Source organism: Cajanus cajan, chromosome 9 (genome assembly GCF_000230855.2).
Source record: "Cajanus cajan strain Asha chromosome 9, NIPB_CcT2T_4, whole genome shotgun sequence".
In the NCBI taxonomy this organism is placed as follows: domain Eukaryota; kingdom Viridiplantae; phylum Streptophyta; class Magnoliopsida; order Fabales; family Fabaceae; genus Cajanus; species Cajanus cajan.
In genome coordinates this window covers 18,594,846-18,666,934 of record NC_138525.1, presented here as the reverse complement: position 1 = coordinate 18,666,934, position 72,089 = coordinate 18,594,846, and the positions used below count along the sequence as shown (strand labels likewise).

At 32.5% G+C, this 72,089-nt stretch overlaps 4 protein-coding genes and 2 long non-coding RNA genes across 8 annotated transcripts; 2 read left to right on the top strand and 4 right to left on the bottom strand.

Moving 5' to 3' along the window:
- Positions 1 to 13,239: 13,239 nt before the first annotated feature.
- On the bottom strand, positions 13,240 to 14,575 carry LOC145951837 (uncharacterized). Its single transcript, XR_014429774.1, has 2 exons — positions 13,984 to 14,575; positions 13,240 to 13,560 (listed from the first exon to the last, which is right to left on the bottom strand). It is a non-coding gene; the product is annotated as an uncharacterized LOC145951837 (long non-coding RNA).
- Positions 14,576 to 17,254: 2,679 nt separating this feature from the next.
- Positions 17,255 to 18,241, top strand: LOC145951990 (uncharacterized). The gene is made up of 2 exons (XM_083064203.1): positions 17,255 to 17,574; positions 17,695 to 18,241. The coding sequence occupies exons 1-2, from the start codon at positions 17,255 to 17,257 to the stop codon at positions 18,239 to 18,241; spliced, it is 867 nt and encodes a 288-aa protein (XP_082920329.1).
- Positions 18,242 to 25,597: 7,356 nt separating this feature from the next.
- Positions 25,598 to 26,942, bottom strand: LOC114916844 (uncharacterized). The gene is made up of 2 exons (XR_003805454.2): positions 26,306 to 26,942; positions 25,598 to 25,876 (listed from the first exon to the last, which is right to left on the bottom strand). It is a non-coding gene; the product is annotated as an uncharacterized LOC114916844 (long non-coding RNA).
- Positions 26,943 to 29,932: 2,990 nt separating this feature from the next.
- Positions 29,933 to 41,148, bottom strand: LOC109813347 (putative pentatricopeptide repeat-containing protein At5g65820). Of its 3 annotated transcripts, none has more exons than XM_083064519.1 (5): positions 40,935 to 41,148; positions 35,188 to 35,253; positions 32,310 to 34,578; positions 31,988 to 32,205; positions 29,933 to 30,931 (listed from the first exon to the last, which is right to left on the bottom strand). In XM_083064519.1, the coding sequence occupies exon 3, from the start codon at positions 34,450 to 34,452 to the stop codon at positions 32,470 to 32,472; it is 1,983 nt and encodes a 660-aa protein (XP_082920645.1). In that variant the 5' UTR covers positions 34,453 to 34,578; positions 35,188 to 35,253; positions 40,935 to 41,148; the 3' UTR covers positions 29,933 to 30,931; positions 31,988 to 32,205; positions 32,310 to 32,469. The 3 variants fall into 3 exon arrangements, with proteins under 3 accessions (XP_082920645.1, XP_082920646.1, XP_082920644.1); XM_083064520.1 differs by having other exon boundaries at positions 29,933 to 30,919; XM_083064518.1 differs by having other exon boundaries at positions 29,933 to 32,205.
- LOC109813348 (uncharacterized) lies at positions 36,451 to 41,029 on the top strand. Its single transcript, XM_020377514.2, has 2 exons — positions 36,451 to 36,921; positions 40,847 to 41,029. The coding sequence occupies exons 1-2, from the start codon at positions 36,451 to 36,453 to the stop codon at positions 41,027 to 41,029; spliced, it is 654 nt and encodes a 217-aa protein (XP_020233103.2).
- Positions 41,149 to 51,803: 10,655 nt separating the features above from the next.
- On the bottom strand, positions 51,804 to 53,855 carry LOC145951989 (uncharacterized). Its single transcript, XM_083064202.1, has 4 exons — positions 53,058 to 53,855; positions 52,785 to 52,943; positions 52,007 to 52,127; positions 51,804 to 51,847 (listed from the first exon to the last, which is right to left on the bottom strand). Exons 1-4 carry the CDS (start codon positions 53,853 to 53,855, stop codon positions 51,804 to 51,806), a joined length of 1,122 nt encoding a protein of 373 aa, XP_082920328.1.
- Between the last annotated feature and the right edge of the window lie 18,234 nt (positions 53,856 to 72,089).

Sequence of the window (72,089 nt, the reverse complement as noted above, 5' to 3'; positions counted from 1 at the left end):
CATTAGTGCATGGAAACGAAAGCTCCTCTGTCGCAATCTTCATTTATATTCCTTCCTGTTTCTTCGGTGAATTTCTTTTCCTCTCAATTTGTTCTGACATTTTTAATTTCCTTTTTTTCTTGTTTTTAATGTGTCGTTAGCTTTAGTTCTCGTATTGTCATTTTTGACGTATCTAGGAGCTGAAATAAATTACTTCTACCAATAGTTTTATTTATACAGGACATTGAACGGCTCGACACTTAATATACTTTGATAATGAAACTAACTTGTCTTTTTCTGTGCTTTTTTGTCTTAATTTTTTGGTTGGTACTTAATGGTGTGGTGTAACGTTGTAATCTACCTTGTACTTTTAGTTAATTAACAACTTACAACTCATTCACACGTATTAAATTAAACCAATCTATGGCTATAGCGTGTGGAAAGTTCGATATGAAGTTTCGCATTGAGGGAATATGTCCTAAGTCCTAACCCCGAAAAGAAACGCTATGTTCCTATGAGAATCTTTGGACCCAACATTTGGAATTTTGGTTATGTTAACACGATCGAATGCGTTATACATAAAGAGTAAAGAAGCTTTTGACGCAATCAACAATATGAAACAAGAGCCAGAGTGTAATTCAGTTAAAATATTCTTTTTCTATATGGATAAGGTAAAAAGTTAGGGATATATATAAAAATATTATCGTTTTGATTAACAAAATAGTGTTTGCCTTTTTGCTCATAGGTGCATGCCAGGCCTAACCTAATCAAAGCCTATGTTGCAAATTATGCTCTTTAAAGTTTAAATTAACTAAATTAACTGTTTCACTATGACTCCAAATTAAACAAAAGCTTCCAAGGTCTCTTGCACTATCAGAGGCATAATTTGGAAGGTGATCATATTATAACCAATTAAGAATATTTTGTTGTTATACAATCACTACGATAGATTACATCACAACTACAAAGACCCAAGATGTATACTTTACTATTTTACAATTGGTTATGTTATGGGCATCTAGGGAGCATCTAGGGAAGCTTACTAACCAATCTCATTGGTTGGCAATGAAACTAGTACGCATTATATAATAGTAATTCTTCATGATACTTGATTATTATTGTTATTATATATATTATTCTCACCTTTTTTAATTAATGTAGCTACAACCTTTTTGGGGTGACTGAAGCATGCACTCACCAAACAATTCAAAACAAAATTTCCGTACCCAAAAGGAGTGCCTTTTAGTGATCACTTCATGAAAAATACTTGTTACCTAATTCCCTCTTAATGTTCAAAATCCTAATTTAAATGAAATGCCAGCCAAGTTTTGTCCTCCACTCTCTCATCATCACACTCTGTTAGTCACTATCTTTATTTAGCTGCAGCCTTACCAATATGGCTCGCATGCTCAAAGTTTATCACTCAAACACGCCAACACTTTCTGTCATGAACATTAACTAGACCACTGATTAATTTGAGAAAAGGAAGAAAAGAAGAAGAAGGAGGAGAAGAAGAAGAAATAAAATAGTCTCGTAACGTGAGGAACTATTTTATTTAGTGTCTAACCATATTTTGAATAGAAGATACATGTGAGAAAAAAAAATGTCAAAAATGTCATAAGTAATGCAATAGAAACAATATAAGATAAAAATGAAATAAAAGAGAAAATAAATGAATATTTATATTTTTCCCTAAAAAAACAACAATTTATGCATGTACTTGTTGGCTATGGGAGTTTGATATACACCTTTCAGTTCACAATTCCAATTCTCAATAACTTTGATGAAGAATATATTTCTTCTACTTAGGCCCCATTGTACTACTCTTAATGTTGAAAGCATAGCAGAATAACAGGTCATATCACACTGTATATTTGACCTACATTATTCTAGTTGGAAACTATTTTTCTGTGGTTGTTTTTCAATTGATATTCTACTGAGAAAATATTGTGTTTATATAACAAATTTGTATAAGTTTGTGTACATCAAACAGGAAAAAAAAAAACATAAATGATATATTGCAAATTAAAATATAATTATATTCATCAAATGCGTGAATAACTCCCATGAAATTGTTTTAACTTAATTGTAATCTCAGAGATAGATTTATAAATTTATTAGATGGATCAAAAATAAATTTCTTTCTTAGTAATTATTTAAATATTTGACTCCTAATAAATAATTGTTTAACAAATAATGACTTCTACAAAAATATTTATTGGATTTTCACATAACATATAAACTATTTTTATTTCAAACGACAAAAAGGAAATGCAATAAAAAAATCATATTTCAAACAATAAAAAGTCTAATTTATAAGATATCAATTATTTAAAATTAATAAAGAAATGTAATAATTGTTTTTTAAACATTTTTTTTTGGGTAGTGTAATAATCGCCCAAAATAAATTAGAAGATTGTTGATTAATATGTATGAATACTCTATATGCTTTTCAATTCTATTCATTATTTTCTAATTCCTTGAGATGATAAATAAAATGAAAAGTGTGTACAGTATTTTGAAAACTCCATAAAACAAAAATAAACCAAGCATTCATGAGTTATATATATATAGCATATCTTATTTATTCTCCTTTTAGTACTGAAAGTGAAATAACTTATCTCCCAATTTTTTTTATTCTTTTTTGGTTAAAAACTCCACAGATTATAATTTCTAAGCTTTGAAAAACTTTTTAATCTCGCAGACACAACAACAATCAATAAAACTCGCAATATAACTGTATCATGATATTAATAAGGTAGTAAGAGAAGTGGGCCAAGGCCCATCTTGTGCTTAGATCCATTACTAGGCATGGTCTCAAATTCAAATACATAGAGATACTTGAATTAAAAACTAAATAGAAGTACTTTATTACTTATAATAATCTTACTTGACCATATTATATATATCCTTTGATATACATTTGAACTTAAAAAGAAAATCATATAAATAATGTAACTGTATTCTATTTATGTCACCGCGCTAGCTGTCCAATCACATCCACTTTTTTTAAAATGCTTTTTGATTTATACTATACTGTACTATATATGTAGACCCCATTGTTGAAATGGAAGTATAAAATGAAAATTAAAGAATATTAATCGTTCTCTTTTGACGTGAATAAGTTATGGTTGACGAAGTAAATTAACAAACATCATGATGCCAAGAGGAGACTTCACTATGCATTATGATAGAAAGATCGATATGCCGGACAATTTTTGGTGGGTGGGGACATGAACCCTAATTACTCAATTCAATTCCTAATCATATCAATTAACTGTCTTAATTTTTTTTAGTTCATCAAATGATTGAAAATGATTGACATGCACTAACTACTACATAAATTAGCAATTCAATTAGAAATTGCCCATGTTACGTACACACACAGATTACCTCTCCTTCCTTCTATTTTCTTGTTTTTTTTAACACTAACCTTCATAATAAATTCATGCATATAAGCTAGCTAGTATTACACAAATGATTAAATTTTAAGCAAAGAGACTCTTCCTATGTAGATAGGTTATGGTCCCAAATGTTCGCAAAGGGTATTGGGGAAAATCAAATAAACATTTTAAAGTACAATGAAAAGGTTAACTTAGAATTTTTAATTTGATTAAAGAAAACTTACGCACGAAACCGCATATTAGAGATAAGAATCATTTTTAGATACATTCTAAGTTTTGGAATGTCTAAAACAAGTAATGATACAATCGTGTTTAAGTCATTTTCACAAATCACTCTTTCATAACCCCCTTTTTTATGAACATTTTCATCAATCAGTAATCACTTTGTCACTGGGAAGAATCAATAAGCAGTGTGAAATTTTTCTAACCAGGAATGACCCATCCAATCTCTCATTATCACCTCCACGGCTCCACCCCAATTATTATTATTTTTCTTCATACGTACGTAATAGAATCTTCATGGTCTACATGATTTTCATTTGTAAAAAGTGTAAACAGTCATTTTAATTCATGTAAGCAGTAAACACCGTCATATTAATTCATGAAACTAATAAAATATCAAATAAGTCCTTAAAATATTAAATAAATCTCTAAATTTTACTACTTGTTATTTTAGTTTTAAAAAATATATATCAATATTATATTTTAATCATACATTTCTTTCTTTCTTTCTTTTTAGTTTTGAATCAATATGATTGACATTATATACTTGTAAGAACTTATTTAATTTGATATCACCTTCCAAAACCCGAGAATAAAATGACATTTACTTTTTTTATTTTATTTTTTTTATCAAAATGCAAGTAATCATTTTTAAACTCAACAGGGTCTGTGGCACCAAACATTTGTCCAAAAGGGTCAAAAACATTAACAGAGAGAGTAGCAAAAGTGCATATATAATGGAGAATGGAGGAAGATCAATGGTTGACACTCATCATGCTCTTTGTATTTCAAACATAAGTAGAATGAGTACAAGTCATGTTCCAATGCCGGATTCTACGGAAGGCTTTTGTCTGTTTTGTGGTTATATGTATTAAACAAGAAGCCCTCACATGGGGGTTGGATGCAACTCAGAATAATTCACCAACTCCAAACACCCCCTTCTTTTTTCTAACTCTCGCCAATAACTTAACAAATCAATATAATAACTTAGATAATATAGTTTAATTAAAAATATATTCAAAATTGGAGTAGAAGCTATTTTGTTTTTATACACTTTTTTTTTGTCTATAAACTCAAAATTGGCACTTTTTATTTATTTACAAAATTTACAATAATAACGATAAGATTTAAATTTAAAGAGTTTATCAATACTATTTTAACTTTTCATTGCTAGAGGAAGATTAATCATTTAAATTGAGATTTTATTTAAAGAAATCGAATAGAGTTGAAACTCAAGATTTCTTTGATAGCAAAAGATGACGATAAAAGCGATACACATGAGTTGCACAAGAAAAGATAACCGTAAGGGCAATCATAGGCCTTGATGCTGATGAAATTTGCATGATCCCAAATCTTTTCATAAAATGATTGGCAAACCAATTGGATTTTATTCAAATCTGAACCTTTTTCCCACCGTTACAAAAATATTGCAAATCTAACTTACAAGCTGCTTGAGTCAGATAGCAAATGAATTATTTATCAATTTTTATTTATGAATTAAAATTTTAATATTTTTTAAATGAATTATTAAATATTAAAAATAATCTTATACTATAATATAAATTATTTATTTTAAATCAAAATATAATTTATGTGAGACCCCCTTCCCTTTTCTTTTCCCATTTCACCCTCTCTCATTTTCCTCACGTCACTCTCTTTTCTCACTCACTTCTCATTACTCTCTCTTTTCCCTATTTCCTTTTCTCTGGAATCCTTGGTGGCTGTAGGTGCTAGTGGTGAGTGAGCTGATCCTCAAGCTTTCTCTTCTTCTCCATTCGTCATCCGTTTTCTCTCGTTCAAGCTTTTTCTTTTTCCCGGAGCTCGGATTCTTCACATCGAGGTAAGGGAAGTTAGTTGTTTGTGTTGGCTGTTTGAAAGTGAGCTAGAAACTCACTTGATGACTGATTATTGCGGATTGATGGTTGTGTGTGATGAAATTTCATTTTCGGGTTTTCCGGGGTTTGATGAAAAATTTGGGTTTTTCTTGTTTAATGGTTGCATGTGTAAAAAGAGAGATTTTTGAGCTGTTGGTTGAAAATGTGACAATTTGGCTGGTTTGCATGTGCTGGAAATGTTGATTTTTGCAGGTTTTGGGCAAGATTTTTGAACTTGGTAAGTTACTGCTGGATATCACACCGGGCGCAGTTCTTGGCGTCGGGCGCGTGACCACCAGAAGACTCCATTTGGGCAAGCCCACCGGGTGCAAAGGTGTGTGCGTCGGGCGAGCTTGAGAACGTGAGCCTCTGGATGGCCCACGCCAGGCGTGGTTGGACTGCGTTGGGCGCGATATCAGTATGTAACATGTTTTTGGGTTACTGGTGCTGCGCCGGGCGTGACTACGTCTCGCCGGGCGTGGAGACTCCTTGGGAGTCTCTACCAGAGGTGGCGCCGAGCGCAATTGGTATTGCACCGGGCGTGAGACCTTGGGGAAGGTCTCTGCTTACCCTGCGCCGAGCGCGAGTTTTGCATGCCGGGCGTATGAGGCTCTTTGGGGCCTCTGCCTCCTAACACGCCGGGCGCAATTGGTATTGCGCCGGGCGCGTTGGAGCCCTGGTACTCTCTGGTTGGGCCACGCCGGGCGCAACCATGAGTGCGCCGAGCGTGGATGTGTGTTTCCTTAACATGCTGATATATGCTGATTTTAGCTGAATTTGTTGATATATGTTGAGCTGAGCTGTTATTGATGAGTGTTGTTGAGCTGATTGATGATATTATTATGCTGTGAGATGTGTATGCTGATTTATATTTAAGTTGTGCTGTAAAAATTGTTGAGTTGTGTTGTATGCTGTTATTACTGATATGTTGTGCTATGCTGCATGCTGATATGAGTTGTTGTAGGCCGAAAGACTGAGCTATTGTAGGCCGAAAGGCTGAGCTGTTGTAGGCCGTAAGGCTGAGCTGTTGTAGGCCGTAAGGTTGAGCTGTTGTAGGAGATCTCCGAGCTGATATGCGTGACGACGCATTGTGTGTTTACCGCTGTTTATGTTGTATGATGTGAGCTGTATATGTGATGAGCTGTATGCTGATGATGTGCTGATAGCTGTAGTTGTTTACCATTCATGTATGTATATATATATGTATGTTGATTCTTTTCACTAGCTTACCCTTTGTTGTTTCCATGTGGTTTGGACTGCAATGATCATACTATGTATGGGAGCAGAGCAGGGTTAGGTTAGTGTTCAGAGACAGGTCTGCAACTAGCAGATGGAGTTTTTATTTTTGTTATTTTGGCCACTAGTTTGGCTAATTTGGATGTTTTTTGTACATTGAAGCCCCAGGCTAGACGTATTGTATATATTTTATTTTATATATGTATGCTCTTGTCTGTGTGATGCTGTGTGTTGAGCTATGTGTGATGACCAGGCGGGTCGTTACAATTTATTTATTTAAAAATATATTTATATGAATTTTAAATATAATTTATATTATTAAAACATCTAACATGTGGGATTTACATGCTAAAATATTAGTTATTAATAAATAAAAAATAATATCATAATATAATATAAACTATTTATCATAAATTTAAAATTAATTTTTATATTACTGTAAAAAAAGATATAAAATTTACTATTTAAAAATATTTATTTATAAATTTTTTAAATATTATTTATATTATAAATGATATTTAAAAATGACTTATATATCTATTTAAAAATATTGCAAGAGAAAATAGATATAAACCTTGGAGTTAATTAAAAAGAATAGTGTTTGTTGTGTATATATTTTATTTGATGTAGTTTTGTGTTTTGAAAAAAGGACGTCCAAGTTCATATCCATTGGCATGGCAACGGGCGGGATGGAGATGGATTTTATGTTCCCTGCTTCCGCTCTTGCAGATTTAAACCACCCTCACCCCTGCCCCTGATACTCTCTAGGTATAAAATCTGAAGTTAGCGGAATAACACATAGAAGGGGGTTGAATATGTGTGTGTGAAGGAAGGAATTTTTAACCATTTTCGCAAGAATAATGTCCTTCGTCCAATTTAATTTTGAATACCAGACGGTTATGCAAATTTTGCAATACAAGGTTATTGCGTCTGAAAGATTTATCGTCTGTTGAAGGAAAGTGATTTACAATGATAATTAAAGTTCTTGCATTTTCTTTTCATGATGAGATAAACAGTAGATAAATATGTTTGTCAAACTGAGTTTGCGTCTCCGTCTGGAAGTGATTTAAATAGTATGTAAATACTGGACAAAGTCTTTTGCAAGGATTTAATTAGTAAGAAGAATTTATGCCCAGTTAAACAAGAAAAACAATGCACTCATTTTATACTAGTTCGCTCAACTGAGCTACGTCCAGTCTCCTTCAACTGAAGGGTTCCACTAAATATGCAATGAAGTACATAAGTGTTGTTGACCACTTCTGGCCCGAGTATTCTCGACCACTCCTAGCCCGCCAACTTCACTCACCAGCGCTAGTATTCTTAAACCACTTCTGGTTCTCCAAGTATTCTCAACCACTCCTGGCTCGTTGGCTTCACTCACCAATGCTAGTATTCTTAAACCACTTCTGGTTCTCCAAGTATTCTCGACCACTCCTGGCCCCTTGGCTTCACTCACCAACGCTAGTATTCTCTTATCAGCCACTTTTGGCTAGCAGTGAGTATTCTTTGACAAGCCCCTCCGGGCTTTACAAATATTCTTTTCCTAGCCTCTTCAGGCTTTACAACTGATAGATGTGTAGTCAGGTTCGAGTGTTTTAGATTACTCTCACAGAGAGGATACATATATGATCTACACTTACTAAGGTTTTGCTTTCTAAGATGTACACATTTAGAATTCCTTAGTTTACAGAGAGAATTACACTAAGGTACATTTGACTCTATTTGCTCTGTCTCTGATTTTTTTTATTACTTCATGGGATAAATATAGCTTTTCTTCATGCTTGTACCGTTTCGGGCCAAACAGCCAGCCTTTTAAGGTTTGATATTGAGACCTATATATAGTCTTGTGAAATCTACCAGTTGCAAGTGTCCGTTGAAGCTGATGTAGTTGTTCTTGACTAGTTTGATCTTCTCATTTAATGCTCAAATTCTTGCATTAAATGTTGCTTCCTGTTCATAGACAATGCGTGAAGTTTCCTCGCCTTGTCAGCAGCTGTGTTTGAGTTTAGCAGAGACCTAGGAACCTTTTTATCCTTTTCTGGTCTCATAGTTGTGAAGTTTTGTCCTTGTCTGAAAAAGTAACGTACTTTTCCTGACACATGCATGCTTCTAATTCTGCGCTTTAATTTTCTCATTTCCTCTTTTCTTCTTGCAATTTAGATGAATCCATGTGTTTTCCTGTGAGTGTGGACGATATTCAAATTGTCTTTTGAAGCTTGATTTCTCAGATGACTGCGTGACATTCTTCGTCTACGTCTGGTAGTCGACATTTAGTTTAATACTTCAACCTTTGTCTGATCTTTAACGTATTGACTTTTCCTTTTGTCTTTATCAACCTTGTATATGGTCAGACTTTCAATCTCTCTTGGAATTTCTTCTTAGTCGTTGACCATCTTCCATCTGAGTCTTTATGTGCTGCCTTAGATTGTGCTTGGCATGGTCTTGTTCTTGATTTGACTTGTTGAGTGCTTATGTTGGCCTTTCGTTTTGTATCGTCAGATGCTTATGCCTCTTCGTCATTATACATGTTCTTATGTCTTTCTGAAACACTAACTCACTTGTTAGAGATAACAACATATATTATATTTGTCTTACTCAAAACCTAGGTACTCATCTCCATCCCTGATGGGGTTTGGATTTTCCAGTCTCTCCCCTGCCTCGCCCTGCTCCTGGACTTTTTTTTTGTTTCCAATAAATATGAAAATTTAAAAAAAAAAGCAAGATAATAAAAAATTTTACATATAAAGGTTTCTAATTTTGACTTATAATATATATATATATATATATATATATATATATATATATCAGGATAATTTTTAATTATATTATTAAGCGGGACGGGAACGGGGTGGGTATTAACATCCCCATCCTCGCTCTTGTCCCCGATTTTACTAATCGGGAAAAACCCAAACTCAAACCTAAATCCATCAACATGGATTTTCCCGTTCAAATTGGGACGAGTTCAGACGGGTACTCACAGCCCGAGTTAAAATGTCATGCCTAGTATCCACGCCTCCATTGCTACTTTTTAGTATCACCACTTCCAATGCAAGTATTCTACTCAACTTGGACTATTTAAAGTTCAAACACCCCTTCAAATAAGTAATAATGTTTTAAATTTACATGCTAATGGCTTATTTTATATGACTAAAATTTATAATATATCTATAAAAATATAAATTATAATCATAATTATAATTTATAATAGATATTTAAATTATATATATTTATGGTAAGTGACTTATATTGTGTTATAAATTTTTTAATTATTTATTTTTAAATGTTAAATTTTAATTTTAAAATAAAAATATAATATTTTTCTTTAAATAAATACTCTCTCAATTAAAAATCTTTAAAATAGAAAAATCACACAAATATGTGATGATGAAATAGATTTAGCGTTTCACGTTCGAGACATCCAAAATAGATTTTGGTGGGTATGTGACCATTGGAATCATATCACTGTATTGTTTGGTTGTTTCACAAAATCAATTTGAATATGCTAAAATTCACCTCCTTCAGAATGTAATTTATACTAACTTCTGCAGCAAACAAAATTAGTTTGGGGTTTTGTTTACTCAGATTTATTTTTTTTATCCATCATTGTTGGTTGTCTCTATTGTTCTTCAAGGTGAGAAATATTTGAGTTTTTCGCTGTTTGAACTCAAAAGATATTTTACATGAATATATATTTTTAAGTATACAAATTATATTTTACATTTTAAATGAATAATGTATATTGCAGCACAAAGTTTTTATTAATTATTATAGTTTATTTTAAAAATAGGTTTAAATATGTTTTTAGTTTTTATAAAATGAGGAAGTTTTGATTTTGATTTTGATTTTTTTTAATTTTGATTTTTTTTATCTCTCTAAAATTTAAAATTATTTTTTTATTTCTCATTATTATGTAATTATTTTTTACTACTTAATTATTCATTAAAAGGTTAAGTAATCATCTTAAGTGTTATCCATAATCATTAGTGACATTATATTAGTGTGGGAAACTTCTAAAAGGTTTTATAGGTTCTTAAAATAAATATTATTTATTGTTAAGTCGAAAGACGATTTCAGATTCCTCAAGTTTTAATGATAACAAATGAAAGACTTTATTTTTAAGAAAAGTTAAATATCTATAAACGTATTTTATATCAAATGAAATATGAAAAATATATATCATTTGTAAGATGAAGAAAATCAGATGAAGAATACAGTATGTCTCTATGCATTAAACATATACATCAAATAAGATTAACATTAAGTTTCATTAAATGTTTTATTCCTTAACAAATCAGACAATAAAGAAGCCTTAGATACTCTTGAAATCTGTTAAAGAGGGAAAAGACAAAATATCCGTCAAATCAAAAAACAAAATCTTAGATATCACAGAAAAGGCTCTATAAGAACTACTCTATGTTGATAGTACATACTTTGTGCTGACATTGCTTCTACTTTGTCCATTTTAGAAAGAAATGATGATAAGTAGCTTCCCAGATCAGATAAAAGATACACATTTTACTGAAAAACATTTAATGTTCACATTAAATGAAGTAACGGTAATCTCTTTCCTCCAAGATCAATAGTGAAGACAAACGAAGCAACTTATGAGTTCAACTCAAAATTGTCACAACGATCATCTTCTTTGAAGTTACTATATAAAGATCAAGCATTCAAACAAATACAAAAGAATAGAGATATACACACATACATAGAAACACTCTCTATGGATTTTGCATAGATTATTTTGTACTTTCACTTTAGGTTGTAGCACGTCTAGAATAGACGAAACAACCTCATAATCTCGTGTAATCATTGTTGTAAGGGTTGAGCTTGGAGAGACTTATTCAAAGAATACTTGTTGTTGAGCCTGAAAAGGTTTGTTTGAAAGAATACTTATTGTTGAGTCTGACGAGGCTTGTTTGAAAGAATACTTGTTATTAAGTCTGGAGAGGCTTGTTGTTCAAAGAATACTTTGGTAGTTGCTTGAAGAGACAAGTCAAAGACTACTTAGGATTGAGCTAGAAGTGGCCTATTGAAAGAATATTTGTATCTTGTTTAAAAGATAGAGGAACTCAATCTGGTTCGATTGATAATTAAATGTAATCTCGGTGGTTGAGACGAACCAATATAAAAATAATTTCAGTGTTTTATCCGACTCTTCTCCAACACTCCGTCTATTAAATTCTTATTCTCTTCGCTGTTCAAAAGTGTGAGTTTTTGATACACACTATTTAACCCCTTCCCTTTCTAGTGTATGTCTTTTCTCCACATTTATATACCTTAAAATCATCTTTAGGAGCCAAAATTAATATTTTAAGTTTTAGAAAGATCAAAATCAAATAAAAATATTATTAAAGGGACTAAAACTAAAATTTATTTACAAGGATCAAAAATATTTTATAAGGACAAAAAATAATGTTTCAAATTTTTAGAAGGATGAAAAATAAAGAAAAATTTTACACGAAGCAAAATCAAAACTTACTCATTTTACGAGGACTAAAGACATATGTAAGTCTTAAAAATATTAAAATTTATTTTATAAATAAATATGATAAATAAATATTTAATTACATAAAAAGATAAACATAATTTCTAAAAATGTTCTCCATGGAAGAATAGTTCTTATAAGCACTCTCATTCAAGATATAATGGGTTAAGTATTGTAGCAATAATTATTATAGTGGCTTTAATTATAATTATAATTATAAGATTTTTAATGTAATATCCAACTAGACGGCTAATTAAAAAAAAAAGAAACAAAAGGGAAGGGATTAGGTTATTGTGTGTCTTTTGAAAAATTTAGAGCACTCGCACGAGGAAACCTAGAAAAAACCATTAGAGAAGGTACATATTAGTGAGCAAAGTTACAGGAAGTGCATTAACTCATGAGATCGTCACTTCAGGTAGAAGGAGATTAAGATTGTCAAATCCACGTGCATATATGAGGGATAAGAGTAGAAAGATGACCCCTAAGCCTCTTAGGTTATTTGTTTAAATTGTATTGATGTATATGAATATAATTATGGATATGTTGTTATGTTATTTATAAATCATATAAGTTGTTATGATCAACCTAATAGGTGATGAAATTGAGCTTTTGAGGATAAAGGTTATTATGTATGAATATGGTGGTTTTGGACTAAAATTGGACGGATTGATAATGTTGTAATGATTTGTGAATATCGATTGATTATTTGATTTGGGACATTTGACGTGTATGCATGAACCTGCGAAGGATGAATTATGTAGATTGTAGATTGGTGAAGTGTAGGTTCTACAATCGCATCGGGAGTGAGAATATGGTCATGTCGGGAACGGGGTTGCCAGAGAGTCCCTAGACATCTCAATGATGGGTGTGAGGTTATTTTCCCAACACCATTTGACATTGATTTTACATGAATTCATCCAAAACTTCATCAAAAAATTTATCCATTGTAAGAGTTCATCTAGAGTAAGAGGTTTAAGGTCTTAAGCTTTTGATATAACAGTGACCTTTGATTCATATATCTTTGGAAGACTATCTGTAAATACCAATTTTATTCCACTAATCCTTTTACTAATTTCTTTCTCAAAATTTTCAAATTAATGATTTAATAATAAGTAATTTACAAATCAGATTTTAACTTAAATAAAAATATATACAATAATAATAATAAAAGAAAATCAGAAAAAGAGAAGGAAACAATATCTTCCTCTGTATCAAAATCTCTACCATCCTACACTTTTCTGTTAGCTCTTAATTCTCCTCCAACAAGCTTGCTGAGCTTTTCTGCCATAGCCACCAACATGTCCCTAAGAGCACGCTTTTGGCATATATGCTTCCAAAAGCATGAACTTGGAACCAACTACCAAAGAACAAAACAATTAAAACAATAGTGAGTCTATAAATATTATAACATAACATGAACAAAAGGGAGCATAGAAGAAATTTTTCAAACAGAGAGAACCAAGAATAATAACTAGTGATCAAGAGTAAAGGAGATCAAGCAGGAAACAAGCAAAACAAGAAAACAGAATAAGAAGTCAAGGCAACGTGCAATCAAATTTGGGTATCAAAATTCTATCTAATCTTGTTTTGTATGTGGTCATTTTCCATTTTTTGAAATAATATGTATGCAAATCAATATTCAATCACATTGAAAATCAATCCTTTCCCCCTTTAAATCAAATAAAATTCTCAGCCAAGGGTTTTCTACCTAGAAAATAAAAAACCAGTCACAATAGGAAAAGAGACAAAAATAAAATAAAAAATCGCTAATGAACAGTACCAGGGAATGCAACGGTGCTTCCCGTGAACACTATTGTGCACTGCCATGCATCGCTGTCGGAGGCAATTTTCGGGCACCGCGAGTATCGTTGTGCACCGCCACGCGTCGCCGTCAGAGGCGATTTCCGATGGCGGCATCGTTGGCCTTTAGCCTCTTTCGTGGACCCTTTCCATGCGCGACCGTGACGAACCATCATAAACACCACTATGCACCACCGTCGAAAACGATTTCCGGTGGCGACAATAACCCTCTACTTTTCTCCGTTTCTCTCTTTAGCCATCGTCTCCTTCCCTCTGCATGACCGACTCGCCACCTTAGCCACGACGACGCCATGGCAGCGATCTGTCGCGCTGTCGAAATTAGTGGAGGGAGGCTGGGCGCAAAACCCTAGCAAAGCCTCCCCCACTCTTCTCAGATCCCCTTCTTTTCTATTTTTGGGGTTCTAGTGAAATGGCCAAGTGTCATATGATTTTCCCCTTTTCATTCCATTTTGGGCCAAGCATATCGGCTAAGCCCATTCAACAAACATTTAATTTTTTTAAAAAAAAGTAATTAGATAATATATTTTACTAAAATAATATATTTTATAGTTACAATTATGATAATATTATATATGTATATATAAGAAGTAGTATACGTAAAATAAATAAATATATATATATATATATATATATTAGATTCTTACGTAATTTTATATATTAGGTTGTTACGTAACTTTAATATGTTTAGTGTTTTGCTTCAAAAAAAAATATGTTTAGTGTTTAGATAATAATAATTATAATAATAATAATTATTATTATTATAGGATTTCTCATCAATATTTATATTAATGATATCTATCATTTTTAAAAAAAGAATTATTTGAATGTGACATTCTCTTTATTCTAGAGTTTAAAGGTGCAAGTTGTGACAATTTGTTATCTTAAATTCTTTTTATTTAAAATATAATTAAATATCAAAAAATATTATCACAATATTCAACATAAATATTCAAAGTTATTATATCAAATATTTTATTTGAGAAATGGTTAATTAAATGTGACATCTTTTTAACCTTTGAATTTAAGATACAAGTTGTGAAATCTTGATATTTTTAGATTTTTCCTCAAAATAAAAATATCCAACCAAAAAATCTTTTAAGTATATATCGTACTAAAAATAATATCGATAACAATAATTATAATTATAATTAAATATTTTATTGAATTGACTTTGGTGTACACCTCAATCAATTTTATATTTTAAAGTGAATGAGTTGAGACAGTTCAAGAATCTTAAGTTTAAAAAAACTAAAATTTAATTAAAACTATATCAACACTAAAATATTTTTTTTACAAAGAACTACGTGACTCTGATTCTCCATTGCATATGGAGATACGTAACAGCAGAAAATAAAGCTTTTCGAGCCAAAAAATAATAATATTATATTTTTTTATATAATAATTTTGATTTTTATAAATTAAATGCATTAGTTAAATAAAATACATTTGATTGTTATAGTTAATTTTAATTAATCTAGGGTGAGATAAATATTTTATAAATTATAAATAATTTGTTTAATTAATTAAAAGTAATTTTCTTAGGATGAAGGTTGTGAGGTGCTAATACCTTCCTTGCACGCAATCAACTCCCGAACTCAAAAATCTGATTTTTCTAGACCATTTTTTACTTTGTGGTTTTTCTAATGTTTTTCCATAAAAATAAACATTAGTAGCGACTTCATTGTTTTAAATTTTATTTTTGTCGTTCCGTTGCGATTTCGGTTGCCACAGATGACGACTTCACTTGAGAATATTTTTGAGAGTCAAACCTATAATAATTAATTAAACTAATTAATAATAAATTTTAAAATGTTTATCTCACTTTTTATTTTTTATTTATTTTTATTTTATTTTATTTTTTATTTTCCTTATTTGTTGTTTGTCTTATTTGCATGAATTCTATAAATATGTGTTGTGTAATTTGAACTTTAAGATAGAAAAATTTTATTTTTTATAAAATGTTTATCTCACTTTTATTTATTATTTATTATTTATTATTTATTATTTATTATTTATTATTTATTATTTATTATTTATTATTTATTATTTATTATTTATTATTTATTATTTATTATTTATTATTTATTATTTATTATTTATTATTTATTATTTATTTTCCTTATTTGTTGCTTGTCTTATTTGCATGAATTCTATAAATATGTGTTGTGTAATTTGAACTTTAAGATAGAAGAATTTTATTTTTTATAAAATGTTTATCTCACTTTTATTTATTATTTATTATTTATTTTCTTTATTTGTTGTTTGTCTTATTTGCATGAATTCTATAAATATGTGTTGTGTAATTTGAACTTTAGGATAAAAGAATTTTATTTTTTTATATCATATGTGTTGTGTTTTGTAGATTGGGTGGTTTAGGGTTGCTCCCTTCACACACTTCACTTGTACAATCTCACACATGTTTATGAGTGGGGTCTTATGTCAGGACTTGAGTGAAACTTGTGATGAGTAAGAGGTTAAGTAGTGGTAACCTTCTTGATGTACATCTTGTTTGGTTATCATGAAGGCCTCACCTAGAGTTTGATCCCTTCAAGGGTATTATCACCTCTAATAGTTTACTTATTGTTGTGACCAATATCCTAAGAAGGGTTATTAGCTCTAAGAACTTGTTTTTAGAACTGTAGTCCCACCCTTTTAAAAGAAACACATTAATGGTCCATAGAGTTTTCAACTTAAGATTTCCCTTATTAAATGTCACGGGAGCAGTATTCTACCTCTATATACGAATGATGCAAAAAAAAGAGAATTTTTTTATTCCATTCTGTAACAAGTATCATGCATTTCATTTCACGAAAAAATTTGGAAAAGGAAACATTTACGTCCTATCATGCATTTCAAAAGGAATCATATAAAATGAAATAGATAAATTCATCAATAGCGTGCTGCATTCATTTCCAGGTTGTTGGAGAGTCATAAAGATTTGAGTCGCTACGAACACCTTTTGAGAAGTCATGGAATCAAGTTTAAGGAAGACTTTGAAGTTAAAGGTCAGACAAATGGATTTGAGTAGTTTGAAGACTCTCAGTAACATGTTAAAGAGCAGTCAGCGATAAACCTTTGTTGTTCGGTATGGTAGAATCCTTAACCTATTGGAGGTAAACGTACAAGAGGGAGCTCTCACTGCCCTAGCCCAATTCTATGATCCTCCTTTGAGGTCCTTCCTTTTTCAAGATTTTCAACTAGCACCATTGCTTGAGGAATTTGAACAGATAATGGGTATTTGCTTAGGGAATAAAAAGCCTTATATGTACATGGGACATTATCCTTCATTAACCATAGTTGTCACATCCTTGGGGATTGATGCCAGAGAACTAGCAAGCAAGAAAGAGACAAAGGGAGGGATTGAAGGTTTCTCGAGAATTAACCTTGCGCGATGTGCGTTGAACTTAGCAGAGAGTGAGAGATGGGATGCTTTCATGGATGTGCTCGCCCTCATTATTTATGGGATTGTCTTATTCCCGAATGTGGAAAAATTTATTGACTTTTCTGTGATCGACGTCTTCTTGGCCTTCAAACATGAAAAAAAAGTCTTGTACCAGCCATCCTTGCGGATACATAACATTCCCTTACCTTGCACCATGAAAGAAAGGGTAGGATGATTTTGTGTTGTATGTCAATACTATACTTGTGGTTCACATCCTACATGTTCAAGAGAGGAAGTTGAATTGAGGTTAAAAAATAAGAGTGAATCGGCTTATAGCATAGCAAATCTTAGTGAAAAGACCATCTCTTGGTACTCACGAGAGCAAAACATTGATGAGGTGATTTGTCAATGTGGAGATTTCCCAAACGTACCATTCATGGGTTCTAAGGGATGCATAAACTACAATCTCGTTCTTGTAATAAGGCAACTCGGTTATCCGATTAGAAGTCCACCGGTTGAGGATTCGATCACTCCTTTCATGGTTTATGATATGACTACGGAGTTGGATTTGCTGAACAAGATTAGACGTTCTTGGGATAGGGTGATCAAGAAAGGGAGAGAATTGGGAAAAAGAAATTGTAATGTGGAGGAGAGTTATCAACAGTGGCTCAGTGAGAGGGTCCAACATGTCAAGTTGCCATTTCGGGGTCCCATTCCAGTTATTGAAGAACTACCAATTCAAGAACCCATGAGTCTAGAGGAGATCGAAAAACTTAAAGAAGAGTTAGCCAAATTTGAGAAAGAAAAAGAAGATGTGAAGAGGGAATTAATATAGGCATGCCAAGAGTATCAAGCAGCGCAAAGAGAAATTTCCCAAGCAAGACAACATGTTGAACTAGCCAATAAGCGAGAAAAAATTGAAGAAGAGGGAAAGTTGAACACCTGCAGTTGTTTAGAGGCCGCTTCCATAGAGTTAAAGATGCGGAGAGGTGAACATGACCAAGCTAGGGTTGATGGTGAACGATGGAAAGAGGCATGGGAAACATCCAAAAAAGCTGAGAGATTGGCACAAAAACAACTTGAGAATTTGAAACAACAACTCAAAAGGGTAGTGGCTGAGTACGAAAGCAAAGTTTAAGGCAAAAAAAAGACTAAATTTCAATTTGAATATGGACAATAAAGCCACATTAGAGGAGAAAAATCATCAGGTTATGGTCTTGTAGGAAGAAGTAAGGCAATTGAGGGATATCATCGAAATACATGAAGAAAATTAAAGAATTTGGGCATATAATCTTGTGAATCGAGTTCAGCAAGTTAAAAGCATGCTTAGTGACACCTCTCACCTATTACAATGAGCTGAAGGAATGGCAATCCCACATTCCACTCCCAAAGAAATTTATGACTTCCTTGAACACTATAAAGATATGATAGCTAAGATGAGAGAGATGACTATTAGTGGTGAATGATTTGTATTTTTATCTTTGAGTTATCATGATGTATTGCTTCACCTAATGTATTGCACTATTATTATTAATGAAGAAGTTTGTCAATTTTTACTTTGATTTCTCTTTCCTCATTCACTATATATGTCGTAATGTTACGCTCTAAAAATGAAAGCTAAGAGAGGACGCTTATGCAAAAACTACTCGTTTCATATTACGCTTAGTACTTAGAACGTGACGTTCTAAAGTAAAGTTTAATTGACAATGCTCAGAAAGATCCATTGATTCCATGACCTAATACCTAGTATGTGACGATCTAAGAGACGATTAAAGAAAGATGGTCCCACGCGAGTCATGCAATTTATGGCTCTCCAACAATTTAGCATTTGCACATACATGATAATAGTTGCATTTTCATATCACTGCATACTCATCAAATTTTCTTACACAGTTGTAAAATTGAAAAAAGAAAACAACTATTAAGGCGAAGAAAGCATCCCTATGACACCTTTACAAGACATGAGCAAAGACCAAAATCATGGAAGGAATGGTAGATGACTTGGAGCAACAACATGAGGAGATAAGAGAAGATGTAAATCAGTTGAAGGAACAAATGGGAAAGATTTTGGACATGTTTCAGTCAATGGAATCTAAAAAAAGGGACAAATGGAGAGTCGTCTAAACAGCCTTATGAGTCACTTGATTACCCTCGTGGGTTTACTCCACGCACGCAACCCAACTCGAGTGTTCAAGGGTACACACCACCTGCCATCCTAACAACCTCAAAAAATAGCCATCATGTTTCCACTTCAAACCTTCAAGGCCAAATCCCACTACCTCCATATGGCTTACCTCAAGGATACACGCCACTTGTGGCTAATATTCCTAAGAGTAATCCATCTACCTCCACCTTAAACCCACCAAATCAAACACAAGCCCAAAACCTAACCCTTGAAGTCAATGACCCACAAATTCCAACCCACTCATTTGCTCACGCACCATCTACCTATATGTATGCTCCACCTAATATAACTCTTGGCGAAGGGCCTCCTAATCACCAAGGGGTAGTTCTGGGGCCAACTGTTATTGTACACCATCGTCATTCGGAAGATATTCCCCATGATGATAAGCTTCAGTTTTTGGAAGACAAATTAAGGGCCATAAAGGGATTTAACAATTATGGTTTCAATGTTGCGGATCTGTGTCTGGTTCTTGTTGTAATTCCTCCCATGTTTAAAGTTCCAGAATTTGATAAATACAAGGGGGATACATGCCCAAGAAATCATCTCACTATGTATTGTCGAAAGATGGCTTCATGCATTCATGATGACTAACTTTTGATTCACTTCTTCCAATAAAGCCTTATTGGAGCAACGCTAAGTTGGTACATGAACCTAGAGAGAGGAAGAGTGCACACATGGAAAGACTTGGCAGAGGCCTTCTTGAAACAGTACAAGTACAATATGGACATGGCCTCAAATCGTACACAGTTACAGAATATGATGAAGAAAGAGAACGAGACCTTCAAAGAATATGTCCAACGATGGATACGGGTAGCTACTTAGGTACAACCTCCATTATTGGAAAAAGAGATGGTCACGATGTTCATTGATATACTCCAATCACCCTTTTATGACAGGATGATTGGAAATGTATCATCAAATTTTTCAGATTTGTTTGTCATTGGAGACAGGGTTAAGATAGGAGTTAGGAGTGGGAAGATTGCCCACATGACAAAAGGATCCACAACCATCAAGAAACCCTTAGAAACCACAAATAGGAGGAAAGGAGGTGAAACGAACGCAGTGATGACAACACCAGTCAGACCCAATTACAATCTTATTTCCTTCGTACCCAATTATAGACCCCAATATATGTATAACCCACAAGTAGCGACAATTTCTTTGCCACCATACCCACAACCTTATCCATCTAGAATGCCTTATTGATCACTTTCACTACCACCACAATTTTTAGTACACCAAGCAAATCAATCAGCAATTTCACCTTCTATGGTGAATAATGCTCAAAGAATGGGTAACAATCAACAAAGGACTCTAGCTCCAATCCCTATGACCTACACTAAACTTCTACCACATCTGGTTCAAAATGCTCTAATGTGCCTTTTCCTATAAAGCATGTCCAACCTCCATATCCAAGAGGTTATGATTCAAGTGCCAAATGTGAATATCATGCTGGGGCAATAGGCCATTCAACTGAGAAATGTTGGGGTTTGAAACACAAGGTACAAGACTTGATAGATGCGAGATTATTAAGCTTTAAGGAAAGTGAGCCGAATGTAGGAAGTAATCCACTTCTAGGTCATGGGACCTCATCGGTTAATGCTATTGAAGAAGAATGTACTCCACAAGTGATAGAAGTAGAGAAGATCAAAACCCCCATGAATTTCATTTTTTCAGAATTGTGCAAATTTGGGATGATTAAGGGAGAGTCTCACGAAGCAAGAGTGTGCGGTATCCACCCTACAGTTGCACATTCTATTGAGGAATGTGACAAGTTCAAGCAAATATTACAAGCCATGATTAATTTAAACTTGGTTCAAGTGAGCCAAGTGCGAACGAAAGAGGATGTATTGATGATTCAATCAGACGGGAAGTCCAATATGACTACTCCTAGACCGCTGGTAATCACCTTCACCAACAACACTTTCGCATCAACACCTAGTACCCTTAAGTCACTCGTTGTGCAAATCCCAACTCCTTTTCCTTATAAGGACACTAAGGTAGTTCCATGGCGTTACAATGCGAAGGTGGAGCGTGACTATGGGAATGCCCAACGAAAGGAAGGCGCTGACATTGTAGGAACCAACGTAACAAATATCGCGGGGGGTATGAGGAATGACCCGTAGTGGTAGAGTCTATACTCCATAAGAGTTAAAAGTAGGAAACTTGACAAGAAATCATGAGAAAAGGGAAAATACAATCGTCGGTGAAGGAGTTTTGAGTGTTAAAAGGAGAGATGATAAGAAAGTCATAGAGGAAAAGAAAAAGGAGGTGTCAGACGAAGAAGTCTCAGAATTTCTTAAGTTTATTCGACAAAGTGAGTACAAGCTCATTGATCATTTAAATCATACTCCTGCAAGGGTATCTTTGTTATCAATGTTGATGAATTCTGAAAGTCATAGAAAGTTGTTGATGAAGATCTTGAATGAAGCTCATGTGTCCAATGACATCACACTAGACACATTTGGCAGCATCGTTGGTAACATTACAGCCAATAATCACCTCACTTTCTGTGAAATGCACAAATCACATTTTGGCTAGAGGGCTTATCGATAATGGGTCTTCATTAAATGTGATGCCCAAGTCAACATTCGATCGATTGCCTTGTGATGGGACATACATGAAACCAAGTTCCATGATTGTGAGGGCTTTTGATGGATCATGAAGGGAAGTTATGGGAGAGATTGAGATCCTTGTCCAGATTGGCCCATTCACTTTCAACATAACTTTTCAAGTCATGGATATTAAACCTGCATACAATTATTTATTGGGAAGGCCATGGATCCATTCAGCTAGGGTTGTTCCTTATTCTTTACATTAAAAGTTGAAATTTATTGTGGAGGACAAGCTAGTAATTGTCTCAGGTGAGGAAGACATGTTGGTGAGTTGTCCTACTCCCACTCGCTATATTGAAGCAGCCGAGAAGGCTCTAAAAACCTCATTTCAGTCATTGGAAATAATTAGTGTTGCTTATATTGAATCTCCCATGGGAAATCCACAATCATCAAACGCATCCATGATGGTTGCAAAGGTCATGATGAACGAAGGGTACCAGTCAGGACTTAGGTTTGGAAAATGCTTGGAAAGAGTTACAAAGTTGATAGAATTGCCAGAAAATAAGAATCGATGGGGGCTAGGGTACAAACCTACTCAAGCCTATAAAAGAAGAATGGAAGAGGAGAATAAAGAGAAGAGGTTGGCTCGTCTAGAGAATTGAGAGCCTAAAGTTCAGAGGATTCCCATTTGTCACCTTTATCAAAGCTTTCGAAGTGGAAGGGTGGTGCACACAAATCAAGTGGCTATGATTAAGGAAGATGATGATGATAATCATGCCAACTTCGTGTATCCGTGTGACCATGTGAAGAGCTCCACAATTGGAAGATCATTGAATTTCGTATGTCTCTTAATTCAATTTCAAAGTAATTGTAACACAAACTCTATGATTATGTCCGTGATTTTAGTATGATTTTTTGTTAATGGGCGTTCATGTTGTCTTTTAGTATATCATATGAATGAAATGCATTTCGATATTCTATCACGTGTGTTTTCTATCCTTTAGTCTTTCTTTTCTTTCATTTATTGCTCCAACCTTCATTTTCTTTCGTCAACCCTAAATTGCATATCCAATAATAACCATGCTAAAAATAATAATGCTAATATCCCATGTCACAATTTTGATCACCTCATTTATGAAGTTGAGGAGGATAACGATGACTTGAGCACTCCACCGGAAATGGAAAGGTTGGTGGAATAAGAGGATCGGGTAATCCAAACCCATGAGGAAGAACTTGAAGTGATTAATATGAGAAATGAAAATGATAAAAAAGAAATAAAGTAGGAGTTTCTATAAAAGGAGAAGAAAGAAATAAGTTGCTCAAGTTGTTGTTTGATTATGTTGATGTCTTCGCGTGGTCATATCAAGACATGCCTGGGTTGGATTCTAGCATAGTTGAGCATCACTTGCCATTGAACCCCGAGTGCATACCGGTTAAGCAAAAATTGAGGCACATGAAGCCGGAGGTCTCTTTAAAGATAAAAGAATAGGTGAAGAAACAATTTGATGTTGGATTCCTTGTAGTGTCGAAGTACCCTCAATGGGTTGCCAATATAGTTCTTGTTCCAAAGAAAGATGGAAAAGTATGAATGTGTGTTGACTACAGAGACCTTAACAGGGCTAGTCTCAAAGATGATTTTCCATTGCCACATATAGATGTTCTAGTGGATAACATTGCCTGACATGCTTTCTTCTCGTTCATGGATGGATTTTCAGGATATAATCAAATAATGATGGCTCTCGAAGACATGGAAAAAACCACATTCATTACATCGTGGGGAACATTCTGTTACAAAGTGATGCCCTTTGGATTGAAGAATGTTATGGTTACTTTTTTTCGTGATATGATGCACAAAAAGATTAAAGTTTATGTCGACGATATGATTGCTAAGTCAATAATAGAGGTAGAGCATATCACAAATCTACAAAAGCTATTTAAGCGGTTGAGGAAGAATAAGCTCCGACTTAATCCTTCCAAAAGTACTTTTGGTGTGAAGTCAGGCAAGTTTTTGGGATTTGTAGTCAATGAAAACGGTATAGAAATGGATCTTGACAAAGTGCGAGCAATTTTAGAAATGTCAGCTCCTAGTACGGAAAAAGAAGTTCGTGGTTTCTTGGGTAGGTTGAACTACATTGCCAGGTTCATATCCCAATTAACTGCCACCTGCAATCCAATTTTCAAGTTACTGTGCAAGAGTCAACCAGTGGTATGGAATGAAGACTATCAAAAAGCTTTTGAGAAGATCAAGCAGTATTTGCAAGACCCTCCAGTTTTGGTACCACCCATTTTAGGGAGACCTCTCATTTTTTATATCTCGGTACTTGATGAATCTATGGGTTGTACATTGGGGCAACATGATGCATCTGGAAGAAAAGAACAAGCAATCTATTACTTGAGTAAGAAGTTTATAGATTGTGAAAGAAGGTACTCTTTACTAGAGTGAACCTGTTGTGCTTTGGCTTGGGCTACTCGACGTTTGAGACAATACATGTTAAGTCACACTACTTGGTTAGTGTCCAAGATGGATCCGATCAAGTATATATTTGAAAAGCCTGCTCTAACTGGTCAAATTTCTCGCTGACAAATGTTGTTGTCAGAGTATGATATTGTATATGTAACCCAAAAGGTTGTTAAAGGCAGTGCATTGGCTAAGTATTTGGCTATGCTTTGAGCCCTCGTGCTCACTCTTTTAATGTATCGAGCCCTCGTGCTCACTCTTTTAATGTATCGAGCCCTCGTGCTCACTCTTTTAATGTTAATGTTTCAAGCTCTCGTGCTCACTTTGTTAATGTATTGAGCCCTTGTGCTCATTCCTTTTTATGTGCCCAACCTTGTGTGCTTAATTCTTAATATTTTGGATCTCTGAGTCCACTATTTTCATATTTTGAGTCCCCGTGCTCTTAGCTTTCAATATTTTGGATCCCCAAGTCCATTGTTTTCATATTTTGAGTCATTGTGTTTTTAGCTTTCAATATTTTGTATCCTCGAGTCCATCGTTTTCATATTTTGAGTCCCCGTGCTTTTAACTTTCAATATTTTGGGCCCCCGAGTCCACTATTTCCATATTTTGAGTCCCTGTGTTTATAATTCTCAATATTTTGGATCTCTGACTCAAGTGTTTTCATATTTTGAGTTCCCATGCTCTTAGCTTTTAATATTTTGGGTCCCGAGGTCCACTATTTTCATATTTGAGTCCTCGTGCTCTTTGCTTCCAATATTCTTTTGATATTTTAGGATCCCTATGGTTATTGCTTTTAGATCCTTATACTTTCCATTTTTTTGCTAAACCCCTGTGATATCTTTTCTCTAAGTGGTGAATACACGTAACCTTTGTCCTAGACAAAATTGGAGTTAATGACTTTACTTATCTTTTACTACAATTATATAAAAACTACTGTTATTCATATTCTTTAGTAAAATTTAAGTTAAGAGGGGCAACTGTAAACACCAATTTTATTCCACTAATCCTTTTACTAATTTCTTTCTCAAAATTTCCAAATTAATAATTTAATAACAAGTAATTTACAAATCAGATTTTAACTTAAATAAAAATATATACAATAATAATAATAACTATCTTCCTCCAACAAAATCTATACCATCCTACACTTTTCTGTTACTCTTAATTCTCCTCCAACAAGCTTGTTGAACTTCTCTGCCATAGCCACCAACACGTTCCTAAGAGCATGCTTCTGTCATATATCTTCCAAAAGCATGAACTTGGCACCAACTGCCAAAGAACAATTAAAACAATAGTGAGTCTATAAATATTATAACATAACATGAACAAAAGGGGAACAGAGAAGAAATTTTTCAAATAGAGAGAACCAAGAATAATAACTAGTGATCAAGAGTAAAGGAGCTCAAGCAGGAAGCAAGCAAAACAAGAAAACCAAATAAGAATATTGATAATAATAAGGCAACGTTCAATCAAATTTGGGTATCAATACTCTATCTAATCTTGTTTTGTATGTGGTCATTTTCCCTTTCTTGAAATAATATGTATGCAAATCAATATTCAATCACATTGAAAATCAATCTTTTCCCCTTTTAAATCAAATAAAACTCTTAGCCAAGGGTTTTCTACCCAGAAAATAAAAAACCAGTCACAATAGGAAAAGAGACGAAAATAAAATAAAAAATGGCTAATGAACAATACCAGGGAATGCAACGGTGCTTCCCGTGAACACCATCGTGCACCGCTGTGCACCGCTGTCGGAGGCAATTTCTGGCCAATGCGAGTATCGTCGTGCACCGCCACACGTCGTCGTCAGAGGCAATTTTCGATGGCGGCATCATCGTCCTTTAGCCTCTTCCGTGGACCCTTACCATGCGCGACCGTGACGAACCATCATAAACACCACCATGCACCACCGTCGAAAACGATTTTTGGTGGTGGCAATAACCCTCTACTTTTCTCCGTTTCTCTCTTTAGCCATCGTCTCCTTCCCTTTATATGACCAACTAGCCACCTTAGCCTCGACGACACCATGGTAGCGATCCGCCGCACTGTCAACGTTCATGGAGGGAGGCTGCGCGCAAAACCCTAGCAGAGCCTCCCCCACTCCTCTCAGATCCCCTTCTTTTCTATTTTTAGGATTCCAGTGAAATGGCCAAGTGCCATATGATTTCTCCTTTTTCTTTCTATTTTAGCCCAAGCATATGGGCTAAGCCCATTCAACAAACAATTAATTTTTTTTTTTAAAAGTAATCAGATAATATATTTTATAGTTATAATTATAATAATATTATATATGTATATATAAGAAGTAGTATACGTAATATATATATATATATATTAGATTCTTACGTAATTTTATATATTAGGTTATTACGTAACTTTAATATGTTTAGTATGTTTAGATAATAATAATTATAATAATAATAACTATTATTATAATAATAATAATAATGATAATAATTATTATTATTATAGGATTCCTCATCTACATTTATATTAATGATACCTATCATTTAAAAAAAAAAAGATTATTCGAATGTGACATTCTCTTGATTCTAGAGCTTAAAGGTGCAAGTTGTGACAATTTGTTATCTTAAAGTCCTTTTATTTAAAATATAATTAAATTTCAAAAAATATTATCACAATATTCAACATAAATATCCGAAGTTATTATATCAAAGATTTTATTTGAGGAATGGTTAATTAGGTGTGACATCTTTTTAACCTTTGAATTTAAGATATGTGACAACTTGATATTTTTAGATTTTTTCCCAAAATAAAAATATCCAACCAAAAAATCTTTTAAGTATATATCGTAGTAACAATAATATCGATAACAATAATTATAATTAAAATTAAATATTTTATTGAATTGACTTTGGTTTACACCTCAGTCAATTTTATATTTTAAGGTGAATGAGCTGAGACAATTCAAGAATCTTAAGTTTTAAAAAATTAAAATTTAATTAAAAATATATTAACACTAAAATATTTATTTTACAAAGAACTACGTGACTCTGATTATTCATTGCATATGGAGATACGTAGGAGCAAGAAATAAATCTTGTCGAGCCAAAAAATAATAATATTATATTTTTTATATAATAATTTTGATTTTTATAAAATAAATGCATTAGTTAAATAAAATACATTTGATTGTTATAGTTAATTTTAATTAATCTAGGGTGAGATAAATATTTTATAAATTATAAATTATTTGTTTAATTAATTAAAGATAATCGTTTTAGGATGAACGTTGTGAGGTGCTAATACCTTCCTTACATGTAATCGACTCCCGAACTCAAAAATCTGATTTTTGTAGACCATTTTCTACTTTGCAGTTTTTCTAATGTTTTTTCATAAAAATAAACATTAGTTGCGACTTTATTGTTTTAAATTTTATTTTCGTCGTCCTGTTGCGATTTCAGTTGCGATACTATCCAAGATCTTAAGATTGTTTTGAGCTTTAGAGAACTCAAATTTCAAGGATTTTAGCCCATTGATAATGGTTTGGAATCTTCCAAACATCTCATCAATGGTTTCATTCTCCTTCATAGAGAACAATTCATAATGTCTCTAAAGAGCGGTAGCTTGTCTGAGCCTTATATCTTTAGTATTCTCATGATTTATCCTGATGGCTTCTAACATTTCTTTAGCATTCTTACAACTATAGAACTTGTTGTACTTCATTCTTGACAAAGAGCAAGCTAAGATGTATCTTGTCTTTGAGTTGAGCTGCAAGATGTTGTAGTCTTCCTACATGTACTCATTTTCTGACATGGGTACTAAAACATCACCACTTATGATGACCTTCCAGAGATGGTATTGGATGAACTTGATGAACATCTTAATTTTGTCCTTCTAATATGGGCATTATTTTCCATTAAAGGTTGGAGGCCTTGTAAGAGAGACTCCTTCAGACTTAAACAATCAAGTATTTTTTATAACAAAGTCTTTTCATGCTTCAAACAATAACATAAAGTTAAAGTTAGAAAATAACTTGTTTCATCTTACTATCAAGATATGATAAAACCAAATTAAGTACAAAGCTTTTTACATAAAGAATGAATATAATTTTTATAATGATTTTTCTTTATTTCTTTATGAATCTTTAAGCTTCTTTATATAGGTGTTTCATAAAGATGATCATTGCAAATCTTTGAGCATCTATCGCATGTTTTGTTTATCTTGTTTTCCTTCCTTACAGAGAAAAGTGTTCATTGATACATTAAATATGTTTCACCAAATTAACACGAATAATTAATAATTATTAGGTAGTAAATTTCTACATTAAATTATTTTATGATTTCATTTTAATTTTAATATAAATATAAATTTGTAATAATTTTTTAATTAAATTTAAATTTTATAAATTTAATTAATAAATTAATGTATAAATCAAAAACAATAATTTAAAAAGAAATTAATGCCCAAAATTGAGCAACGACACTTCAAGATTTTTTACTAAAAAAAAAAAAAATTGGCTCCCGAAGTTGGACAAAAAAACTTCAACTAAAAAAAATTAGATCCCTATAGTAGGCAATATTAATATAGTACTAATTCTCATTGAAAGTAGTGACACTATTATTCAAAGAAATAACTTTCCATTTTTTATTATGCACCATTAGCCATCCGACTCTCTTCTCAGCCATTTTTCAAAAGTGGTCATTTCAATGGTTAATTTAACAAAAAAAAAATTAATAAATTAATTTACAATAATGAAACAAATACTAAAATGATAAATATCAATTAGATTTCTTAGAATAATTTTTAAATAATATTGTTATAATTTTTAATTAACTAATATTAAATATTTGATATTGATTTATCCCTATGCGTAACCCATTGGACGAAAGGTGGAATATGGTTCACCCAAAGTCAGGTGATATCAGTTTCAAAATTCATATATGTTAAATACAAATAACTATTTTGTGATTTTAGGTAATTTTTTTGTCAAAAGTATTAATCTTTGACAAGAACAGTTTTTTATTTCTTCTATAAAAAATAAGCTACTTTATAAAGTTGAAAAAATGAAATTTATGATTATTTCTCTAATAGTTTTTTTTATTTAATGTTGATTTACTATATAAAAACTGATTATTTGTTATATCTAAACAAAATTAAATATCTCAATCATTTTTCATCAAATTTATCCAAACAAAAACTCATTCCGATAATAATTGATAATACATATAATCGATTATTAAATTAATTTAATTTTCATTATTTTTTCACTATATATATATATATATATATATATATATATATAACATCACTATATATGAAAGGAGATCCTAACTAGGTTAGGATACATCAATCATCTGCTACACATAAGAAAAAAACTAATATTAAAAGTAAATAAAAAATAAAAATTACGGGGAGACTAAGCCAAACCCACCAGCAGAAAAAGGTACGAAAAAGATTAATCAGCCACGAGCCATATCAGATCAGTCAACAGTCACCAATATGGCTCATGGATCAGCACCAACAGCTAAATCAGGATTTGAGCAGATTCAAGACAATGCATCTGCCAAACCAATGCTGGACCAGCAACTCTCTAACAGCCAAAAAACCAGCACCAGACCAAACAGCTGCTCCTATTTTGAACAATTTTTAGAACCAATATGCAATGATCTATTACATCACCAAAATTAGCAACAAGAACTGCAGCAAATGCTGAACTATACTTCTCCAACCAGCAACCAGAGATCAAGCCAAAGACTAAACCAAATCATGCAACAATGATATATCAAATCATGAAAATTTGGCAGCTCTAGATCTGGTTCTAGGAGCTGATAGCTTTTACTTTTTATTCTGACCCTTATGAACCGGAGCCACCTCAAGAGCCTTACTATCATCCCAATTAAAGCCACTGTCTGCAAGAATCTGTAAATCTTGCAGAACACAAGGATCAAACTCCTCCAAGGAAAGGGAGACTGGACGAACACCAGAGAGACACCAATCTGCCTAGGAGCTACAAGTTCAGAATCTGATAAGTCCTCCAAGCTAGGCATATCAGAATTGGAACTTAAGGATTTAGGTGCTTCAGATGGGACAGTAACCAATCTCTCTAGTTGAGCCATTGATTTTCCCTGCAAATGTTTAGGCACCGGAGGAACAGTATAATCAGGATCAGGTTCAGAAGCTGAACCAGCCTCATCAATTGCTGCAAAATTCCAAACTTTTTGCTTAGCATCAGAATCAGTAGCAGTGACTGCACCAACATTGAATAAACAGAAGCAGCTACACCAGGATCAACAACAACACATGCTGGATCAGCTACACCAGGAAAGGCAACCTGCTCACCATGTTCTGCATTGCGTTCTGATACAAAAATGAAATACTATCTACATATATATAAACTAATGCAATCTATTTAGAGTGTAACAACATAACACCCTATCGGTATAGAGTAAACTAGTGCAAGAGAATGGATACAAATTATACTATCTAGGTATAGCTTAAACAACAAACAATCATCAACAAAAAGAAGGATGGCAAGAGCTGAATCAATGACAAAAAGCAATCTGTTTTTTAAAAAACCTACATACAAGACCCGGATGAGTAAAAATAATTATTCTCTTTAATTTGGCAGTGCACAAAATCCATGTTCTTCAAAACAATCAAAATCGGCCAGCAGTTGCATATGTAAAAACTAATAATTAAAAATCAGACAATCTAGAAGCTACTTGCATCTACTTAGAGAGCATATTTGTTACTTATCATTTAAATGAGAATCCACGTGTTCAGAGCTCCTTGGGCATGGGGATAATATTTTAACATTTTACACTTGACCACCGGATCTAAGCATTTATTACTGCCATAAAATGTTTGCATTCTGCATAATATGTGCTGCAAAATTAATCACACATTTCAAGCTTAGAATGTTTCCGCTGAGAGTAACAATGGTCTTCGACTTGGTCTAAACAGTTTTCTAAAACTAAGGTTGTACAGTTAAATTGGATGATAAAGTACTGAGATTTGAGATTTCTGTTTCCTCTAAATTAATTCTGGAAGTCACTTAAAAATTTTGCAAGTGCTATCAACAACCACCCAGGAAGTTACTCAACTGATTTGACTCAACAGTTACATCCATGAAATTATTCAACTGATTTGACTCTACATTCTACATCCATGAAGTTATTCAAGTTAGAACAAATAGATAACAAAAAATGGGTCAGAAAAAATAAAGAAAGAAAGCTGCATACACATGGGAAAATAATTTTTTGATAAATATAGTTGCTGTAAATCCAATTCTGCAAAACTTCTGTAATTCAAACTTTTCTTTGTCTTCTACGCTCTCCTCTTGCTCTCTCTCTCTCTCTCTTCCATTGACATGAATTAAGGAAAATTAATTCTGATGAAAAGAAGCAGTTATACCACAACAGAAAACAAGCTGGACTCCTTTCACTGTTTTCTCCAATAGGTAGTCAGGCTTCGGATAAATGCTTAGGAGGAGTATTTGTGCTCAAAATTTTTCCATACTTCAGTTGATATGTGCAAAACTGCAAATACATATCAGACAAAAATGCTAAAAATCCGATAAACTAATTACATAACCCAATTCCCTTGGCGTAGTGCCACACTGGGCCTCCAATCTGAATAAAAAATAAAAGAACTTCTTAGAATTCAAACCTAAAATAAATAGAAAATAGTCAAGCTACCAAATTAAGAATTATTTTGACCAGTTAAGTATCGATACCTCAAGGAAAAGCACCTCCTCTAATGTCATCAAATTTTCTCCGAGTACAAATAATGAAGTAAAATCATTTAATTTCCATTCAATTGAATTGCTAGACCAAATTCTTGCCAGAAACCACCAGGATTCCTACAGATTTTACATCAAGCTTCACTGATGCAAATTATAATTTCTGATGGACACCACCCCATTGGCGTTGTCTAGCCCTCCTCTTCCTCCCATCCTTTTTCTCCTTTGCCTTTTCTTTCAAGTCCCTCTCTCCTCTCCGTTTATACATCTTGAATGTAATCTGCCTATCAGCTGCCATTTTCCTCACCTTCTCCGTGATCTCTTCTGCAAAGTGTTTATTATATAATTTCTTCAGACCACGCATAAGCTTTGCAAAAGTATCTGGCTGTGGCATTAAATCCTTATCCATCATGTCTATACAGAATGAACAAGCCTCTTTCACATGCCCTTTTGAAAAGAGAGCATGAATCCAGATTGTCCATGCACTCACATTCAGCTGACACCCTATAGAACCTGTGATGCAATTCCAAACATCTTTGGCCATTTCAAGCTTCTCAGCTCTTAGAAGAGAATTCATCAACTCCTTCAAGGTACCATATTGCGGAGCAGTAAAAAGCCCTCTCCCTACCATCTCTTTGAAATACTCGCAAGCTTCGACTAGACAGCCTTGCTCAAGAAACCCATTAATCATGATGACAAAGGTGTCAGTTCCTGGACTGAGCCCACTTGATTCCATTTCATTCCAAAGCCGAACACCTTCCTTTACCTCTCCCAACTTGCAAGCCAACCTAATGACTGTATTATAGATGTTAAGATCAGGAGCACAATCAATCTTCTGCATCTCTTTCACCAGTTCCATACATTCTTCCAGTTCTTCCTTCTTCTCATGAGCCACCATGATATGCAGATAAATAACCTGATTTGGGGAATGCCCTTGTTGTATCATCTCATCCAAAAGCTCATAACCCCTTTTGATTTTTCCCCATTTGCAAAATCCACTTATCAAAGTGGAATACGTCACAACATCCACCTGACAACCATTTCTCTGCATCTCAAGAAACACCCGTGTTGCCTCCTCCAACCTCTCATGTCTACATAGCGACTGGATCAAAACCGTGTAGGATGTTGCATTCGGTTCACAACCCTTCCTCTTCATCTCTTTCAAAAGATCATAAGCATCCCCCATTTTCCCAGCCTGTGCATACCCACCAAGCAAATTGTTAAAAACCACAATATCCGGTTCAATGCCCGCGTCCTTCATCTGCACAAGGACATGTTTAGCCTCCATAAGCTTCCCTTCCCTACACCAACCATACAACAACGAAGTAAAATGCTTCAGATCCGGTTTCCACCGATACCTCATGTCCTCAAAGAGTGAAGCAGCTTCCTTAACACTTCCATTCTTGCACAATGCATCCAACAAACATCCAAAAACATATTCATCTGGCTCACACCCGTACTTGGGCATCTCATCCAACACCTCAATTGCCTTGTGAACCATCCTAGCCGAGGCAAACCTCCTCATCAAAATAACAAAAACTTGCGGCGAAATCAAGTGAGGGTTCTCCTCCCTCATTTCCTCAATCAGTGCCCACACAGCACCAAACTGCCGCATCCTACCCAAAACCTTAATCATTGCTTTATACACGTCTTGATCATGTTGATGACCGGATTGCTTAGAGGCCCAGGCATAAAACCTGTACGCCAAATTCCCGGCATCACCACACCTATTCAACACACGCTCGGTTAATCCAGGCCTCACAAAAACCCCAGATTCTCTCAAAGCTAGTTCCAATTTGGGAACCCTAGAATGGTACTTTCTCAATATTCTATAAACCTTTTCCACATCAGAAGCAAACTCGTCATGGCATTGATCGTTTGGCTGGTTTATTGAAATCTCTTCTAGGTGAATCAGGCCAAATTGGCTTGCTATGCTATTGTTGATGTTGCTATTGGCAAATGTTGAGCATTTAGAATTGGAATTTGGTGGGCACTGGGAAGAGGTTTGAGAACTTGCATCGGAGGTAGTGGAGAAAAAATGGCATATGGTGTTTTTGTGTCTGATTACTAGTGATTTTCTCGATAAAAGGGGAGAAACACCACGTTTTCTGAAGAAAAGCGCTGAAAATCTCTGCATGTTCTTTTGGGGTTTCTGCGCATGCTCAATTTCAAAATCTACTATCACTACTACCCATTTTTGTGCTGCAACCGTAGGAGCAGTAAGTTTGACGCTGATATTCCAAATCACCCAAAATGCTTGCCACTGCATTTATTAGGGACGAACATGTTAAATTTGACTGTCTTCTGAATTTTCTTTTAACCATTTTACTATTATTTTATCCATGACTATTAATCTCTAATTAGAACATGATAAATATTTTTTGTGAATTTTTCTGTCTTGGACACATTTTTTTATCTATAAAATTTAACTTAAAACTGGATAGGATAGATACCGAATACTTAAGAAATGACTTATCTTACTGCAATTGAAGACGATGAAAGATGAAATATATACATTTATATTAAAATTATTATTATTATTATAGAAAATTTTAAAACTTACCACAATAATTTAGATTTTAATTTAATTACAAGTAAATTGCAACTACCCATAGTTGTGACAATTATACATATTTTGATGTTTTCTTCGTGTCTATCTTTCAAAAATCCTTAGAATCCCGTGTTAGTAGTGTCAAACTCTTCACTAAAGATACGAATGTGCTGTTGAAAAACATACTCAACATGATCACCTTCTCAAATGAGGAAGACCCATTGATACTGTAATGTATAAGTTGTTTGTGACATTTTGTTCAATTCATTCTGTAATGCACAACAAACAAAAATTACAGGAGAAGGAGAAGTGGAGTCAAACCTGAGAAAAGAAGTTCTCATGGGCACTATCATGCAGTGATTTATTTCCTGTTGCGACTTCAAGCACCTGTGTCTCCCCATTCAGAAGGAGAAAAAGAAAGTATGATGAAAATCGTTATCAGAAACATCATATGAAAATAAAGGAATCATGTAACACCCCAATTTAACCGTGCAACAAAAAACCCCAACTTGTAAGCAACCACGGAATAACCCTCACAGCTCGCACAATGTAACCCTACCAGAAAAATAACCAAGCTCGAAGCCCTAGCAACTCTTCTTAGTAACGCCCATATATATACACAGAGAGAGAATATTCAAATTTCAAAATAGCACACTTTGGCTAGGGGTGGGTATACGGACCGGTCCGGCCCGTTTAAGGCCCGGTCCATAAAACACGCGTTTCATACGAGCCGGATAAGTCTGGTCCGTAAAATAAATGGACTTATTTTTAAGTCCGTATCCGGCCCGCCAAAATCCACGAATAATGGACCGGTCCGCGGGCCTAAATAATGGTTCAAAAGAATAAATTTTTTAAAAATAAAAATACATAAAATTGGAAGAAAAAAATATTTTTTTGATTTATAAGCTAAATTTTATCATACTAAAATTTATCAATAGTTAAAATGATTTAAAATACTAAATATTAAAATATTTAAATAAAAATATTTAAATAATAGTACCAAATTTTCAATAATAAAAGCATCAAAATGTCATAAAAATAATTTAAATGACAAATACATATCAACTAAACATAATTTTAATGTCATAATAATTTAAAAAATTAAATACACAACTTAATTTTAAAATTGTAATATTTAAAAATAATAATTAGTTAAGTCCGCGGATTAAATCCGCCAAGTTCGCCAACTTCATGGACCGGGCTCAAAAATTAAACATAGTCATACGAATTTGAAAAAAAACGAGCCCGTTATCCGCGGGCTTACGAACCGGTCCACGGATCCAGGTCCATCTACCACCCCTAACTCTGGCACTCCCAAAAGGACAATTTTTCACTTCTGACTATTTTTTCTTCCACGCTCTCAGAAGACCAAGGGGAACCCAAAGGAGAAGACCAACCAGACCTGATTTAGTTTCAGCTACTGTTTATCGAGAGTGATGGCAAGAGGTAGTAATGATCGTGCAAGCACTGATGCTTTGCAAGCAATGGCTCAAGCTCTTGGTACTTTGAACCAACGACCAGAGGTAGATTGGATGGAGAGATTCCAGCAAAAGAATCCGCCAAGCTTCCGTGGGGGTTATAATCATGAGAGCTGCTGATTGGATTTTTGAGGTTGAAAAGATATTCCAAGCTTTGGAATGTCCTTTGGTGCAGAAGGTGACTTTGGCTGCCTTCATGCTTTCTGGAGAGGCTGGAGTCAGGTGGCAAGGTCCTTTGCAGAGGATGATAGCTGCAGGTATCCATGTGAACTGGGAGAATTTCAAGTGGCTATTCATGAAAAAATACTTTCCACGAGATGTGAGGCATACGAAGCAAGTGGAATTCCTTGAGTTGAAACAAGGAGAGAATTATGTAGCTGAGTATGTGACTAAGTTTGAAGATCTAGTTAGATTTTGTCCCATGTATGATGGTGTGGGTAATGAAGAGGACAAATGTGTGAAGTTTGTGAGTGGTCTTCGCCCTAAGATCAAGCAAGTTTTCAATTACCAAGGGATCACTCAATATCATGAACTGGTAAACAAGTGTCGAGTCTATGATGAGGACAACCGTGCTAGAGTAACTCATTATAAGAGTGGAGGACCCATGAAGAATCATAATAAGTTTGGTTTATCTAGTAAGGGTAAACCTTACACTAAGTGTTGGGGATCCGAGTTGTAAAGCGAGTAACCAAAGTTCTGCGCAACAAAGGAGCCAAGCTCCAATTGCTAGCCAAACTTCTAGAGGAAGGAGTATGGGTTCTGTTTCACGCAACAATTGTGGGAAGCTAGGTCAGGGCATAAGAGTGTCGGGTGCCAAACTGTCAAGAGATGGGACACAAAGCTCATGAATGCCCCAAGAACAGGAAAGGAACAACAGAAGTTAGAGGGAGCGCTAGCAAACCTAGGGCGACAGGAAAGGTGTTTGACTTGAGTGGTGTTGAAGCTACTCAGTCCGAAGACTTAATCCAGGGTATGTGTTTCATCAATGGAACTCCTCTAATTGTTTTGTATGACCATGGTGCGACTCACTCTTTCATATCACATGCGTGTGTGTCTAAGTTAAAATTACTTGTTTCTTGTCTTTTGAATTAATAGTAGAGACACCAACTAGTGGTTCAGTTTCTACTTCTGATGTTTGTTTAAAGGGCAAAAATATACTTTTCGTCCCTTATATTATTTATTAGTGTCAATTTAGTTTCATTTTAATTAATTGAATCAATTTAGTCCCACATCTTTAAAATGTATCTCAATGTTTGACTTTCCGTTTCCTCAGTTTAAATACTTAATAGAAGTAACACATGTCATGCCACGTGTCATGTTATCATGTCACGTGTCATGACACATGGCATGATGACATAACACATGGCATGATGACATGACACGTGGCATGGTAGCATGACATGACACGTGACATGGTAGCATGACACGTGACATGTCATCATGACACGTGTCAGCTATGTTAAAGTATTTAAGCGGAGAAAATTGAAGGTCAAACATTGAGATACATGTTAAAGATGTGGGACTAAATTGATTCAATTAATTAAAGTGGGACTAAATTGACACTAATAAATAATATAAGGGAAGAAAAATGTATTTTTGCCCTGTTTAAAGTGTCCTTTGAGTATTGATGGTAGAAATTTCATAGTTCACTTAATTTGTTTGTTCCTGTCGCCCTAGGTTTGCTAAAAGGACATGATTGGAAGATAACTCAGTCCATACCCAGAATAACATCTAGCTGACTTAGAGGCTGTTCCTGTCGTCCTAGGTTTGCTAAAAGGACATGATTGGAAGATAACCAGTCCATACCCAAAATAACATCTAGCTGACTTAGAGGCAAACAAATTAAGTCAACCATGAAATTTCTACCATCAATACTCAAAGGACACTTTAAACAGACATCAGAAGTAAAAATTGAACCACTAGTTGGTGTCTTTACTATTAATTCAAAAGACAAGGAAGAAACAGGTAATTTTAACTTAGACTTAACTTAGACACACACGTATATGATATGAAAGAGTGAGTCGCACCAGAGTCATACAAAAACAATTAGAGGAGTTCCATTGATGAAACACATACGCTGGATTAAGTCTTCGGACTAAGTAGCTTCAGCACCACTCAAGGCAAACACCCTTCCTTCGCCCTAGGTTTGCTAGCGCTCCCTCTAACTTCTGTTGTTCCTTTCCTATTCTTGGGGCATTCATGAGTTTTGTGTCCCTTCTCTTGACAGTTGAAACATGTTATTACTCTTGGCACCCGACACTCATATGCCCTATGACCTGGCTTCCCACAGTTGAAGCAGTTGTTGCGTGAAACAGAACCCATACTCCCTCCTCTAGAAGTTTGGCTAGCAATTGGAGCTTGGCTCCTTTGTTGCGCAGAACTTTGGTTACTCGCTTTAGAACTTAGATCCCCAACAAACTTAGTGTAAGATTTACCCTTACTAGATGAACTAAACTTATTATGATTCTTCATGGGTCCTCCACTCTTATAATGAGTTACTTTAGCACGGTTGTTCTCATCATAGACTCGGCACTTGTTTACCAGTTCATGATATTAAGTGATCTCTTGGTAATTGAAAACTTACTTGATCTCATGGCGAAGACCACTCACAAACTTCACACACTTGTCCTCTTCATTACCCACACCATCATACATGGGATAGAATCTAACAAGGTCTTCAAACTTAGTCACACACTCAGCCACAAAATCCTCTCCTTGCTTCAACTCAAGGAATTCCACTTGCTTCGTATGCCTCACATCTCGTGAAAAGTATTTTTCTATGAATAGCCGCTTGAAATACTCCCAGTTCACATGGGTACCTGCAACTATCATCCTCTGCAAAGCACCTTGCCACCAGACCACAGCCTCTCCAGAAAGCATGAAGGCAGCCAAAGTCACCTTCTGCACCAAAGGACATCCCAAAGCTTGGAATATCTTTTCAACCTCAAAAATCCAATCAGCAGCTCCATCAGGATTATAACCCCCACGGAAGCTTGGCAAATTCTTTTGCTAGAATCTCTCCAGCCAATCTATCTCTGGTCATTGGTTCAAAGTACTAAGAGCTTGAGCCATCGCTTGCAAAGCATTAGCGATTGCACAATCATTCCTACCTCCTGCCATCACTCTCGATAAGCAGTAGCTGAAACTAAAACAGGATCTAGTTGGTCTACTCTTCTAGGTTCCCCTTGGTCTTTAGAGAGTGTAGAAGAAAAAAGTCAAAAGTGAAAAAATGTCCTTTTGGGAGTGTCAGAGTGTGTTATTTATAGACATAGGAGTGGCCAGAACGACCCGTTTCGGATCTAGAACAGCCCGTTCTAGACTCATTCGTCATGTGTAAAATTCGTATCTGGAACAACTCGTTCTTAAACCAGAATGACCCGTTCTGGGGTTGAGTTTGACTCATAACGCTCATGTTTGGATCGTCCCGTTCTTAAACTAGAACGACCCTTTCCCAACTAGGGTTATAGGCCATTTTAGTAGTTTGGAACGGTCCGTTCCAGTTCGGGAACAGCCCGTTCTGGAGTACTAAAATTCAAAATATTTAATAAAACTCATTTACTTAATTAAAATAATTATAAGAAAATAATCTCCATAAATATAAAAGTAATAATAATAACTATTATATTAGTAGAAAATTCGGGATGTTACAGCTTTCATCGGGATACTTTTACATAATAATAAAAATGTAAATTCGCCCAATTCAATCTATAATGGCTTAAAAGTTGGGTTCAGTCAGGTTTTTAATTCTGACTGTAAATTGCTAAAATTTCATTTTAGTTTGTATTATACCCTTTCAAGTGTTTTTTTTTTCAGCAATTAAATTTAGCTATAACTCTCATTTTGGTATATGTATAAATTATTACTTCTTATTACCTTTTTGTAGAACAGTCAAAATGGGTCACTTGGCCCAGTTCAGCCTACCACAAGTTGGCCAATAGATGAGTTAACCCAACCAAACTCACCTCATAGTGAGCTTACAAAAAAATGAGTTTGATGTGACCACCACGGGTTGACTCAATTTTAAAAAAATAAAAATAAAAAGTATATATATATATATATATATATATGTCCAGCCATAATCTGTTTAAAGTAAATGCTTTTACTAATTTGTTTCTCTATAAAATCAATACACAATGGATAAATATTAAATAGCTATACACAACTAGAAATATCAATGCACAATCAGTAAAATACTAAAGTTAAATATACACAATCAAAATGTGCGTGTGAAATCAGAACTATACAGAATACACAATTGCTACACACAATCAGAATTAAAATATTATTAAATATCTATATATTCACAAACCAGAACTATACAACATACATAATTTCTACACACAATCAGAATTAAAATATTAAATAGCTATATATACAATCAGTAATCAGTTACATATTAAATAGCTATACACAATCAGTAAATCAGTAAAATATAAAATAGCTATATAGTATACACATTCAGTAAATCAGAATTAAAATATGAAATACCTATACACAATCAGAACTATACGTGCATGTATCCAAATACAAAATCAGTAAATAATCAGCAATTAACAAGCCATGCCGGTGAGAGTGGCGATGCAAAATCACCTGCACAGTGGCAGTGCGTGGTGGTGGTGCACGGTGGCGGTGCGCGTGGCGCGACGGATCACGGTGGCGGTGCTAGACTGTTGGGTCGCGAATAGAAGAGCGCGGAGAGCGGAGACAGAGAAGAAATCGCAAGCCGGCAAGCCCTAACCCTTCTTCGATTTTCTTTTCTCCCAGGTGAGACCCTAACCCACCCTATGTGGTGGACTATTGGGCTGAATAATTGGGCTAGTGGTTTGTTTTTTTGTGAGTGGGCTACTTCTAGTGTGGTGGGTTTATAAATTAATGGCAGATGTTAAACACACCTCCACTCTCGTATCAACACACCTCCTTTTTTAAAAAATATATATAAAATGTCTAAATTATCCTTTTAAAAAAATGAAATTTCTAAATTTACACCTCCCTTCCCCGCACCCCCCTTATCCTGTATAAGCATGTAAACTTTAGTCTGGAACGACACTAGAACGGGCCGTTCTGCAAGAAGAACGGCCCGTTCTGCTTTCAGAACGGCCCGTTCTGCAAGCAGTAAGTCCCGTTCTGCAAGCAGTACGTCCCGTTTTGCAAGCAGTACGTCCCGTTCTGCAAGCAATACGTCCCGTTCTGCAAGCAGTACAGGCCATTCTGAAAGTAGTACGGGTCGTTCTGGGGCCGTTCTGTTGCAGTACAGGCCACCGCGTCACTTTTAAAATTGTTACTTTATGACTGATTTTAAAACTTCGATTTTAAAATTCATTTTTGTACTAGTGTTTCTTTCCATAGAACAAGTAAGAGTCTTTCTCTTACAAGACTACCTGCTGACATTGCGCACCCCTCTTCTTTCTCTTTGTGGCACTCTTCTTCTTCTTTTTTTTTTCCCACACCTCGCACACCCCTCTTCTTTCTCTTTCTGGCACTCTTCTTCTTCTTCTTACTGTTACGGAAAGTTCTTTCCGGAATTATATAAAAATGTTCCGGAAAATACTTTCCATAATATTAAATTCTTATTCCGGAAAGTATTTTCCGGAAATGTTTTGTTACATAATTCCGGAAAGTACTTTTCATAATATTAAAGTTACTATTATGGAAAGTTCTTTCCGGAATTATATGAACAATAATTTTACTATTCCGGAAAGTACTTTCCGGAATGCTAATGACTGTAAAAGTACTTTCCGGAATGCTAATGATTGTAAAAAAGTCTTTCTTATGCTGGTTATGGTGGGGCTAGTCCTTTTTTTCTATTCAGAATGACTGTAAAAGTATATTACTTAATGACATTGAGCGGAAAGAGACTTTGGGAAGAAGAGGAGTGTGGAGTGTGGGGTGCGGGGAAGGGGGGGTGCGGGGAAGAGAGGTGTAAATTTAGGAATTTCATTTTTTTTAAAGGGTAATTTAGACATTTTATATATATTTTTTTTAAAAAGGAGTGTATTTATACGAGAGCGGAGGTGTGTTTATCATCGGCCTAAATTAATAGCTTTAAATGGTGACCCGTGACCGTGAGTTAGCCTGGGTCTTTGAATCTGTTTTTCTTGGGTCTTTGAATCTGGATTTACATCATAGGAATATATGCACCTTTTTTTTATATATTTTTTTAAAAAAATAATTAAATTTTTAAAATATTTTTAATTTTACATCTCTAATGTTTAATTTAGTTTTTTTTTTCATTTTTACACACCTCTTTCCCCCCTTTTTTTGTTTTTCACATATATCCATTTATCTTTCCTCCACCTTTATCTTTACCTATTTCAGTAAATAGTTTTACATTATTCTCTTCCCCCTCCTCTTTCAGTTTTCTTACTATTATTTTTTTCCCTCTTTTAATTTTCACACGAACCTAGAACAAAGAAATAGTTTTCGATAACATTATAAGTGTGTAACTTTCTAACAATATCAAAAGTGTCAAGACAAGTGTGCATTTTTTCTTCAAACACTTTCTCCATTTACACATCTAGAAAACACATCAAATAATTTTAGCATTCTAAAATATACTTTTCGAAATATAAATTAGTGTTGTTGGAAACATTTTTTGAAATTGGTTTTTTAACATACTTTTGAAAAGAAGTTTCTAGAACATTAAATTTTTATTCTGTAAAGTACTTTTTGGAATTATGTAAAACAACATACTTTTGAAAAGAAGTTTTTGGAACATTAAATTTAGTATTTCGAAAAGTACTTTTTAGAATTATGTAAAATAACATACTTCCAAAAATTCCTAAGAGTATGTTATTTTACACAATTTTGGAAAATTCTTTCTAGAATAGTAAATTTAACAGTTCAAAAAGTATTTTACGGAAGTGTCTTATTTTCTATATTTCATAAAATACTTTTCAAAACACTAAATTTATTGTTCCGAAAAGTACTTTTAGGAAGTATATAAAAAAATATAATTCTGAAAAATACTTTTCGGAACACTAATTTCACTATCCTAAGAAGTACTCCAAAATAGTAAAATTAGTGTTCTAGAATATCTTTTTCATAATACTAAATTTAATGTTAAGTTTTTTAGAGGTATAAAAGGAGGGAGAAGTGTTAGAAAAAGAAAAATATGCGTCTAGATTACAGAAATTATCAAGGAAGATGCGCATACCTACAATATTGTCGCGTACCAGTTATACGGTTTAGGTATATGTTAAAAGTGAAAAAGGTGACAAGAGAATAGAGTAATGTAAAAATCGAGAAAATCAAAACTATCTACTAAAATAAGTGAGAAATTAGAAGAAAATAAAAAGGTGTATGTGAAAATTAAAAAAGAGAATGAAGGAGGTGTGTGAAAAAGAAAAAAAAATAAATTAAAAATTGGATGTATAAAATTAAAAAAAAAATTAAAAAAATAAAAAATTATGAATATTTTAAGAATTTTTTCTTAAAAAAATAAAGGAGGTGTATTTATTAAAAAACGATATGTATATATCATGATCCAGGAATGTATTCTATGAACCCCACGCAGGGCCCATTAAGGCATGGCCCTTACGGAATGCTTAGAATACTGTTCATTTTGGGCTTTGTTTCGGTTATTGAGTTAGCCTGGTAAACATTTTTGGCTGTTAGATATTTTTGTTCCTCAAACTCCAATAAATAAGGACTTTAAATCAAAATGAAAAAATACGATAGGTATATTCTACGACTTTCATGGGAGGGATTAATAAAAGAATGACATTTCTTTCTTACTGATAATATTCTTTTAGTTAATCATTTATCAAAAGCAAACAAAAAAAAAAAATATATATATATATATATATATATATATATATGTTTGTGTGTGTGTAGTTTTAATAAAATATTAAGATTTTTATACATTTGAGTTTTTAATTTCAAAATTGAAAATTAGTTAAATTAGTAGGAAATCATTTTTAATGATAATTTATAAACATTTTGACATATATGATGTTGATAGAAGAATTTTCTTGAATGAAAAATAGTTAAGGAAAGTGAAAGCTTATTTGATTGAATAATTTACCAAACAAAGAAAAAAGACATTGACTTCACTTGACTTGAAAGTTCATAAGACAAATCTCAACAAAAATATGACATAAGATTATATATGGAAAGTATGTATAGATTTTGTCTCGTTTTCAAAATAAAGATTTAAATTATAATATAAGAATGTTTTTAGGAATATCTATAATTAATTAATGAAGTTAGGGCATTTAGTTAAAAATAAGAATATTTTAAAATGAGTTGTCTTTAAAATACCGGAGTGAATATGCATTATATTCTTAAACTTTAATATGTTAAAGATATATATAGTTAATTTAAAAATTGAATTTGGAAAATATTTCTACTATATAGTACTTTAAAAATAAATAAATGAAATTTTTTGATTCGTTATTCCATCACTAACTATTATGAAATATAATCTCGTTAACTCATTTATAAACTACTCAATTGTTTCATCAAAGTCCTTGATTTGTGCAATGTTGCCAAATATATATCTCATTCACTTTAGCTATAAACCGAAGATTTTTTTTATATAAAAAATAAACTACAACAATCATTATTTTTCGATGACGATAATGTGGTATAGTACTAAGTTGTGCTTGCGTACATGTTCAATAACCTTTTTGACTCTTTTCATTAAAGCATTTTTTCACATTTTCTACACACCTTTCGGCTTTAGCAATTTCTTTTTGTTTTTTACTTCCACAAGAATAAAGGAGGAAAAAGAGATATGAAAAGGGTTGAGACCGAAAATTAATATGGATGATATAAGTCAATGGTGTTGGGTGGAGCCAATTAGATTTGTGATATAATTGAGTAGCTAGCTTGCTTGCATGCATGCTTATTCCAACTTTGTAGCACTTTATCGTAGAACTTTTTTTATAAAAGTGAAAAGTGGCAATTGAGTAGATTTTCAATGATCGCATTCACATAAATAATAATGGCGATAATTAATATATAGGCCAATGCATTTTCATGCTTGCCCCGACTGCGTAAAACCCTTGAATACTATCCATCATAATAGAGACAATAGTGGTTATTACTAACGTGATCCACAATTATGAAGAGCATGTTTAGTTGAGTAAATGAAAAATGAATTCTAAAACTAACTTTCGTCCAAAAGCATAAGTAAGGTAGATTTGAATCTTACGGGGGTGTATTGGATTAGGATTTTAAAGGACTTTTTTAGTTAAAAAAAATCCTGCGGATTTTAAAAGACTTTGCAGGATTTTCATGACTTTTAAGATTTTGCAAGATTCTACAAGACTTAAAATCAGGATTTTAATGGATTCTGCAAGACTTTTAAATTAGGATTTTAATGGATTCTGTGGGATTTTGTGGAGTTTTGACATTTGATAAGATTTAAAAAAAATTATACATTCAAATTTAAAAAGAGTCAAAGATAAAAATAATAAATAAAAAAAATAATGTCTAGATAAATAATAATAATAATTCTCTATAATATTCTATCCTCTTTTTATAGCATCCACTATCAATTGTAACAATTCATCGGAATCATCCTTAATCCAAGCTTCATAGTTTTCTTTCTCTTTTCATTTTTCTTTATTATTTCCTTGTGAATCTCCCATTTGAATTACTAAAAAAATATATGTTAAAAAATAGTTATATAAATAATTACGGATAATTACGGATAATAGACAAAATCAATAAAATTATATTATTATTTTTAGAAGCACACCATCATACAAGATCGAATATATTTTTGCTATCCAAATGGATCAAATACCTCAGTTATTATAAAAAAAATGTAAAAACGAAAATATAGAAACATAAGATAATTTTTTATATAAAAAAATTAGTATATTCGATACTGAAAAAATATTTAGATATATAATTTTTTTTATATAAACAGAAGTATTTAGATATAGAGAATATATATATATATATATATATATATATATGATAATTTTTAACGATATTTATAAATATAAATTATTCTAACAAATATTTTAACAATATTTTCTTTTTTAAAAAATAAGTTAATGAAGGCATAAATCTTAAACCCTAAAAAAGTTAGATATTGCAATGTCTTATGTTAATTTTCTTTTTTTAAAATATAAAAAATCTTAATTTCATAATATAAAAATAAAAAAGAAAAATTCATAGTAAAAAAAATAAAATAATTGTTGAGTCATAAAAGGAGGAGGGATAAGAGTAACAAATTCAAGGGAAAGAGAGAATTCGCAATTTTTATGCTAAGAGGATTCTTCCCCCTACTAAGATCCATTTTTATCTCATTCTACTCACAAAAACCCTAACAAATTCATCTTTTATATATATATATATATATATATATATATATATATATATATATATATATATTGTTGAGATTATGATATCAATTTCATCTTTCACCTTTTTCTTTTCTTAACGTGTGTCATAAAAAAAATTACCACTTAAAAGTTAAAATTTCAAGTATTTTTTTGTGTTATATAAAGGAACAAATTCAACTACATAGAATAAAATAAAGTAAGTCAATTAAAGAGAACGAACAGAAAAATAAAACAAGTCAATGACACTATCATTTACATATTAGAGTTTCACAAAATAGGAGAATGGTATGAGAATAGTATTATATATGAGCAATGAACAATAGTGTAGTATTATTAGTAGAGAAAAAATGGAGAAGACAGGAGCATAGAAAAAAAAGATGAAAAACTCACTTGAAAATTCTTAAAACACTTGAAAAATCATTTCAAACAATCCTTCAAAATCCGATGGGTTTGGATGGGATTGTTTTATGAATCTGGTATTTATAGATAACACTAGAAAGTCTTTCAAAATCCCTCTCACACAATAATCCTTTAAAATCCTTAAATTTTTGAATACCAATGGATTGTTTTTAAGTTGTAAAAAATCTCAAATGAATACCAGTGGATTTTAATGGACTCTTTAAAAAATCCTAAAAATCCAGATTGAATACCACTGGATTGTTTTTAAGTGACATAAAATCCTGATTGAATACCAATGGACTTTTTTACTCAAAAAAAGTCTTTTAAAATCCTACGAAATCCTAAACCAATACACCCCCCTTAATGTCAATTTCATGAAATGGCACCCCACCAATAATGCAGGATAGTTATGTTTTTTCATCAAAAATCAAAATTTACTAACCGGTTTTCTTGATTGTTAAATTTAACAACAGTTTTTTGTTTTTTTACTCAACATGCATGACACTTTTGGCAACAACTTATAAATAAAAAAGACTTACAAAAGAGATATTTTGACACCCTCTATTTCACATATTACAATACTTGAAATAAATAAAATTGAATCAAGAAGTTTATCATAATGAAAATCTATTATGTTTAACATAGAGAGTATCACATTTTAACAAAAACAAAATTAACTAGTATTCAAACAAAATCTAATAAATTAAAATAACTATTTTTCAAAACTTAACTAAAGAAACACTAATTTTAACTAAATCTCGATGTCACATCCTATCAAAACATAAACCCAATTCTAAGGAATAGGTCCTATTGACAACATTCTTAACCTCATGGTGTAAATCACATATAAGAACATACAATAGAGACAAGTACAAAATAAGGGGAGTGAGAAACATCTTATTCTATCTCATAACGTAGAATATAGTTGGATAGCCAAATGCAAGCAAAAAGGAAAAAATATGAATCATAACAAACTACTGGTACAAATATATTGATACAAAAAAATAAAATTCGACTGATAATAAATAAATCATACAACCAATAAAAGTTATCACATGAATTCAATTATATACATATACATATGATGTAATGGAATCAAACTTCAAAGTGCATGTGCATGTGATGCTAGTCAAATCAACTGTCAATTATTGCCCGAAAGCTCAACTATTGCTCGTAGGCCACCACTTGAAGACTTACAATTGTAAATTGTCACCTAAAGGCCACTGGCGGAAAGCTCACAACTATCAATTGTTGTCCAAAGGCCAACATCCGAAGGCTCACAAGTATCAACTATTGCCTAAAGGCCACCACCCGAAGGCCACCATTCAAAGGCTCAAAAGTATCAATTGTTGCCTGAAGGCCACTGCTTGGTGGTTCATAAGTATCAATTGTTGCGTGAAGGCTAAATCTTAGTTATGCATATGTTGCATGTCAAATAGGACTCAATGCATTATCATATTGCAACAATTCATATATACAATTATACGTCAATTCTCTTTTCAATACATAATCACATCATAATTAAGTTTTGTTTAGACTTCTCATCATATGACCTTCACAAGAGCCACACACATCAACTATATCAATATTGGAGCATATCCATCAATTCCTACATAGCTCAAAATCGTGTTAACATTATACTCACAAACCACAACTAGTTATCAACGTTAATTAGTACAATGACTACACACGTTTGTAGTTCAAACACAAAAATTACACAAACATCATTTGATACGCCTAAAGATATAATCAATACGAAATTGTCTAATCATTTGTTAAACATTAACCATAGTCATTAATAGAGCAACATCCCTAAGCATTTAAATTAATAACTTAACTAGTCTCGCAACCTCATCAATATCACACATTAAGTTTTTGGACGTCATTATTACCAAAACACCTCAAGTCATTAACAATTAACTCACATCATAACTTATTTAGATTTGTTTTCCCCCAGCATTTATATTTCCTAAACATTGATATTGGTACCTCAAACTATTTGGAAGATCAAACACTTAAAGGATAAAGTTATTCATCATTACCATTCACAAACTACATTTTCACAACTTAATTTTCTAAGAACTTGTGTAGTCCAAACTTCATATATATATATATATATATGTGTGTGTGTGTGTGTGTGTGTGTGTGTGTGTGTGTTATATCAAGTTGATATTAATTTTATTATAAATCTAAGGCAATTATCTACAACTTCTATATTGACCCCAATAGCTAATTATGTAATCTATTTTAAAAAATACAAAATTGTAATGTTTCAATCTAAATCTAACATTCTGATCTTCACTCACTAATTTTATCATAACTTGAGTTTTAGAGTTCCTTTTTAGGTGATTCTAACGATATTGGAAATCTAACATCCAGGCTACAACTTTTATGAAAATTACAAAACCTATTTCTAACATTTAAATCTACTCAAAAGGCTTACAATGTATGCATGCTACATTTTGCACACAAAACATGAAATTCATCTCTTAACTCACATAACTCGATCATTCCTTAACAATTTTAAGTGATTCTTGAGATTAAACTGTAGTCCCAAGTGTCTACTTTATAACCCAACAATCAAAACTCAATTTCATTAATCACACACAGAGAGAATTCACATAAATACTGAAATATATTCATATCGAAATTTCCAGAAGCAGGCACAACTCACATCCAAACTCTCTTCTCCCTATACAATTAATAAAACACTCTAATTTACTCATACAATACATCCATAAGGCAAGAATTTCATACAATTACATATTTTTATTAACTACTCACGCATTAACCATTCAACTCATACCCTTGGGGTTTGCATAAGAACCCACAGGTAACTCCAAACATACTAAGAGAGCTCATCACATGCAATTAACTATCAACAATTACAATTAATTAACTATCAACAATTACAAAACAAACAACAAATTAGCAACATAAAATAATAGGGTTTTTCCTTTCATATAATGCATACAACATAAAGAGGTTGGAGGTCAACCTCACTACCCAACAATTATCTTATGTCCTAAAGCAAAATTACTCACTCCTTCTTACCTCAATGAGTATTAGACGATAAATGTGGATCTCTGGGATATTATCTTACGAGCTTTGGTTCTCTCAATCCTTTAGAGCGCACAATAAGAAAGAATGAGAAGCGTAATACAATTATTTAGAAACCTATCTTTTTAAAATTCAACTTCCTCTTAACCTCACAGTTAAATATTTTAATCTCAGTTACAAAACTATTCCCTTACTTAATAAAATAAATAAATCAATTATAAAACCTTATAATATATTCATATACTTATAAAATAATTAAATAATTATTAAAATCAGTCAAATTAATTATACCAAAATACAATAATAATAATTAATAATATATATTAAAATATCATAAAACATATATTTTTTCAATAAATATTATATAAAATAATTTTCACAAATATTTATTATTTAATTAAAATATTCATAATTATTAAAAATATTTAAAATATTTTATAAAACTTATTTAATTAATTAAAAATATCATTTTAATAATTTTAGAAAATTTGAGATGTTATACACTAATATTTGAGTAAGAGGAAAGAAGATACATGCAAACTGCTGTAATATTAGATAGTTTCTTCGAAATTTGGATTTTCCTATTTATAAGAGACTCGTGAAGAAAAAGTAAAGTGTTGTCTAAATTAACAATTTTTAGTGAAAGATAATATCATGTTATAAAATTTGAGTTACGGTTGACACTCAATTTCAAGATTTGTATAAATTTCATATTTTTGGGATTTCAATTGTTTCCAATCTCTAAAAATGACAATTGACTTTGAGAATACCTTACAGTTGATTGGTCTGAGCTAGGATCTCTTTTCGTTGTTATATTTAATAACCTATTTTTTTTAGTTTCTATATTTACCAATTGAAATTTTAACTAATATATATAGTAACAAGCTTTTTAGTTGCTAAACTGAATTAGCTTTTGAAAATCAAATTTTCAATAACTATATATTAATTTTTTATTTTAATTAATTGTCTAATGACAGATTTTCTACTCAGTAGGTTGTTATAGATATGTTTTTAGGCACTGAAATTTGGGTTCCTATTTATTATTGTTTTTAATTAATAACTTACGATTTTGGTTGATAAACTTGAATTTAAAAACTGAAAAATCAATCACTAAAAAAAATAGTTTTATTTTAGTCATTAAAATATATTCTACATTTCAACACATATAAAAGATCTTTAAATTGGGTGTGTCGCAAAATAATTAAACCTTTTTTGAATTCTAAATTGTAAATTTGTAGTAGTATACAAGTGCTTTTTTTTTTTTTAATACAGTTTTTTTTTTTAATTTTTACTTGGGAGTATTTTTAGTTAAATATAGAGACAATCTTTTTTTAGAGTTTAACAAATATTCAATGGATAAACATCGCATTCAAACTTAAGTTTTATGTATATATAAAAATTAGAATTCGAAATTTGATCACAATTAATTTATAAGAATCTTCCATCACGTGCATCAATTCAAATTCTTAAGGTTTAAATAGATACCATGTTTAGAAATAATTTAATTTAAAAAAATCTTTTTTTTTCTAAATAAACTTTTAAAGGGTTTTTCAATTTTTAAATAATGCCTCCATATCTTCAAAGCAAACACCACAGCTGCTAACTCCAAGTCATGAGTGGGATAATTCCTCTCATGATTCTTCAGTTGCCTTGAAGCATATGCCACTACTTTCCTGTTTTGCATCAGCACGCACCCCAGACCCTAGTGAGAAGCATCACAGTACACATCAAAGGGCTCATCAGAATCTAGCAACACCAGCACAGGAGAAGTAGTCAACCTCCTCTTCAGCTCATCAAAACTCCGCTCACAGGCATCTGTCCAAATGAACGGCTGCTCCTTCCTCGTCAACTGGGTTAAAGGCGCCACTATCTTGGAGAATCTCTCAATGAACCTCCTATAGTAACCTTCCAAACCCACAAAACCCCGAATATCAGTGACAATTCTTGGACACTCCCACTGCAACACCGACTCCACCTTAGCCGGATCAACAACAATCCCCTCCGCTGAGATCACGTGGCCCAAGAACTTCACCTCATCCAACCAAAACTCACATTTTGAAAGCTTAGCATACAGCTGCTTCGCCTTCAAAATCTCCAACACTAACCTCAAGTGCTCACCATGCTCCTCCGGGGTTCTTGAATAAATTAGGATGTCATCAATAAATACCACCACAAATTTATCCAAGAACGGCCAGAAAATCCTGTTCATGTAATCTATGAACACAGTTGGGGCGTTAGTCACACCGAACGACATCACAACATATTCGTGGTAACCATACCTAGTCTTGAAAGCAATCTTTGGTATGTCACCCTCCTTCACCCTAATCTAGTGATAACCCGACCTCAAGTCAATCTTCGAGAAAACGGATGCTCCCCTCAGTTGATCCATTAAGTCATCTATCTGGGAAAGTGGATATTTGTTCTTAATGGTCAACTTTTTCAACTGCCGATAATCGACACACAGTCGACTACCTCCATCCTTCTTCTTTACCAACAACACAGGAGCACCCCACGACGATACACTCGGCCGCACCAACTACTTCTCCAGCAAGTCCTCCAATTGACCCTTCAGCTCAACTAGCTCAGCAGGAGCCATCCTATAGGGAGCCACCGACATTGGCCCCGCACCTGGAACCAAGTCAATGCTAAACTCCATCTCCCTAACAAGAGGCAATCCCAGCACCTCATCAGGGAACACCTCAGCAAAGTCCCTCACCACATCAATATCAGTTATAACTCTCTCCGTCTCCACACTCATAGCAGCAAGCAGAAGACAGCACTCTGCTCCATCTCTCAGCAATGATTCAGCTTGACCAGCTGAAATCAACAGCTCCTCTTCCTCCTGAGAAAAGATCAACCGTCTATTGGCACAATCTATAAGGATGCGATTGGGAGACAACCAATCCATCCCTAAGATTATGTCAATATCCACCAAAGGTAAACAAATCAAGTTCACCTTATACTTCTTCTCATTCACAACAATCGGACAGCCAGTACACAGCTCAGAAGCAACTACCGAAGCAGAAGCGGGCGTCGACACTAGTAGTCTCAACCCTAAATCACACACAGGCACACCCAGCATAGCAGCACAAGTATATGATATAAATGAATGAGAAGTACCAGAATCAAAAAGGATCATCACATCCTTACCAGCAGCTCTACCCTTTCCCTTCACAAGATCTGAGGAGGTAGAAGCTTCAGCCCCCGTCAAAGCGAATACTCTGCCAGCAGTAGTGGGTCTGTCACCCCTCTGAGCATCGTCTCTCTGAGCACCACTCCTCTGAGCATCACCCTTCTCCGTTACATTTCTAGTGGGACAGTGGGTCGACTCATGACCCATCTGATGGCATCTGAAACAACGGCTTTCCGTGTGTGGACAATCCCTGACAAAATAGAGCCCAACACACCTGTAACATCTCAGAGTGGCACCTTCATCCTGTCTCCCTCCACCAACAGCACCAGAAGGTTGCCTAATGACAGGACCCCCTTGTTGTGGTTGGGGCCTATCATATGGCTTCCTCTGATTTCCACCTCTCTTGGACCCAGCTGGTCCCTCAGCAGTCTTCACCACACGGTTACCACCTTCCAACTGCTCAACAACCTTCGCCTTCTCCAATAAGGTCGGAAACTCAGTGATGGCCATAGGCACCACCACCCTCTTCAGTTCATATTTCAGACTTTCCGCAAACTTCCTGCATTTCCAGGCCTCAGCTATACCTTGCGAATAGAAACGAGTTAGGTGCTCGAATCTCATCGCGTACTCGAAAACTGTCATCCCTCATTGGTGTAACCGCATAAACTCAGTCTCCTTGGAGTGCTTCACACTCTCAGGGAAGTACTTCTCCAAGAACATCCTCCTGAAGCACTCCTAGTCAACAACCACTCCTCTAGCGGTCAGCATATGGTGAGTACCCCTCCACCAATGCTCAGCCTCTCCAACCAGCATGTACACAGCATATGCCAGCCTCCTCTCCTGAGAACATCCAGCACTGTAAAGATTTTCTCCAGCTCACAAATCCAGTGGTCAGCTACCTATGGATCTGCATCTCCCTTGAATTGTGGAGGATGGCATTTCCGGAACTCAGCTAGATCCTGGCTCTCCTGTGACCCCGTGGGCCTTGCTGCACTAGCTACAGCTCTATCAGCCTCTGCCCTAGCAAAATAAGCATTTTGCTGCTGCATAGCCATAGCCATCATCTCCATGGCACGGGTTATCTGCTCATTGGTTCTAGTCATTGTCTACAAAAGTAACAGCATCTTTAGTATACAATAACTAAACCAAACAACAATCAACAGCACAACAAACATCACAACAATCATCACAACAAACAACACAACAAGACAGCACAACACAGAGCTCAGCACAACAAAAGCCTAAAGGAACCACCCCCAAAAAGAGTCCACTAGACTCGAACTGCTCTGATACCACTAAAGTGTAACGACCCAGCTGGTCACTATACACCGCACAGCACACTAGAAACACCACACAGAAAGGAATAAGTGTATACATATAGGGTCTAGAATATATACATATACAAGGTCCAAGTCTGGATAGAGTTAAAGTGTATGAAATACATCAAATGCTACTACACCGAGCAGCTAAAATAACAAAACATCCTAATATATCAGCTCCGTCTACCAGCTGCAGACTCACCACCAGCCACCAACCTATCCATGCTCTGCTCCCATACATAGCATGATCATCGCAGTCCAAACACCATGGAAACAACAAAGGGTAAGCTAGTGAAAACAAATCAACATACATATATAACAATATGAATGGTAAACAGCTACAGCTATCAGCGCAACAACCAGCTTATACTACACCACAACATTCAACAATATCAACACCGCAAAGCGGCAATATCAGCACTGCATAGCAACAATAAAAGCACCACTCTAGTGGCTATAAAAGTACCGCATAGTGGCAATAACAGCACCGACTTAGCGGCTATAACAACACCACAATAATGGCTATAACAGCACCACAATAGTGGCTATAACAGCACCGCATAACGGCAATAACAGCACCGACTTAGCGGTTATAACAAACATACAGCTCAGCAATATACAGCACAACCAATCAGCATAGCACAACTAAGTAGTATTCAACACAGCTTACTACTCACAACTCAGCTCAACATTCTATATTACAGCAATATTATAATTCAGCATTTAAAATCATTAATCACAGCCCAGCTCAGCACGACAATATACATCTATTATTCAGCATTATCATCTAGTCAGCACAGCATATTCATCAATTTCAGCTTAGTTCAACATAAAACAACATCTATCAACAATTTCAGCAAAAATTCAACAACTATCAGCATATAAGTTATCATCAACATATGCGCCCGGCGCACTCATGGTCGCGCCCAACGTGGCTCAACCAGAGAGCACCAGGGGCCAGCGCGCCCGGCGCAGGAGTGCTCGCGCCTGGCGTGACCCAGCCAGAGAGCCCAAGGCTCACCCGCGCCTGGCGCAATACAAAATTGCGCCCAGCGCATGCCCAGGCAGTGACTCTAAGGAGTCTCGCGCGCCCGGCGTGCCCTAACCCGCGCCTAGCGCGGGGAAGGCAGAGACCTCCCAAGGTCTCGCGCTTAGCGCAATTCAAATTGCGCCCACCGCCCCCATGGCAGAGACTCCCACGGAGTCCCCACGCCCAACGCGAAGAGGGTCGCACTCAGCGTGGAGCTAGAACCCCAAAACATGCCACATACTGCCAACGCACTCGGCGCGATCCATATCACGCCCGGCGTGGGCCATCTAGCGGCTCACCTTAGCAAACTCGCCCAGCGCACACATCTTTGCGCTCGGCGGGCTTGCCTAAAAGGAGCCCCTAGGTGGTCTCGCGCTCGGCGCGAAGAACGGCGCTCATTGCGAAGCTCAGTAGCAGCCCACCAAGTTCGAAAGTCTACCCATAACCTGCAAAAATCCACTCATCCAACACATGCAAACCAGCCAAAAGTTCACATTTTCATCCAAGAGTTCAAAAATAACATCTTTTTACACATGTAACCACAAATCAATGAAAACCCAAAAATTTTACCCGAAACCCCGAAAACCCGAAAACAAATTTTTTTTTCAATCACAACCAAGAATCAACCATCAACAAGCATCTAATGAGCTTCTAGGACTCATCCGCAACCAAAAACAGCAAAAACCTAGCTTCCCTTACCTCGGTGAAGAAATCCAAGCTTCCGGGGAAAGAGACGAGCTAGAATGAGGAAGAGAAGAGGAGAAAAGAGTATCCGCACCACAGCAAATCCAAACCCTCAAGGACCAGCACCTTGAATCCAAAGAAACACAAGGTTGAAGGAGAGAAAATCAGTAAAGTGAGAGTAGAGAGTGTTGTGAGTGAGAGCAAAAGAAGGAAAAAGGAAAAAAGGAGGGTCTCACATATTATTTTGATTTATTTTCAAAATTAAATATATTAAAAATTAAAATTTAACATTTCATTGGAAGAAATTATAATTCTTTTCTAAACACTATGTTACTTATAAAATATAATTCAAAATATTTTAATCGTTGTTATTGTTAAAATAATTTTTAAAATTAAAATTACTTAAATCAAATAAATCAGTTTATTAAAATTATTAAGAGTATAATGATCCTCCACTAATTGTGTATACTGTCAACCAAATAAAAATTCACCTTGGTATGGACTTTTAATTATTTATATAGTGCTTTAAAGTCGAATGTTTTAATTATTTATATGGTAGTTTAATTGTATAAAATTATTTTATATTCATAATCCATTTTCTCATATATTAAACTATGTTAAATATAAAATTTTGGCTAAATTATATTTTTAGATTCTCTATTTTTTATCAATTTATAATTTTAATTCATTTATTTTAAAATAAGATATTTAATCCCTCTAATTTTAAAAATATAAAATATTTTGATCCTCATATCAAATTGTCATCTATTAATTATTATATTTTAACATTTGTTCATGCTTTAGTGATATAACGTTTGATAATATGATATTTAAAAATTAAAAATTAAAAAAATCTTACAAATAAATAATTACTAATTACTTATAAAAATATGACTAAATTGTATTTTAGTTTCTCTATTTTTATCAATCAAATTGATGATAGAATTAAATTTTATGTTATTAAAAATAGAGAGATCAAATGTCTCTATTTTAAAATAGAGGAAGTAAAATTACAAATTGAAAAAAATAAAAGGACAAAAATATAGTTTAATCTAAACTTTTGATAAATATTTTATAATTTAAAATAAAATAAAAAATTAATAAACTATAGAATAAATTACATAGACACCCGATTAGATTTTGTGAAATTGTACTCGCACACACTTCAACTGTTATCTCTTCTTTTTCTTAATTGTTTGAAAATTATCACTATTATATTGATGCTTTTTTATACATTTCAATAATCCCTTTTAATTATTTAAAAAATATTTCATTATACCTGTATCTTAATTGTTGTAATTGTACGTACAATCTTGTGAAATTTCAAGAAGCATTAATGCAATTTATTCTGACTTCATTTCTTCTATTTTTTTTTAAAAGAAACAAATAATATTATTTTTTAATCCATAAAAATTATAATGATAATAATAATATTCAAATTTAATATATATATATATATATATATATATATATATATATTATTTTAACTTTTTTTACCACGACTCTAATAATTTAAATATAGTGTGATACAGTATTACTTTATATAAAATTCTTGTTTAAGAGATAATTTAATACCGACATATCTTAAAGATAACAATGAAACATGTCTTGATAAAAGTTTCCGTCCTTTTTATTAGGTGTTAACAACCACGATTGTGAAGTGGGCCAAAAAGCACCATATTTCAATGTATATCTAAGACTTGAAACCAGATCATTCTACTTCCAAAGTCTCCAAACCAATGCTTCACCATACAAAACCACTTTTTCAAGCTTATTGTGAGAACATTTCTTAAATAAGATTATGTCTGTCGTGTTCTGCGATCAGTTTAAATAATGCATCTCTAGTACAAAAATTATGCACGTGCTTCATTTGCATTTTAAATTAGAAATGAAAATGTGGATTGAATCCAGTTGTATATTTTTGGTGGATTGAATTGAATAAATAAATTCGTCGATCTATTTTATTTATCCTGTTAAATATGTTAATTCAATTTTTTTAATATTTTTAAAAAATAAATTTGTAATAAATTTATGTTAAATTAATATTTTTATTTTATAGTTTAATTTTTTTAGATAATTATTCTTATTTTATAAAATAGAAATATATTGTTTTAACCAAATGTTTTTCTAATAATACATTTTTATGTATAATATTTTTTTTAATAAAAATATATATATTACTTTGTCTCTTTTTATGAAAAATATAATACCTCTAATAAATTTTATAAATAATATAAAATATAGATTGAAGTGATAATGCATATGAAAATATTTCAATTGAGATTTTTTTTAAAAAAATTGGATGGATTAAAGGTGGTCAACTCACCATTTTTATCTCATCAACTCACTCAAATGAACTAACCTGTCAACTCACCACTAAGCTTTTGTTTGGTAGAGAGGAAAAAAAAAATGAGAAATAAAGTGAAAGTGAAAAGAATTAAGTAAGAAATAAAGTACAAATTTAGTTGTTTGGTTCAAGAGAAATTTATGAGAAATAAAGTATACATAAAAGACTCGAGAGAGAAATAAATAAAAAATAAATAAATAAGAAGGCGAGACCTACTACAGTACTACCTTTTAATTTCTCTTTACTTTATTTCTCTTCAACCAAACAATTTCTCTTATTTTCACTCTCTTCATCTTATTTCTCACTCATTTCTTCCATACCAAACAAGATATAAATGTGGTGGGTTACATTTAAGGATGGGAATATGTTTAATAAAAAGGCCAGATTTAAGTTTTTAAAAAATATATTTATATAAAAAGGTCAAGCTTAAGCTTATAGAAAAGTTTGTTATATCTGATAGGTTAGCCTATTTATTTATATAATATAATAAAAATTAATATATATATACATATTATTAAAAATATAAAAAAATTTATAAAAAAATAAATAATTAAAATTAAAAAAAATATATATACAATTTTTTTAATTCTAGATTTATAAACTTATGACTTGTAAATGAGTGTATATCAACATATATGACTACGTATGAATTGTCCCTTCAACAAAAAAAATAATTCAATTTTTCTCCTATATTTCATTTAAATTTTAAATTTTAATAATATATTTTTTTAGGCAAAGAAAAAATATATTAAAAAAGAGTACAAAGGGGTACTCTAACCCATAATATAAAAAGTTAACTTAAAAAATCTTAGACATAGATATATGAAACTAACAAAAATACCAACTACCCAGTGAGTACAATCAAGTGCCTGGACAACTGTTGCTAGACATTAGTAACTCTCGAAACCAAGTAGTGAGCTCAATGACAGTAGCATCTCAAACGATAGATTATGACAGCATCGACAAGAAATAAAATACCATCAACAGATTGATCTTCAAACGACAATTATAAGACAACAGCAGTCAACACTTAGAAATTAAGACAGGAAGAACCATATCAGGAGAAATTTAAGCAAGAAAATGGGTTATTAGACCAAAGAGCAAAAGGGTATTGAAAAGCTAAATCTTTAGCCTTTAACCAATTCCAAGATCTCAACTTAATTAAATCTACCACATCCTCAGGATCCATAATTTTTTAAGAGAAAACTGCCTCATTCCTTGCAAGCCAAATTGACCATAATGTTACCAACCAAATAGAAGACCATCGAACCCGGTTAACAACATTACAATTTGGGACTCCCACAAATTGCTCGAAATTAGCCAAACCAGTATTATTCTGAACAAAGGAGAATCCAAACCATTGAAGACATGACATCCATATTTTAAAAGCATATAAACATTCAAAAAAAAGATGGGATGAGGTTTCCTCACATAGACCACACCAAACACAAGATGCTACATTAGAATGTAGAACCTTTCGTTTAATTAGGTTCTGTTTTGTTGGAATTCTGTCTAGAATAACCCTCCAACCAAAACTAGAGACCTTGGAGGGTATCAACTTGGACCACAAATATCTATACATAGGAAAATCAACATATATAGATTGGTTTATTATAACTTGATAGGCAGATTTGACAGAATAAGATCCTCCCGAATCATGCTTCCACCTCCAGCCATCAAATTTTTCTTCAGATAACTTTACGCTTTGTAATTCCAAATACAAGAGTTGCAATTGATCTTCCTCCCACTGAAAGAGATCCCTTCTCCAACACCAATTCCAGACCACACTCCCTTCACGCCTTAAACACAAGTCTGCTAAAGTTGTCGACTTATTAATGGATATTGAATAGAGTCGCGCATACCGAGTGCTCAAAGCACCACTACCATTCCAAACATCATCCCAGAACATAGTGTTTTCCCCATTACCCACCTCTTTAACGCAACCCTTAGAAAACCAATCAGACATAACATGTATGCCACTCTCAATACCCTAAATATCAAACCACCACCTAGATCCCCTGACTTTCTCACCACCCAACCCAGTAACAGTCCTCTCTTCATAAATGGAAGTTAACACCGTATGCCACAATCCTTCCTTTTTCAACCTAGACCTATAACATTGAGTAAACTATATTTTAAAAATAATTTTGTTAATTTTTAAAAATTAATTTTATTGACTTAATTAACATTAATAATTTAAATAGATATTTAAATAAGCTAATAAGTCATATCAGACTTTAAAAAAGTTAGGCTAGACCTATAAAAATGTCCATGATAGATAATAGGTTAGGCTTAGACTTTAATTTTGTAGAACAAGCCTAATCTATATATTCAAAACCTGACTTAGCCTAATTTATTATCATCCCTAACTGAATTTTTCAACCCATTTCCTTTTATCAGTTAGTCAGTCTTGCCCCATTTTTTTGGTAGGTCAACTCCTAACTTTAGATAAATTGACTCATTTTGCCACTCCTATTTTAAATCATGAAATTTCATTATATCAAACAAAATCACTTTAAAAAATAATAATTATCATATATTTTTCAAAAAAAATAATAATTAAGACCTTAATAATGATTATTATTTTAATCGGTATTTATAATTTTTTTTTCTTTCCTTAAGTATCATGCTTCACTTTATAACACCCAAAAGGCCAAAACCAAGTTGTAAAATTACTTTGAAAAATCTGATCACCAGATTCTAAGATTGAGAATTCCATATTAATATTTTGAGATAACTATGAATATATGATAATCCATTTACATACATTTTTACACTTATATGATATTATTTATTTTAAGTTTAAATTTTAGTAGATTATACGATTCAAAATATTTTAGAGGTGTATTGAATTAAAATTTTGAAAGGCAATTTTAACTTCTTTTTTTTATTTATTTATAGATTTTAATAGATTTTAAAAGAATTTGTAAGAATGTCATGACATTTAGGATTTTTTTTGTAAAAGACTTTCGAAACTCATATTTTAATTAAGAGTTTATAATTTAGATTTTAATGAATTTTGATTGATTTATGTTATAAGATTTTAATTTTTTTTATAAATTTTACAGGAAAGCATGAATTTGTAATACAATAAGATTTAATAAAATAATAACATAAATAATAAAGAAAAGTAAAATAACATAATTTTTTTTACAAATAATTGTCTTTATTTTTTTTTTGACAAATAATTGACTTTAATATCCTCCTAACTAACATTTTTTCACATATATAAAATTATACTAGCCCTCCATGCATTGACATATTCTTTTTCATGCACTTGAGTCTAAATAATATTTTTAAAATTATGATATTCATTAACTAGTAGTATTGAAGATGAAAATTAATCCATTAATTCAATTGAAAATTCATCAAAACGACATTCTTTGCAAAAAAAAATGTAATGTTATATGTTAATACAAGTCTAGTTTGTATCTTAAATATAAATAGTGACTTTGACTTAAAAATTGGGAGATATAATTTAAAAATAGTAAATATTCTCTCAATCACATTTTTTTAAGAATACACCACGTAAATTGAAAACTTCATTTTTTAATTTTATATTCCATGACTTGCAAAGTCATTATCATGACCTGCAAATTATTTTTAATATATGTTTTAAAATTTTATATTTTAATATTAAATTTTATTAAAAAAATAGTTAAATTTTAATAATTTAAAAAATTTAACAACAAATCATATTTAATAATATAAAAATATATTATTTAATAATTAAAAATTAAATATTGATAAATTATACATCAATTGATAGATAAAAAACAGTCAAGAGGAGAAGAAGAGTAGGAGATAAATGAGAGAAATGAATAAAAAAAGAAAGAAAAAAGAGATAAATAAGAGAGAAAGGAAAAGAGAAAGAGAAACAATAAGACGAGAGAAAATGAAATATAAAAAAAATGAGATGAAAAAGAAAAAAAGATAAATGAGAGAGATGAATAAAAAGAAAAGGAGAATGAGATAGGGAAGAAGAGAAAAGAGAGAAGAAAGAATGACAAGAGAATGAGAGAAAAAATGAGAGAAACAAGAAAGGCAAGATAAAATATTTAAGAGAGAAAAAAAAAGAAAGAAAGAAAGAATAAAATAAAAGTCATGCAAAATCTCAAAGATTTTTATGAGTTTTGTTTAATGAGTGAATTATATATAACTTATACTAAAAAGTCTCAAAAAATTTGGTATTCAAAATAATTTATTAAAATCTCTATATTTTTAAATAACAACAATTTTTTTTAAATAAAAAAATCTCAATTGAATACTACCAGATTTTGACGAACTTTTAAAAAAATTCTAATTATCTTAATTAAATATCATCAAATTTTGACAGATTTTTAAAGAAATTTTTATTGTCTTAATTGAATACTATATGACTTTTTATATTTATAAAAATCTTGATTAAATAAGACAAGACTTTTTTTACAATAAATAAATATTTTAAAATCCATTGAAATCTAATCTAATATATTATTATCTTTTCTACATTTTGTGTGTTTTATAAATTAATATTTTTCTTTCTTCCATAATTACATAAGACTTTTATTGTATTTCAATAATTATTTATTGTATTTATTAATTTTTTTTTCTATATATTTCTTTTTTCTATTTTAATCATACACCTCCAACCCAAAATGAAGAGTAGGTTTAGATATTTCTTTCTTCCTCTCCCTCTTGAAACAAAGGGATATCCATCTAACTTATTTCAAAAAGTAAAATTGCATAGTGACCAATTGAGAAAAGGAATAGATGAGGGTGGAGACAAGTGAGGGATATGGAGTGAAGCCGATGGGTGACAAAGCTAAATAAAGAACAGGCAAATGTGACTTTTTGTTATGAAAAAGCCCTTAAACTTTGTAATGTCATTGAGTTGAGTCTACAACACAATACTCACAGAGAGAGAGACATAGTGTGGTACAAACAAGCTCAGGGCTGAGGAAGTCAGGTATTATTATTGCATGGTTGGCTGTATTAGGTAAAAAAATAAGAGTAAAAAGGGAGGATATATATAATAAGAAAATAATGAATATTATTATGTGTTGTTGGCGTGTGGAAGACAAAATGAAGATAGGTCTCACTAAAAGGCATTGTCCCCTTAAATCCCAACACCATACACTGCTTCCATGCTCCCCCTCAGACCACGCCACCTTCTTGCTTAGGTTCTATCGCACTCACTTTTTGTTTGGACTGCGTGCACTCTGTGAATTAAAGACCAAATAGTGGACCCCACCTTCCCTAGGCAAAGGCAATTCCATACTCATAAGTCACACCGAACCACATCTGTCTTCATTCTTCTGTCCCTTGCCAGACCTCAACCTGACCATCAACATGCATGTCCTCTTCCTATATTCTCTATTCTCTCTATAAAACTAGTACACCACAATTTCAAATTATTTTTACTTTGCCAAAATGGTTAAATCTTTTGTTTTCTTATGTTAAGAAAAGTGAATTTTGATATAACTTTCTTATATATATAGCTAATAAAACCAATACTTATAAATACACATGGATGAGAATAGAATACGACAGAATTTAAAAAGACAATATCCATTTTATATAATTAAAATTTATATTTAATTAATTATTCATTATAGTATTTTTATAAATCATTTTTAGTTTTTTAAAGGTTTAATTTGATTAGAGGTTTATTTTGTATACACAATATTAAATAGATTAATAAGTATTTTAATTTTAAATATGTTAACAATTATATTTTTAAATATATGTGTATTTTTTATATTATAAAGAATAATTTACTTTATTATTATTAAAATTTAGAATTTAAAGTAAAAATAAAAAATTAACCTAAAAATGACAACTCATGCTCAAGTATATTAAAGTACACTTATGCACATATCATAATGAAAGAATATAGTCTTATAAAAAATATTTTTTAAATATTTCTTATATCTTATTTGAAACACTCTGAATAATCAATTATGAGATGGAGAAAAAGAGCAAGCAAAATATAACAGCTAGAGTTTTTATTTTCGGTTTCTTGATTTCATACGAACAAAGAATGTAAAACGTTTAAATGTATTGAAAATATAAAAAATACTGATAGTTTGATTTTTAGTATAATAAACTTATTTATTTAATTATATTGTTAATAATATAATATATATTTTATTTATGGGATATACATTTTATGTTGTTTTCTTTTATTACGTTAAAAATTACAATCATTTTTCTTTATAGATTTCAACATATAACACTTTAGCCATTTTTTAAGTTTTTCGTTAAAATTTTATTAACTTCCATTACCAAAAAAAAATACTATCAAATCACCATTTTCATTAACAACTCCTCAAAAATGTAAATGTTATGCCAAATTTCTTTCGTGTGTTAAATAAACATTTTCTCTTTAACAAAGTTAAACATGTTACACTTTAATTATCTCTTAATATATATATATATATATATATATATATATATATAATTATTACTTAAAATTATATAAAATTTACTAAAATTATATATTTATAATATTTTTTCATTATTAATTTTACAAAATATTTTTAAATTTATATATCAAAATAAGAATTATATATATAAGTATAATAAATTTAAATACAAGTATTAAATAATATTTAATAAATTTAGTTAATGCAATATTTTTATAAATATTAAATAAATTAGTATTTTTATTATAAAATATTAAGTATATATATTAAAAGTAAAATATAAGAATTAAAGTATTATTTAATTGATGTTAATAATAAAATATTTGAATAATATCTATAAAAACAAATAATATTTTATGATAAAATATTATTTATTATATTTAATTAATATATTACTAAAATTTGAACATTAAATATATATCTATATATATATAAATTTATATTTCGACAACGTGTATATATATATATATATAAGTATATATATATATAATATAGTTTTTATTTTATTTATTATTTTAATAAATTAATCCAAATTTGATTATATATTTTACAAGTTTTTAATCAAGTGAATAAATGACTGAAATAAAAATATTTTTTAATAATTAAATTAAAAATAAATTTTAAAATCTTATAATGATTATTCTTTAGCGATGTTAAGTTGCATGCTCTAACTAAATATAATAGAATAATGATAATATACTACTTATATTTTTAGAAGATAAAAGTTTAATTTAAGTGATATTTTAATATATGAAGGGTGGATACTATGATACTTATATCTCTCAAGGGAAGAGATCGTAATTTATAGTAACAACATTAAGCTAAATGAACTAAATTTTATATTTTAACATATGATGAAAAAATAGTGTAATACTTTTATCTTTTAAGGAAGAGTAACATAATTTACTCTATTATTTTATATATCATATAAATAAATAGATTGATCTATCAAGCTTAACATATATTTTTTTGTTGTAAATTTAAACTCAACCTTTTTAAATAAGTAGACTTATTTCAAAGTCTAAACCTAAACTTTTTTTTTTAAATAGGTCATACCAAGCTACAAGCTCTTTATTTAAGGTCTAACTTATTCTTATCTCTATATATATTGCAACTAATTGATGTAGGATCTTTAACACATTTTCTTCTAGTTGAGCGTAAGCATGGCAATCTAACCCGCCCCCGTGGGTACCCGCCTAAACCCGCCCCAATTTGGACGAAAAAAACCCGTGTTTATCGGTTTCGGGTACAGGTTTTCCCCGATCGATAAAATCGGGGGCGGGGGCAGGGACGGGGATGTTAATACCCGCCTCGCCCCCAGAATCATACCAGCCCCCGCCCCCGCCCCACTTAATAATATAATTAAAAATTTATATATATATATATATATATATATATATATATATAAAGCAAAATTAGAAATATTTATATGTAAAAATTTGTATTATTTTACTTTACTTTTAGTTTTTTAAAATTTGTTCATGTTTATTTAAAAGAAAAAAAAGGAAAAAAAAAAGGTATGAGCGGGGGCGGGGGTGGGTGCGGGGAAACCCAAACCCCGCCGGGAATAGGGATGGGTACCCAGATTTTACCCCCAGCAGGTATCGGGGACGGTTTAAATTTGCGGGAGCAGGGGCGGGGAACGTAAAACCCGCCCCCCGTTGACATGCCTAGTTGAGAGTAACTTTGTGTTGTAAATGTTGTTATTTACTTATTTTATTTAATTCAATAGTTGTTGATATGTTGTTTATTGCTTTTAAACTTTAAGGATTAAGGAATCTTTACAAGTTTAGTTGTTTGAAAATTATTGAGTTGAGGTTAAAGTTGACCAAGTTTAAGAGGATGTATATACAATTTTCTTAAATTTCATAAATTCATTTCCTTAGAATTCTAGAGAGAAGTTAGTAAGATAGACTTTGGAGTCAAAGAAGATCATTTTTCCTTTTGATTTTACTAGAGAGCTTTGATCCTTTTCCATAGCACCTTTTGTAGGAATTGATCAATGATTTGAAGCTTTAGAGCTGAGAATCGGGAGTTGGGGTTGTCATATGATGGAAGCTAGGGGCTTGTGTTCTCCATGTATTCTTCCTTGTTGTGTTGTATGTAGAGGTGCCAAATAGGTTAGGTCAACTTGATCTAGCCTGACGTATATGAGCCAAATGTTATTTGAGGCTACGTTAACTTGGCCTATTTTCTTTGGGTTGTCATTTTATGGCCTAACCTAGCCAATATTGGGTCATTGGGTCAAGTTGGCTTAATTAAAAAAATATATTTAAAAAACTAAATATACTTTTAATAATGAAAAATTATAATATGATTAATTGATATTGTATTCTATCATGAAACACCTAATAACTTTACTTGTGTACAATTTCTCACAATCATTACATTTGCATTTATCCACCTTCATCAACTAGACCAATCTTTTCAAAATAATTTCATACCTCCAAGGTTTAGGCTTAGTTTTATCAACCTTTTCAGTATTTTGTTCTTTGTCATTAATACCCTTACTCTTACTTTTATCATGACTCCATAAGTATAAACACAAGCATGATTACATCTTTGTATTCTTTGAAAAATGGAACATAGGAGACGAGTCATGAGGTTAAGTCATTAAGGGCGCAACAAGAGTGATAAAACTCATAACAACTAACCCTAACTCTAAGCATGTAATCACAACTCTATATGTAAACACAAAAGAGTGAAAAACTATTACTATTATTATATTTTATTATTTTATAATACATTACATACTTACAATTTGACACTAGTTAAAATTATTCAACTTATTAGTTTAATGGGGCAGTCCATAAGTCTGTGGGCCAGTTCGACCTAGGTCTATTTGGCATGTCAAGAATAGTGAGCTAGCTAGGCCAAAATGACTTGGTTCTACTTAGGCCATCCTTTTTAAGGCCTATTCTAACCTTATCTGTGGACTAGTCAAATCGACCCATCGGTCCGAGTCCAAATTGAGAGCTCTAGTTGTATGTACTAATAGTTGTTTCAATTCATCCATATTTGGATATTTTATTGATTTGAGAATTGGAAATCATGGTGTTGTAGTTTTTGGTTGCTTTGGTACTTTGAGAAGGAAATGATGAGTTTATAATCTTATTGTAATGCATGTGGCATATTTTGATGAATCTAAGTTATATATGTGTTGTTTTGTAAGTTACATGTTGAATTGGTTGAAATATTTAAGTTGGTTTGAGCCAAATCACTATCTTGCTAGGTGTAAAAATTTCCTTTGCATTGGGTGTAACATCATGGCATTGGGTATGATGCAAGTTAAAGTCTATCTGTTTCACGAATGTTAGGCATGGGATGAGTAATATTCAGCGTGAGTTAGTTAGGGGCTTTTTGACTTGGTTATGAGTGGCGTCCTGCATGGACGCTGGGCATGAATTGATCACACTAGGCTTGAATATGATGAAATGAATATGAGTAATGTATTATTGTATGTTATGTTATAAATGTATGGGAAGTATTTTGATGTGTAGTATTATGTTGTGATATGTATGAAGCATGTTGTAGTGTTGAAATATTTTGATGAGACACATGATGCATTTAGTTGTGTTGTGTTGTGAACTTGGGACTAAAGGAGATGTGTTATTTAAAAAAAAAAGTTAAAATATATCATTGTATGGATATGTGTTGTGGTGCTCTTAAAGTTCAATTTTTAAAAACCCTTCTTGAGTATAGTTGTCTCTTAAATTAGAGTGTTGAGTCTTATTTAAGTCCTTAATCGATACCGTATGGGGGCTAAGTCGACCCATATAGGTTTGGAAGTGGAAAAATTGAGTAAGGCATGAAGTCAAAGGATAAAATCCTTAATTGATTACTGAAAAGGTGTGTGCTATCTCAAGGATAGGTAGTAGGATGTACCCATAAGTGACTTGGTTAATGTATGTCAATGTCATGGTAAATCTATATCCAAACTATGTTATGCCTAATGACGAGTACAAGTGTAACACCCTAAGTTTTTTAAAATTATTAAAAGGATATTTTGATTAATTAAATGAATTTTATAAAATATTTTATAGGCTTTTACTATTTATGAGTGTTTTTTTTAATAAAGAAGATTTGTGAATTTATTTATTATAGAAGAATTGAGAGAAAACATAGTAGGTCTTCTACGAAATAATACTGCATTAAGCATCAAATGGGTCGTGCTAGGTGCCATTTGATGTTGTCCCTACAAGTTTTGGCGCCAGGCCATGTAGGTGTGTCAAAGAAGTTGTGATCTCCTCCGTGTTGGGCACAATAATCATTGTGTCAAGTGCAATACTATTAGAATAAGGTTTTGTGGTCTTCATAAGAATTGTAGCCCCAGATGTTAGATTTCCAATGCTATTAAAATCACCTAAAAATGAGGTTTATTTAAGTTATGATCAAATCAGTGAGAAAAGATCAGACTGTGAAATTTAAGCCAAAACGTTGCAGTTTTGTATTTTAAAAAATAATAGATGACATAATTAGCTCTTGAGGTCAACATAGAAGTTGTAGATAATTGTCTTAGTTTTTGAATAAAATTAATATCAACATGATAACATATGTATAACTCTAGATATGGTATTTGGACTACACGAGGTCTTAGAAAATTAAGTTGTAGAAATGTAGTTTGTGAATGGTAATGAAGAATGGCTTTACCCTTTAAGTGTTTGATCTTACAAATAGTTTGAGGCTATCAATGTTTAGGAAATATAAATCATGGGAGAAAACAAGTCTAAATAAGTTATGATTTGAATTAATTGTTAACGACTTGAGGTGTTTTGATGATAATGATTTATAAGGACTTAATGTGCGATATCGTTAAGGCTATAAGACTAGTTAACTTAGTGATTTAAATGCTTGGTGATGTTGATCTCTTAGTGAATATAGTTAATGTCTTAACATATGATTAGAAAATTTCATAATGATTTTATCTTTAGCACGAACATGTGTAATCATTGTACTAATTAATATTGATAACTAGTTGTGGTATGTGAGTATATTATTGACATGATTTTGAGTTATGTAGAAGTTGATTGATATGCTTTAGTATTTATATAGTTGATGTGTATGGATCTTGTAAGGATCATATGATGAGAAGCTTAAGCAAGACTCTATGATACGATTATGAATTGAAAAGAGAATTGACGTACAACTCATCAAGGGGGCAATGGGATTATTGCAGTGGCAAAACTCTCACAATAGCTAACCTTAACTCTAAACTTGCATAAGAAAATACAAAAATAAATGAATAACTATTATCGTTGTAGAATTAATATATTTTATTCTACAACTTTATAACACATTACAAATGTATGTTAATTTAAATTACTTCAATTATTAGTTTAATGGATCAACTCGTAAGCCTACGAGCTAGCTTGACCTAAAGCCATTTGGCCTATTGAGCTTAACAGGCTAGGCCAAAATGGTTTGATTTTATTTACACTATCCATTTTAAGGCCCAAACTGACCTTATGTTTGGGCTGGTCAGGCCAGCCCATTGAGTCAAGCCTAAATTGACAACTCTATGTACTAGGACCTCAAGAAGATCTTTTAGTGGTTTATATGAAAAGGGAGGGACAAAGTATGTGATTGCTTGTCTGACGTTTTAGAAACCTAAGGTTGAGCATTAGAAACCAAGTGAGTCGTTATAGATGATGGAGATTCTTGAGTGGAAATGGGATAAAATTACTATAAATTTTATTGTTGGGTTGCTTATATTTGCTAGGAATAATGATTCTATTTGGGTGATAGTTGATAGGTTGACAAAGTGTGTTTACTTTCTACCTATTAACATTAAGTGATCCTTGGAGAAGTTGACTCGATTATATAAGAAAGGGATAGTATGGTTCCATGGAGTACCCTCCAATATTATCTCAAGTTGAGATCCAAGGTTCACTTCCAGGTTTTGCGAAAGTTTACACAAGGCCATAGGAACGAAGTTGAGGTTGAATTCTATTTATCACCCTTAGACGGATGGTCAGTCAGAGATAACAATACACTTCCTTGGAGGATTTGTTAAGAGCTTGTGTGTTGGATCATCTGGAGAGTTGGAAAGAGGTGTTGTTATTAGTAGAGTTTACTTATAATAACAATTTTCATGAAAATATTAAAATGGCACCATTTGAGGTTTATATGAGAGAGGTGTAGGACTCCTCTATGTTGGTATAAGGATGGTGAGTCACTAATGGTGGGACTAGAGTTTGTTCTATAGACTACTAAGAAGGTGAAGATAATTTAGGAAAGGGTGAAGATTATCCAGAGTAGGAAGAAGTCATATGATGATTAGAGGAAGAGGCCTCTTGCATTTGCTAAAAAAGAGAATATATTCTTGAAGATGACACCCACAACAAAAGTGAAAAGGGCGATAAAGTCCAAGAAACTAATACCTAAGCTTATTGGACCTTATTAGATCCTTCATCATGTAGGTTGGTTGCTTATCAGTTGGCATTACTATCATTTTTGTCTAACCTACACGATGTGTTCCATGTGGCTCAATTGAGAAAGTATTTACATGATCCTAGTCATGTGGTGGAGTCAAATGTGGTATAGGTTAAGGAGAACCTAACTTATGAGGAAAAAACCAATTGTTGTGGTAGATTACAAGTTGAAGGAGTTGAAAAGAAAATCCATTGACTTGGTGAAAGTTGTATGGGGTGTAGCTACTGATGAGGCTACCTTGGAGTTGGAGGAGAAGGTTGGATTTCAATATCCATACCACTTTCCAAGTAAGGCAATTTTTAGGGACAAAAATTATTGTTGATGGGGAGGATTGTAACACTGTTATAAATATTGTTATTTAATTGAACAATTGTTGATATGTTGTTTATTCCTTTAAAACTTTAAGAATTAAAGAATCCTTATAATTTTAGTTGTTTAAAAGTTGTTTTGAGTTGAGGTCAAAGTTGACCAAGTTTAGAGGAATGTATATAAGATTTTCTTAAGACTTGAACTTCATAAGTTAATTTCTTTTAGAATTCTAGAGAAAAATTAATGGGATAAACTCTAAAGCCAAAGGAAACCTTTTTTTTCCTTTTGATTTCACTAGAGCGCTCTGATCCTTCCTCGAAGCACCTT

Excerpts from the sequence above, each read along its gene's own strand:
- LOC145951989 (XM_083064202.1), bottom strand. The coding sequence starts at position 53,855 with ATGAGATTCGAGCACCTAACTCGTTTCTATTCGCAAGGTATAGCTGAG. Across the intron at positions 52,944-53,057 it reads TGAATGAGAAGAAGTATAAG|GAGGAAGAGGAGCTGTTGAT; the intron begins GTGAACTTGATT and ends ATCTTTTCTCAG. Across the intron at positions 52,128-52,784 it reads CTGAGGTGTTCCCTGATGAG|TTCTTGGGCCACGTGATCTC; the intron begins GTGCTGGGATTG and ends GATGAGGTGAAG.
- LOC109813348 (XM_020377514.2), top strand. The coding sequence starts at position 36,451 with ATGAGAGCTGCTGATTGGATTTTTGAGGTTGAAAAGATATTCCAAGCT. Across the intron at positions 36,922-40,846 it reads ATGAGGACAACCGTGCTAGA|AACTATACGTGCATGTATCC; the intron begins GTAACTCATTAT and ends ATACACAATCAG.
- LOC109813347 (XM_083064518.1), bottom strand. The coding sequence starts at position 34,452 with ATGCAGAGATTTTCAGCGCTTTTCTTCAGAAAACGTGGTGTTTCTCCC.
- LOC145951990 (XM_083064203.1), top strand. The coding sequence starts at position 17,255 with ATGGGTATTTGCTTAGGGAATAAAAAGCCTTATATGTACATGGGACAT. Across the intron at positions 17,575-17,694 it reads AAACATGAAAAAAAAGTCTT|AGAGGAAGTTGAATTGAGGT; the intron begins GTACCAGCCATC and ends TACATGTTCAAG.